We start from the raw sequence: 72,089 nt of genomic DNA on the forward strand, positions 1-72,089 counted from the left end.
TTTTATATTCTTACTCTATGTCCACTTGGATAGTGGGGATAGAACCTGGACTCAGTGCGCAGGCGCCGTTCATGCTCGGCAATTTTCGGAATCTGTGTTGCTGTGTACTGCGCATGCCTACCCTTCTTAGCCTCAGAAAAGAGAAGAGATAGGGCTCTTTCAGGGTGATGCTGCTGTAAGCGATCTCTTTGGGCACTCTCAACCCTCTTGACAAATGCCAAGATGGTCACCTTGGGAAACAAGCAAAAAAAAGAAAACGAATCAACGCCAACAACATAAAAAGAAGCCTACAATAACTGGTAATCCCAGGTGGTCTCCCATCCAGGTACTAACCAGGCCCGACTCTTCTTAGCCTCCAAGATCAGATGAGATTGGGTGCTTTCAGAGTGATGTGGCCATAGGCAATCTCTTCAGGCACTCTCAACCCTCTTGACAAACACCAAGATGGTCACTTTGGGAAATAAGCGAAAAAAAAACAGGTCAACGCCAACAACATAAAAAGAAGTCTACGACACCTGGTATTCCCAGGCGGTCTCCCATCCAGGTACTAACAAGGCCCGACTCTATTCGCCTCCAACATCAAACGAGATCGGGTGCTTTCAGGGTAATGTGCCCGTAGGCAATCTCTTCAGGCACTTTCAACCCTCTTGACAAATGCCAAGATGGTCACCTTAGGAAACAAGCAAAAAAATAAAAATAAGTCGGAAGCTAGAGACAATACGGCCCGAGTCCTCAATTTAATCCATGCGGCGCATGTACAGGGAAGGCCCTTGCTTATGCTGTCAACAGACGCGGAGGAGGCCTTTGACAGGGTGGCCTGGCACTTTATGCAGGCCACCCTGGAACATATAGGTCTTGGCCCCAACATGATGAGCTGGGTAATGTCGCTTTACTCCACGCCATCGGCAGCGGTACGGGTGACCGAGTGGTGCTCGGACTCTTTCCCCATCACTAATGGGACGAGGCAGGGGTGCCCTCTGTCTCCCCTAATTTTTATTCTGACACTGGAACCACTTATGTGTCACGTTCGGAATGACCCGAATATTACTGGCATATCCAAACCCTCGGCACAGCACAAAATTGCGGCGTACGCTGATGATCTAATTTTTTCCATCTCCAATCCACACATTTTGCTTCCCAAAATACTTGCGTCTCTACAGCGACACGGCAGCCTATCAAACTATAAAAACAATTGCGCCAAGTCGGCTGTATTGAATATATCGGTCCCGGATGGTGAGGCCAAGAGGCTCCGCTCCTCTTTTCCATTCTACTGGGCTGAAAAATCTATACGTTAACTGGGCGTTGACATCGCAGCGGATTTAGCGCAATTGTACCTGCTTGATTTTGTCCCTCTCCTGGATAGACTGAAATCTGATTTGGGAAACTGGCATGCTTTAACACTGACCTGGTTCGGGCGCTGTAATGCATTAAAAATGATGGCCCTCCCTCGGATCTTATACATGTTCCAGACATTACCGATCCGGTTACCCCCAATTTTTTTCAGACAACTGCAGGTGCTGCTCCGGGACTTTATTTTGGCGCGCAAACCGCCCAGAGCCCGTTTGCAATTGCTTGCCAGACCAAAGGACAAGGGGGTCTGGGTCTCCCAGATCTCAGACAATACTACAGAGTGACTCTGCTAGCGAGAGTCGTTGATTGGCATTGTAATGGCCCACACAAGCAGTGGGTGGAGATGGAGATTGAGGATGGATCCATTCCCCTATTGACCTCCCCGTGGCTCCTGTCCTCCCTACCAAAAGACCTCAGAGGTCACCCCGTAGTGGGAGCTACGTTGGCTGTTGTGCGGAGGTTGTTCCGCTGCACACACATTGCTCCCCTGCCATCACCAATGACTCCGGTTATAGGTAATCCAGACTTCCCATCGGGATTTACCAACAAGAAACTGCGACAGTTGACAGTGGTGGGGAAACAGCGTCTGGGAGAGGTGTGGCCCACGGGAAGGCTCCCGACCACGCAAACTGTCGCCGAGCTTTCTGACCCTCCGCTTGACTTGTTTAGTGCTTATCAACTTCGTCACTTTCTTCTGGCCATACAAAGGGCCCCCTACACTCCTAGAGACCTGACACCCTATAAATCCATCTGTCACAAAAGGGAACCTGTGCGACACACCCTCTCCCTTCTGTACAACCTATTGAGTAGTCAGGAGGAGGAGTCGACCCCCACCATTTATCCACAAATGGGAGAGGGACTTAGGCATCACATTTACCCCACAACAGATAGGGAAGATCTTGACCTTAGTACATAAAGCTTCCATCGCAAACCAATATCAAGATACAAGATAGTCTCACGCTGGTATAGAGTCCCATACCTTCTGAATAAAATGGATAGATCGATCCCGGATGTTTGTTGGAGGTGAAATTCAGATATGGGGACCATGGGACACCTTTTCTGGGCATGCCCGACCTTGAGGAACTTTTGGGTTCCCAGTAGCGTGCCTTCTACACTTGACCGAACAGCCTGTTCGAAAATACAAAAAAACCCTCACGATGCAACTCCTGAATGCCGCCCGGGCCTGCATTCCCGCACTGTGGAGGCAGCCTCAGCCCCCATCCAAGGTGCTGTGGTATTCCAAAGTCAATCATATTCTCCGGATGGAAGAATTGACCGCCACCCTTCACAACACTGAAGAGGCATTTAGTGTTACATGAAGGCCCTGGAGGTATTTTACTGGTACTCGAGACTACATTCGGGAGGTGAGCAGTGCCTCCGTCCCAGAAAATGACTGAACATCTAACGTTTACCTACGTAGGCCATGTCTGCCCTGGGTGGCATTCCCCCCCTCCTTTTTGTCTTTATTTTTCTTTTTTTCCCCGTCGCCATCCCCCCACCTCCTCTCTCTCCGTCTTTGCACTCTCTTCTTCCCCCGTCCTCCCTTTTGACTATGCCTTGTCTCCTTACTAGCCTTCGGGACCCAGAAGAACCCCAGGGTTCTGGACATGACCGGCTCATATTTTACTCTGGTTCACGTAGGTCATGATAAGCTGGCTCGCTGTGGTCCCAGTTGTTCTCCATGATTACATTTGTCCGAACGGAGCTGCACTAGTTATACTGTACTACATGTCGGAGGTGGGGTTTCTCTATTTTCTGCATGAAACTGTAGGACTCCCCTCTGAGAACCCAGAGTTATTTGGCTGCCTATTTTTTGTTAGCATGTAATTGTGACCCTGGGTCATGCTGTATGGTTATATTTATGTTGTTCTACTTAATAAAAGAATAATAAAAATAAAGAAAATAAGTCAATGCCAACAACTTAAAACTAAAGCCTATGGCATCGAGAAATCCCAGGCGGTCTCCCATCCAGGTACTAACCATGTCCCAACCCTGCTTAGCCTCTGAGATCAAATGCACGCTCAACCCTCTTGACAAACGCCAAGATGGTCACCTTGGGAAACAAACAAAAAAAACAAGTCAACGCCAACAACATAAAAAGAAGCCTGCGGCATCTGGAAAACCCAGGCGGTCTCCCATCCAGGTACAAACCAGGCCCAACCCTGCTTAGCCTCTGAGACCAAACGAGATTGGGCGCTTTCAGGGTGTTGTGCCCGTAGGCAATTTCTTTGTGCACTCTCAACCCTCTTGACAAATGCCAAGATGGTCACCTTGGGAAACAAGGGAAAAAAAACAGGTCAAAGCCAACAACATAAAAAGAATCCTACGGCATCCGGTATTCCCAGGCGATCTCCCAATCAAGACACTAACCAGACCAGATCCTTCTATGTCACCTGGTCTTTCCAGGCAGTCTCCCACCCAGGTACTAACCAGTCCTGATGCTCCTAAGCCTCTGAAATCAGACGAGATCGGGTGCTTTCAGTGTGATGTGGCCGTAAGCGTTCTCTTCAAGACACGCCCAACCCTCTTGACAAACGCCAAGATGGTCGCCTTGAGAAACAAGCGAAAAAAACAGTTCAAAGCCAACAACAAAAAAAGAAGTCTATGGCACCTGGTATTTCCAGGCGGTCTCCCATCCAGGTACTAACCAGGACCGACACTGTTTAGCCTCTGAGATCAGATGAGATTGGGCGCTTTCAGGGTGATGGGGCCGTAGGTGATCTCTTTGGGCACTCTCAACCCTCTTGTTAAACACCAAGATGGTCACCTTGGGAAACAAGCGAAAATAAACAGGTAAAAGCCAACAACATAAAAAGAAGCCTACGGCACCTGGTATTCACAGATGGTCTCCCATACAGGTATTAACCAGGCTGTACACTGCTAGGCCTCCGAGATCAGATGAGATTGTGCACTTTCAGGGTGATGTGGCCATAGGTGTTCTATTTAGACACTCTCAACCCTCTTGACAAATACCAAGATGGTTATCTTGGGAAACAAGTGAAAAAAAAAAAGGTCAACGCCAACAACATAGACCCTGGCGGTCTCCCATCTGACCCAGACCCTGCTTAGCCTCTGAGATCGGGCGCTTTCAGGGTGATGTGACCTCAGGCGAACGCTTTGGGACATACTCAAAACTCTTGACTGATGCTAAAATGGTCACCTTGGGAAACAAGCGAAAGAAAAACAGGTCAAAGCCAACAATATAAAAAGATTCCTACGGCACCTTTAATTAGGTACTATCCAGGCCGGACCCTGCTTAGCCTCTGAGATCAGATGAGATCGGGCACTTTCAGGGGGATGTGGCCGTAGGAGATTTCTTTGGGCTCTCTCAGCCCTCTTGACAAATGCCAAGATGATCACCTTGGGAAACAAGCGGAAAAAAAAAACCATGTCAACGCCAACAACATAAAAAGAATGCTACGGCACCTGGTATTCCCAGTTGGTCTCCCATCCAGTTACATCAGGCCCGACAATGCTTAGCCTCCGAGATCAGACAAGATCAGGCACTTTCAAGGGGATGGGGCCATAGGCGATCTCTTCGGGCACTCTCAACCATCATGACAAACGCCAACATGGTCATCTTGGGAAACAAGCGAAAAAAAACAAGTCATTGCCAACATTGGAGGCTAAGCAGGGTTGGGCAATCAGTTTCCTTGCCTGAAATAGGCATCTCAGAACTGCCATCTGGCTACTTCCCGGGTTTCCAACTCCTTCAACTAATCCCAGGAGACAATACTTCGCCTCCATCCTGGTGGAGGTTCCAACCACCCGATCAATGGTTCCTGTCACCTCTGTCCAGTAGCGGATCAACTTCGGGCATCTCCAAAACATGTGCATCATGTCTCCCCCCATGTTCCCGCACCGGGGGCAACTTGCGTCCGGCCGTTCGGCCAAACTGAAAAAGTTTACGAGGAGCATAATAGGTTCTATATAATAAGAACAGATGTGACATCCTGTGTGAGGAGAGCCACAATTCACCACAGGCAGGATTCCTGTGGCCAATTATAGCTCCGGGGGGTTTAGTACACACCCCACACTATATAAGGCCGCCAGCATGGCGGCCTTGTATAGTGTGTTGCGGTGGTCAGGGAAAGAGGACGCTCTTTACTGCTTGGGAACCTAGCACTGTTACAGTGGGTGTTATGTGCCTCCTGCACAGTACACACCTGAAGCTACCCTTTATTACTGGTGTTCAATTTCTGCAATTTCTGCAATACATGCATCTCTGTATACTCAAGTGCAGAAGTTAGAGTCGGTGTTGTGTGCCTCCTGCACAGTATACACCTTATTGCTGGTGTTCTGTTTCTGTAATACAGGAACCTAGTACTGTTACAGTGCTAGGGTGTACAGAGAAGCTGGTATATATAGAAGACTACAGCATACAGAAGAAAGGCTAGTGAATACAGAATACAGGTTTCGTGTATGTAGAGAGGCTTGAGTATACAGAGATGCTAGAGTAAACAGTGAGGCTGGGGTACACAGAGAGGCTAGTTTAAAGACAAATACAAAGATGTTAGTGTATATAGAGAGGTTAGTGTATAGAGAGAGTCGAGTGTATACAGAAAGGACAGTGCATATAGAGAAGCTAGTGTATACAGAAAGGGTATACATGAAAGCTGACATTCTATACAGAAGACTGGGTAGTGTATACAGAGAGTCTAGTGGGTACAGAAGACAGGCTGGTGTATTCTAGCTAGTTTTTACAGTCTAGTGTATACAGAAGACAGGCTGTGGTATACAGAGAGTTTAGTGTATTCAGAGAGTCTAGTGTATACAGTCGGCGAGTGTATACATAAGACTGGCTAGTTTACACAGTGTTTACAGAGATGCAAGGGTGTACAGAGAAGCTGGTATATATAGAAGACTACAGCATACAGAAGAAAGGCTAGTTAATACACAATACAGAAGACTCGTGTATGTAGATAGGCTTGAGTATACAGAGATGCTAGAGTAAACAGTGAGGCTGGGGTACACAGAGAGGCTAATTTAAAGAGAGGCTAGTATATACAAAGATGTTAGTGTATATAGAGAGGTTAATGTATAGAGAGGGTCGAGAGTATACAGAAAGGACAGTGCATATAGAGAAACTAGTGTATACAGAAGACAGGCTTGGGTATACATCCAAGCTGACAGTGTATACAGAAGACTGGGTAGTGTATACAGAGATTCTAGTGGGTACAGAAGACAGGCTGGTGTATTCTATCTAGTGTTTACAGTCTAGTGTATACAGAAGACAGGCTGTGGTATACAGAGGGTTTAGTGTATTACAGAGATGCAAGGGTGTACAGAGAAGCTAGTATATATAGAAGACTACAGCATACAGAAGAAAGGCTAGTGAATACAGAATAAAGGCTGGCTTCTACGGAGAGGCTACCACTACGGAGATGCAGAACAATACCTAGGGTATATAGAGAGGCTAGATTATACAGAGAGGCTAGTGCATAGAGTGAAGCTATTGTATATAGAAGCCTGGTTAGTGTATACAGAGAAGCTAGTGTGTACAGAAGAAAGGCTAGACAGGCTATAAAGAGAGACAAGTTTTTATAGAAGACAGTTTCGGTATACAGAGATGCTAGTTTATACAGAGAGACTAATTTATACAGAAGACAGGCTAGGGCATACAGAAGACAGAAGACGGGCTAGTGTATTCAGAACATAGGCTAGTGTATATCGAAGACAGGCTATTGTATGCAGAAGACCGGCTAGTGTAAACATGCTGGTGTATATAGAGAGGCTAGTGAATTTAGAGGGTAGGCTAAGTGATAACAGAAGACAATCTGGGCTATACAGAGACATTTCATCATTTCATCTAGCTCACATCTCTAATGGAGTTTGTCTCATTGCCATGTTATGCCTTTTCATTCTTATGCTAAATATAGATCACGACACGATTTTAATCATCCACATCAAGCATGCAATAAAACTATCATACATCAAAATAAACCATGTACTCTTTTGCTCTATTTTGCATATTTGTACCGGGACTGTGAGTATGTGACAGTCCTGACACACCATCCTGACTTATTTTTCTTTATTTCTTATTAGAAATGGAGAGTACTATCTCAAAATACGCTTAAATCTATTCACTTCCATGAGTTCTACCTCTAATTGTACCTTAATGCAAAATGTTCACAAAACCATCCATTTGCTACCAGACATGCTGCACATACTAAGAGTAATGTAACTATCGCTCTCTAACGATGTAAACAGTTTTATTGCTTTTCTGACATTGACCGAGTATCTCTGACATTAACTGAGTATCTCTGACATTAACTGAGTATCTCTCTGCACTATGATCTTATTAATAATAATAATAATAATAGGATTGTGTCATGCAAAGATCAACTAGTCTAATATAAGCTTTCTCATTGGTACCGGCATATCCTTTAAATTTAGACTAACGCAACTATTTCTCGGCCATTTTCAAGCTAAGCTTTCAATCTCTTACCTTTGAACAGCGATTCTTCCACCCTACAATATTAAGCCATTTAAATGTCCTATTGGTCGCCTATATTATACAACTCTTTGAAAAGCCTATATGTAGAGAATAAAACTAGTCTTAAATCTTAATAAAACAGTTTTATTGCTCAACCAGTATCAGCTGTCATGACAAATAAACGTTTCCACTGTTTGACTCTATTTTCTGTATTACTTCTTTTTCTCCACCTTATCTGTCACAGTTAAAACACAGTGACAAAACATTTCTTTTTACCGCAGCAAAATGTGAGAAAAGCAGTATAAGCCGTCTTTCTGCCATATGCAACCATCTCTCGCTACCTCTATGCAATAGGATTCTCTTTCCAGTGGAAACGGAAAACAGTCAGTGTAAGCCGTCTTCGTGCGTAACAAAATTACACGTTGGAATTTGCAAGCTACGTCAATTTACTGTTAAATAGAGTACCTTTGCATTTATCCTTGACTTTGCAACTATCCCTTGATCCCTTTTGTGTATTCACTTTATCTCGACCTATATATAATGCCTCAATATTTTCCTAATTTGTTTTGCTATACTTATTATTATATTATAGAGGTTACTAACTCTAAATCATTGTAAACCTAACCATAGTTATAATGTCTACAGCTAATTTTACGTTAAAGCAAAATTCACACAAAACCATCTTTTTAAAACCTTTACACATTAAGAGTAATGCAACCATCTCTCGCTACCTCTATGCAATAGGATTCTCTTTCCAGTGGAAACGGAAAACAGTCAGTGTAAGCCGTCTTCGTGCGTAACAAAATTAATGGAACGATTATTATGAAGGGCTCCCACCATCCCTGTGCTATGCTGACTTCCTCCTGGGGCTGTACCTCTGCTGTGCATATTATGAGGGGCTCCCACCATCCCTGTGCTATGCTCATTATGAGGGGCTCCCATCATCCCTGTGCTGTGCTGACTTCCTCCTGGGGCTGCTTATTATGAGGGGCTCCCACCATCCCTGTGCTATGCTGACTTACTCCTGGGGCTGTACCTCTGCTGTGCATATTATGAGGGGCTTCCACCATCCCTGTGCTATGCTCATTATGAGGGGCTCCCACCATCCCTGTGCTATGCTCATTATGAGGGGCTCCCACCATCCCTGTGCTATGCTGACTTACTCCTAGGGCTGCTTACGGTGCAGGTGTCAGTGCTGTATATCACAGTGCTGGTGTCAGTGCTGTATATCACGGTGCTGGTGTCAGTGCTGTATATCACGGTGCTGGTGTCAGTGCTTTATGTCACGCTGCTGATGTCAGTGCTCTCTATCACGGTGCAGGTGTCATTGCTGTATGTCACGCTGCTGAGGTCAGTGCTCTCTATCACGGTGCAGGTGTCATTGCTGTATATCACGCTGCTGATGTCAGTGCTCTCTATCACGGTGCTGGTGTCAGATCACTCTATCACGGTACAGGTGTCATTGCTTTATGTCACGCTGCTGATGTCAGTGCTCTCTATCACGGAGCTGGTGTCAGATCACTCTATCACGGTGCAGGTGTCATTGCTGTATGTCACACTGCTGATGTCAGTGCTCTCTATCACGGTGCTGGTGTCAGATGACTCTATCACGGTACAGGTGTCATTGCTGTATGTCACGCTGCTGGTGATCATCTCCTGCACCCTCTTCTTTGCCTACCCTGACCTTCCCTCTCCTCCATTGCCTTCATGCGCTCCACAGTCCTGAATTGTCACAATTTCACATATAAAAAAAGAATGCTTGTAGTTGTCGATCCCAGATTCACCTCATACATGTGTTATGTCATTGGCCATGTGGTGGGACTATGTTTGCCAGCTAGTAATCATTTTGTGGCTGCAAATTTGACCTGTAGGTTTGCAAACTTCGCATCCCATTGAAGTCAATGGGGCCCGCCGCGGACGTTACGGTTCGCGAACTATCGGTCGCGTTCGCGAAACGTCCAGTCGGAAGTTTGTCCATCTCTACTAACCAGGCCCAACCCTGCTTAGCATCAGAGTTCGGACGAGATCGGGCGCTTTTAGGGTGATGTGGCCGTAGGCAATCTTGCTGGCCACTCTCAACCCTCTTGACAAATGCCAAGATGGTCACCTCTGCAATCAAGCAAAAAAATAAAACAGGTCATCGACGTCAACAACATATTAAAAAAATAGCCTATGGCACCTGGTATTCTCAGGTGGTTTGTAAGAGGGGGGTACTGGGGGTCAGGTTTGGGTGGGCCTAAAAATCATATAAATCATGGCTCCTGTATATCTTGGATCAGGGATAAGGCTAGTAAGGGGGGTATCACTTGATAAATTGACCACCCAATGCCTGCAATATTGTAAGGTAGTGAACGGGCCCCTGCTTTCAGGGTAGTATGATGTTTAGTAAAGTATATAGAATTACTAGCTCCTCTATTATGATATGAGGTCTGCAATATGAAGAATAGTTCATATAAGACATAGAGGTAAGTGCCAATATAAATGTCGCAGCAGGGCACAAGATCGGATCAGTCACTAAAATATACCAAGTGCTCTGTTCGATGTATACTTTACCGATAGGTGTCTCGGGTCCTTCTAGGCGCTCATTTGGCCGTGGTAATGTTTCGTTAGAGAGTAAAAGGCTACAACTATATGGGATCCGAGCAGGAATGGTGTCTAGTCGAGTGCGTGCGTTGAATGCTCTCTCGTCTGACGGGTTGGAGGCCCAGGACTGCTCCAGGTAGAAATCATGGTGGTAACCGGAGTCGGGGATATTGAAGCTAGTGTAAGTGTCTGTAGTCTTTCAAGGCAGGTGAGTAAGGGAATGGTCCATATGCAAGGCAGAGGAAAGGAGAGCGGCACTAGGCAGGGTATGAAGCATGTAGGCTAATCCACCGTCGCATGGGTGTCCCGGAGCTCTCGTGAGGCGACAGGTCTAGCGGTCCCTGCGTGCTCTGTGAGGTAGCGTGGCCGAAGTCGGGCTCGTCGGTGGGTGGCGGGGTCGGTGTCCCCCAAGTGGTCTGAAGGTGGATGGCGACCTATGTCTGCGAGATCTGGACAGTTGAGTTTCCATGAGATCTTCAGTGCTGCGGGTGTTGGGTGAAATGTGGACCCGAAAATCAGCATACCAATTAGGTACTTCAACCAGTGGCAGGTCCAGCATTTTGCAGAAGGTTTCTAGATCTTCTGGCACTTTTAAGATGGCAGTGCGGCCCTGGTAAGAGGCTTGCAGAGCGAACAGAAACTTCCAGCGATAGAGGATGTCTCTCTGCCTCAGCACGTCAAGTAATGGGCGCAAGTCTCTTCGATATTTCAGCGTGATCGCCGAAAGATCCTGATATATCTGGATCGAATGGCCTTCAAATGTCAGGTTCGGATCCCTCCTAGTTTTTTTAAGAACCTCTTCTTTGAGGGTATAGTCGTTAACATAACAGATGACATCCTGTGGGGGATCAGAATCTTTGCCATTAGGCCTAAGGGCTCTATGTATCCGCTCCATAGCTATAGGTGTACCGGAGGGTCGGACTAGCAGCTGGTTGAATAGGGATGTGACCGCTGGGAGGATTTGCTCAGGCTCGATCGACTCCGGGAGGCCTCTCATCCTCAGATTGTGTCTTCGTCCCCTATTGTCGATATCTTCGACACGGCGCTGGAAGTCTCTGAGGTGCCAGGTGTGTGTGTCGAGGAGGTCCCCATGATGTGACAGTGTTTTTCAGGTAAAATCCTTGGTGATCGATCTTTTTTAGGCTGAGGTAAGACAGAGCAAAAAGCTTAAGCAGCCATCCTCTCTCTAGGCAAGCCACGCCCTCCCGGCTTTTTTTTTTATATGTTTTTGGCGTCGACGACCTGTTCTGTTTTTCTGCTTGTTTGCAGAGGTGACCATATTGGCGTTTGTCAAGAGGGTTGAGAGTGGCCAGCAAGATTGCCTTTGGCCACATCACCCTGAATGCGCCCGATCTTGTCTGATCTTGGGTGCTAAGCAGGGTCGGGCCTGGTTAGCACCTGGATGGGACACCCCCTGGGAACCCCAGGTGCCGTAGGCTTTTTTTTTCATATGTTTTTGGCGTCGACGACCTGTTTTATTCTTCTGCTTGTTTGCAGAGGTGACCATCTTGCCATTTTTCAAGAGGGTTGAGAGTGGCCAGCAAGATCGCCTACGGCCCTATCACCCGGGAATATGCCTGATCTTGTCTGATCTCGGATGCTAAGCAGGGTTGGGCATGCTTAGTACCTGAATAGGAGACTGCCTGGGAATACCAGGTGCCGTAGGCTTTATTATAATATGTTGTTGACTTCGACGACCTGTTTTATTTTTCTGCTTGTTTGCTGAGGTGACCATCTTGGCGTTTGTCACTTTCTTTCAGTAGCTGTCATTCCCATTTCATCATTGTTATAAGAGTCTCTGAGCACAAATAAAAAAAAAGCCTACGGCACCTGGTATTCCCAGGCAGTCTCCCATCCAGGTACTAACCAGGCCTGATCCTGCTTATCATCCAAGATCAGACGAGATTGGGTGCATTCAGGGTGATGTGGCCATAGCCCATCTTGCTGGCCACTCTCAACCCTCTTGACAAACGCCAAGATGGTCACCTCAGCAAACAAGTAGAAAAATAAAACAGCTCGTCGACACCAACAACATATTAAAAAAAAGCCTACGGCACATGGTTTTCCCAGGCGTTCTCCCCTCCAGGTACTGACCCTGCTTAGCATCCAAGATCAGACGAGATCGGGAGCATTCAGGGTGATGTGGCTATAGGCGAACTTGCTGGCCACTCTAAACCCTCTTGACAAACGCCAAGATGGTCATCTCGGCAAACAAGCAGAAAAATAAAACAGGTCGTCGATGTCAACAACATATTAAAAAAAGCCTACAGCATCTGGTATTCCCAGGCAGTCTCCTATCCAGGTACTAAGCATGCACAACCCTGCTTAGCATCCGAGAACAGACGAGATCAGGCATATTTCGGGTGATAGAGCGGTAGGCGATCTTGCTGGCCACTCTCAACCCTCTTGACAAACGCCAATATGGTCACTTCGGCAAACAAGCAGAAAAATAAAACAGGCCGTCGACGCCAATAACATATTAAAAAAAAAGCCTACGGCACCTGGTATTCCCAGGCGGTCTCCCATCCAGGTACTAACCAAGCCTGACTCTGCTTAGCATCCGAGATCAGACAAGATCGGGCGCATTCAGGGTGATCTGGCCGTAGGCGATCTTGCTGGCCACTCTCAACCCTCTTGAAAAACACCAAGATGGTCACCTCTGCAAACAAGCAGAAAAATAAAAGAGGTCGTCGACGCAAAAAAAAAAAAAAAAAAAAATGCCTACGGCACCTGGTATTCCCAGTCGGTCTCCCATCCAGGTACTAACCAAGCCTGACCCTGCTTAGCATTCAAGATCAGACAAGATTGGGTGCATTCAGGGTTATGTGGCTGTAGGCAATCTTGCTGGCCACTATCAACCCTCTTGACAAACGCCAAGATGGTCACCTCGCAAACAAGCAGAAAAATAAAACAGGTCGTCGACGTCAACAACATATTAAAATAAAAATGCCGGGAGGGCGTGGCTTGCCTAGAGAGAGGATGGCTGCTTAAGCTTTTTGCTCCGTCTTTCCTCAGCCTAAAAAAGATCGATCACAGAGGATTTTACCTGAAAAACACTGTCACATCATGGGGACCTCCTCACGCGGACCCTCTGCATCTAGATCCCGCTCACCAAGGGACCTGGGAACCCATAATACCCAGACAATACCGGATCTCTTCAGGAACCAGGGGGCCGACATGGCGGCCTGTTCTCCCACCACTAACCACATCCCATCTCCCCATCACCAACAACTAAATATCCACGACCTGAGGACTGTCGCAGCCAATATAAAGAGCACTCTGACCACGGCCATCTCGGACCTCCGCCACGAGATACAAGCAATCATAGGGAGAGTAAACTCCATGGAGCTAATGGCGGCGCAACAACAGCATGAATTGCAGATGGCTCAAGGCAAAGTCGACACACACACCTGGCAGCTCAGAGACCTCCAGCGCCATGTCGAAGATATCGACAATAGGGGACGAAGACACAATCTGAGGATTAGAGGCCTCCCGGAGTCAATCGAGCCCGAGCAAATCCTCCCAGTGGTCACATCCATAATTCAACCAGCTGCTAGTCTGACCCTCCGGTACACCTATAGCTATGGAGCGGATACATAGAGCCCTTAGGCCTAAGGGCAAAGATTCTGATCCCCACGGGATGTCATCTGTTATGTTAACGACTATACCCTCAAAGAAGAGGTTCTTAAAAAAACTAGGAGTGATCCGAACCTGACATTTGAAGGCCATTCGATCCAGATATATCAGGATCTTTCGGCGATCACGCTGAAATATCGAAGAGACTTGCGCCCATTACTTGACGTGCTGAGGCAGAGAGACATCCTCTATCGCTGGAAGTTTCTGTTCGCTCTGCAAGCCTCTTACTAGGGCCGCACTGCCATCTTAACCACTTCAGCTCCGGACCAATAAACACCTTAAGGACCAGAGGTCTTTTTGCAATTTCGCACTGCGCTGCTTTAACTGGTAATTGCGCGGTCATGCAATATTGCACCCAAACGAAATTTGCGTCCTTTTCTTCCCACAAATAGAGCTTTCTTTTGATGGTATTTGATTGCCTCTGCGATTTTTTTTTTTTGCGATATAAATGGAAAAAGAGCGAAAATTTTGAAAAAAAAAGATATTTTCTTCTTTTTGTTATAAGAAAAATCGAATAAACTAAATTTTAGTCATACATTGAGGGCAAAATTTATTCAGCCACATGTCTTTAGTAAAAAAAATGTCAATAAGCGTATATTTTTTGGTTTGCGCAAAAGTTATAGCGTCTACAAACTAGAGTACATTTTCTGGAATTTACACAGCTTTTAATTTATGACTGCCGATCTCATTTCTTGAGGTGCTAAAATGGCAGGGCAGTACAAATCCCCCCCAAATGACCCCATTTTGGAAAGTAGACACCCCAAGGAAATTGCTGATGGGTATGTTGAGCCCATTGAATATTTATTTTTTTTGTCCTAAGGGATTGAATAATGACAAAAAAAAAAAAAAAAAATTTTTTTACAAAAAGTTGTCACTAAATGATATATTGCTCACACATGCCATGGTTATATGTGAAATGACACCCCAAAATACATTCTGCTGCTTCTCCCGAGTACGGGGATACCACATGTGTGGGACTTTTTGGGAGTCTAGTCACGCACGGCACCCCGAAAACCAATCACCACCTTCAGGATTTCTAAGGGTGCAAATTTTTGATTTAACTCCTCACTACCTATCACAGTTTCGAAGGCCATAAAATGCCAAAATAGCACAAAACCCCCCCAAATGACCCCATTTTGGAAAGTAGACACCCCAAGCTATTTACTGAGAGGCATGTTGAGTCCATGGAATATTTTATATTTTGCCAAAAGTTGCGGGAATATTACAAACTTTTTTTTTTTTGCACAAAGTTGTCACTAAATGATATATTGCTCACACATGCTATGGGCAGAAGTCAAATTACACCCCAAAATAAATTCTGCTGCTTCTCCCGAGTACGGGGATACCACATGTGGGGGACTTTTTGGGAGCCTAGTTAACTAGCTACCTAGCGACACTAGCGACACTGATGCAGCGTTCAGAAAAATTATCGCTTAGTGACACTGGCAAAAGGGGGTGAAAGGGTTAACTAGCGGAAATCAGGGGGTTAAAACCATTATTGGGTAGTATATCGGGGTACCTAGCGCTATAAAAACCTGGCGGTGAACCTAAAAAAATAACTAGCTACCTAGCGACTGTAGCGACACTAATGCAGCGATCAGAAAAACGATCGCTTAGTGACACTGGCAAAAGGGGGTGAAAGGGTTAACTAGCGGCAATCAGGGGGTTAAAAACATTATTGGGTAGTATATCGGGGTACCTAGCGATATAAAAACCTGGCGGTGAACCTAAAAAAATAACTAGCTACCTAGCGACACATGCAGCGATCAGAAAAATGATCGCTTAGTGACACTGGCAAAAGGGGGTGAAAGGGTTAACTAGCGGCAATCAGGGGGTTAAAAACATTATTGGGTAGTATATCGGGGTACCTAGCGCTATAAAAACCTGGCGGTGAACCTAAAAAAATAACTAGCTACCTAGCGACTGTAGCGACACTAATGCAGCGATCAGAAAAACGATCGCTTAGTGACACTGGCAAAAGGGGGTGAAAGGGTTAACTAGCGGCAATCAGGGGGTTAAAAACATTATTGGGTAGTATATCGGGGTACCTAGCGATATAAAAACCTGGCGGTGAACCTAAAAAAATAACTAGCTACCTAGCGACACATGCAGCGATCAGAAAAATGATCGCTTAGTGACACTGGCAAAAGGGGGTGAAAGGGTTAACTAGCGGCAATCAGGGGGTTAAAAACATTATTGGGTAGTATATCGGGGTACCTAGCGCTATAAAAACCTGGCGGTGAACCTAAAAAAATAACTAGCTACCTAGCGACTGTAGCGACACTAATGCAGCGATCAGAAAAACGATCGCTTAGTGACACTGGCAAAAGGGGGTAAAAGGGTTAACTAGCGGCAATCAGGGGGTTAAAAACATTATTGGGTAGTATATCGGGGTACCTAGCGATATAAAAACCTGGCGGTGAACCTAAAAAAATAACTAGCTACCTAGCGACACTAGCGACACATGCAGCGATCAGAAAAATGATCGCTTAGTGACACTGGCAAAAGGGGGTGAAAGGGTTAACTCTAGGGGCAATCAGGGGGTTAAATCTTTATTGGGGGGTGATAGGGGGCTACCCTGGACCTAACACTAACTGTCCTGACAGTTTTTACTGTCACAACTGACACTGAATGCATTGATCAGTAAAGAAATGATCAATGCAATCAGTGACACTGTGACTGGGGGGGAGGGGGGGCGGGGGGGGATCGGGGGGCGATCGGGGGGGGGATCGGGGGGGGGTTTGTGTGCCTGTGTGTACCTACATGTCAGTGTAGTGTTCGTGCAGACTTACTTTTACTCTTCTCCTCGTAGTCCGGTCAAAAAGACCGCCCCGAGGAGAATGACATCACTTCCTCCTTCCTGTGTAAACAATACACAGGGGAGGAAGCTTCTCATTGGCCAGGAGCGATCCAGAGGGGGTGGCCGAAAACCAACGGCCATCCCCTCATCACGGAGCGCTCCTGGACCGAATCGGACCGCCGTAACCAGCGGGAGGGGGTCCGATCGGACCCCCCACCCGCTGGAAGGCAATCACGTAGATGTACGTGATTATGCCTGCCTGTGCCATTGTGCTGACGTACAATGGCAATACGGCGGTCCTCAAGTGGTTAAAGGTGCCAGAAGATCTAGAAACCTTCTGCAAAACGCTGGACCTGCCACTGGTTGAAGTACCTAATTGGTATGCTGATTTTCGGGTCCACATTTCACCCAACACCCGCAGCACTGCAGATCTCATCGAAACTCAACTGTCCAGATCTCGCAGACATAGGTCGCCATCCACCTTCAGACCACTTGGGGGACACCGACCCCGTCACCCACCGACGAGCCCGACTTCGGCCCCGCTACCTCGCAGAGCACGCAGGGACCGCTAGACCTGTCGCCTCACGAGAGCTCCGGGACACCCATGCGACGATGGATTAGCCTACATGCTTCATACCCTGCCTAGTGCCGCTCTCCTTTCCTCTGCCGTGCATATGGACCATTCCCTTACTCGCCTGCCTTGAAAGACTACAGACACTTACACTAGCTTCAATATCCCCGACTCTGGTTACCACCATGATTTCTACCTGGAGCAGTCCTGGGCCTCCAACCTGTCAGACGAGAGAGCATTCAACGCACGCACTCGACTAGACACCATTACTGCTCGGATCCCATATAGTTGTAGCCTTTTACTCTCTAACTGAACACAACCACGGCCGAATGAGCGCCCAGAAGGACCCGAGACACCTATCGGTAAAGTATACATCGAACGGAGCACTTGGTATATTTTAGTGACTGAAAGCAGGGGCCCGTTTACTACCTTACAATATTGCAGGCATTGGGTGGTCAATTTATCAAGTGATACCCCCCTTACTATCCCTGATCCAGGATATACAGGAGCCATGATTTATATGATTTTTAGGCCTACGCAAACCTACCCCCCCAGTACCCACCTCTTACAAACCTATAACATCTATCAGGTGTAGGGCAGGGGTATACAAGCCGTCCATAGTTGTTAGGATTATGTAGCTCTCACTTCCCCTAGTCAAACAGCCGCCACTATACATATTGGATCACCCATCTAAGCCCCGGTTAGGGTTAATTCATTTCATTACTTGTTTGCCCATCGCTATATGGATGCTGCACATTATAGAATACAGACCCCCAACTTACTTTGGGGAACGACAATATGATATAATAACGATATTGTAATATAGTGGTTAATCTCAAACACTAACCAGACATGATCAGAGTACTACGTCTCTCCATCATGCTAAAGTTAATCCCTGCTAGACCATACTAGAAGTAGGAGACCACTCGAATGGGCTCCATAGGCACTGCAGAGGATCCCCTTGTCCCTAAGGTTCACAGGTTATGTTTACTGAAGCTAGATATTACTGTTATCTGGGGACTGCTTACCTATGGCTTTCTTGCAGAACCAGGCTCGTCCACCTGACAGGCTTCTATATACATGTGCCCAGAGATCAAGCTCTTCTACGAGATAATACCGCCCAGCTGAATTCTGGACGGCTGTTTTTTCTTTTTTCTTTTTTGGTTATGGTTATGGTTCTAAAAGTTACTATGATGCATCTGTTATTTGTTTTTTGATTCATATGTTTCAACCGACTGACTTAAGGTGACATTGGCCCTTTCTCGGTATGCGCAAACGAACATCCCTCCACATCATTCACTCTAACATGCAGACACACAAACTATTTAAGGAAAAGCTCATCGGTTTCCACACGCTCTGGGATAAACATCCCACTCCCTCACAAGCCTTAGAACACTCTTTATTTCCCATCCCATACAGTTTCCTGATTCTAAGGCTATTAGAGACACATTCTCGCCTATATACGGAAACATTTTGTTTGGGCTGAGGGTGGGACGAACAGAATCGACATATTTGGTAGTTAACGAATATCTATCTTCTCAATAGACCGGTCACCTCCCACACATCGGTCGTAACCACACTTTCATTAACACGATTACATAGTATACCACTGACTTTCATCGGTATAACCCACGCAGTATCTCCCTCCCTCCTATCAAGGGGTGAGAGACACCACCGATACACGAGACACTCCCCTTAACCCACCTCGTTCCCCCATCCCCATACCTGCGATTTTTTACTAGAACCCCCTCCAATAGGCTCTTGAGAGCCTTTTAGCGTTACCTCCAAAACCACAATTCTGCTCCTGAGTCAGACTCCCCTATTTGACACCTATCCTACCTAAGTAAATCTAGCTACTTGTATCAGCCATGCCACTCAAGCGTAATAGTGCCACCAAGCTGGCCACCAGTCTAACTGCAAAAATTATATCACTGAATGTCAAAGGCTTGAATACCCCGGAAAAATGCTCCCAAACCCTCCTTGAGATGCAGAAACACAAAGCCAATATCGTATTCCTTCAAGAAACTCACTTCCGCTCTAATGCCATTCCTAAACTGTTTAGTCGCCATTTCCCTATAGTATACCATGCTACGAACCCATTAGCCAAAACAAAGGGTGTGGCCATTCTGATACACAAAAATTGTCCATTCCAGTACACCGACATGCAATCCGATAAAGAAGGCAGGTTCCTCTTTCTAAAAGGCTCCTACGCAGGCCGAACCATTACCCTTGCAAACATACAGGGCCGGATTAACATAGGGGCTTGTGGAGCTGCAGCTCCAGGCCCCTCCCTCGATATAGGCCCATGCCAGTGGCTTATCAATATCGGTGTTCCTTCTTGAAAGAAGAGGAGCCCTCTGTGCACTGCACTCATGGAGGAGACAAGTGTTAGTCACTGCAGCCAAGGCTTGTCTCTGCAGATGTCTGACTCCTATCACAAGATCTTTTACACTTAGTGATGTCCAGTTCATGAACGAATCGTTCTTTTGAATCGATTCTTTTCAGTGAACTGGATGAATCGATTCATCTGAGTGAACTGATTCGTTTGAAACAGTTCACTATGCACTCAGTACACAGTAGAGCAGGCCTGGTAATATGATCCTAGAGTGAGAGACCTCGGCCCCTCCCTGCAACCAATCAGCTGACTCGCAGCACAGTGACACTCAGGAACTGGATACAAACTTAAAACAAGAGTCAGGAGTACACAGTACACCGAGTTAAATAATCATACAAGTTACCAAGTTAAAGAATCATACAAGTTACCAAGTTAAAGAATCATACAAGTTACCGAGTTAAAGAATCATATCAGTTTTTAGAACCCAGTACACTGAAAGAACCACAAGTCACCACCAGTAAAACAATACCCTAAACCAATGAGGTAGCAGCAGTGATAAGGTGGTACGGACAGCCTAAGGCCCTTTCACACTCGTGCGACTTGTCCTGCGACTTGAAACTGCAAAGTCACATGACAAGTCATAACCCGTGATTTCCTACGAGTTTAGTTCATATCTGTGCGACTTAAAAGTAGTTTTTGTACTACTTTTGTCCGACTTTGATGCGAAGTGTGAAAATAGCCTTAACGATTGAATTTTACTACCAGGGGTACTTCGCCCATGGTAGTGGTAGTAAAATCTGATCATCATTACTGCGCATGCGCTGTAAAGGCTACGGGCAAATCTGATGGCTATCAATGTTAACTGTGAAGTTGGCCCATCAGAATGCAGTTCACATGCACAAAAACCCACTTTTCATTTTGGCTCCACTTCCACTTGTGCAACTTGTCCTGCGACTTTGTACGCTATGAATTCCAATGAGTATTATTCATATCTGTGCAACTTCAAAGTAGTCCCTGCACTACTTTGGTCCCACTTTGATGCAACTTGAGATCCATAGACCTCCGGAATACACAGGCATTGCTTTAAAGTCGCATCAAAATTGCGGCAGAATTGTGCAACTTTCAGGCTGCGTTAGCCTAAAAAGCCTGAAAGTTGCACGATTCTGCCGCGACTTGAAGCAATGCCTGTGTATTCTGGAGGTTTAGGGACCTCGAGTCACATTAAAATGGGACCAAAGTAGTGCAGGGACTATTTTGAAGTCGCTGTGACTTGAAGTCGCACAGATATGAATGGTACTCATTGGAAATCGGGTACTTCTTGTCATGCAACTTTGCATTCCAAAGTCACAGGACAAGTTGCACAAGTGGAAACAGAGCCTAAATGAAAAGTGGGGTTTGTGTGCATGTGAACTGCATTCTGGGGCAACTTCACAGTTAACATTGCTATCCATCAAATTTGCGGAAACCTAGGCTCAGGGCCAGTTCACACTGCTGCATCGTGCAAAATCGCATGCAATTTGCACTGCAGTGCAAATCACAGGCAATGTCCATGCAATGCGATTTCAGCCATACAGATAGTATGGCTGAAATCGTATCGCATTTGGACTAAACTCGCACAGGACCCTTTTTTTGGTTCGCACCAGAATCGTATCGCATTGGCACCCATGCAATCCGATTCATGTCCAAACTGACACTTTGCAGTGCGACATGTGAGCTGAAATGGGGGTGTCATTAACATTGTATGACATTCCCCAGCAGTTTGCATATGTCATTGTAAACTGTTGTGCGAGTCGGGTGCGATGCAGGAACCCGTAGTGGAATTGCAGGGTTTCCGCATTGCACAAGTGTGAACCCAGCCTAACACAGCTGTTTGTGTATCACCAAAATTCATGACACTGAGCTAATGTGACAACAATAGGCTTGTGCTCTGCACCAATCAACTAAATCAAAGTAAACGTCCCCAGGACCTGCCAACCTTCTGTGTGAATCACTCTTCTGATTTTAATCATTTAATGTGGTTGAATCAGAGCTTCGGTTCACTTGCTTGTCAGTAGACTCAGCAAGTGAACCGAAGAATCGATTCATTGAATCGGTTCATTTCAGTGAGCAGTTCGAAATGAACCGATTCACTTTAAAGATCCGGACTTCCCATCACTAGTTACACTCACACAGATCCTCTGTGTTTGGGAGCTGTCTGGGGGAGGGGCGCTAATGTTGGCCTAACCAGCAGGAGCCCAGGAGGAAGGACATCTCCCATGCTGTTGACATAAGGTTAGTAAATTTGTTAGGGAGGTGTTGTGTAATTATTGTGCTAGGGGATACACTGCTGATTCCCCCCATGTCATGTGCTCTCTTGTACCCAGTTCCCACCATGTCATGTGCTGTGCAATGCAGTGCCCACTATGTAATGTGCAGTGCCCACCATGTCATGTGCACTGCCCACCTTGTCATGTGCAGTGCCCACCATGTCATGCTGTGCTCACCATGTCATGTCATGTGCATTGCAGTGCCCCCATGTAATGTCCTGTGCCCAGTATGTAATTTGCTGTGCATTGCAGTGCTCACAATGTAATGTGCAGTGCCCACCATGCCATGTGCTGTACATTGCAGTGCCCTCCATGTAATGTGCTGTGCATTTCATTGCTCTTCATGTGATGTGCAGTGCCCACTATGTTGTGCTGTGCCTTGCAGTACCCACTATGTCATGCTGTGCCTTGCAGTGCCCACCATGTCATGTGCTGTTCCCACTATGTAATGTGCTGTGCCCGCCATGTCATGTGATGTACCATGCAGTGCCCGCCATGTCATGTACTGTGCCATGCAGTGCCTGCCATGTAATATGCAGTGCCCACCATGTCATGTGATGTGCCACCCAGTGTCCACCATGTCATGTGCAATGCCCACCATGTCATGTGCTGTGCCATTCAGTGCCCACCATGTCATATGCTGCGCCTTGCACTGCCCACTATATAATTTGCCGTGTCCACCATGTCATGTGCTGTGCCATGCAGTGATCCCACCATGTAATGTGCTGTTCCATGCAGTGCCCACCACATCATGTGCAGTTCCCACCTTGTCATGTGCTGTTCTGTGCCCACCCTGCCATGTGTTGTGCTCAGAATGTAGTGTGTTGTGCCCACTGTGTAATGTGCTGTGCTGTTCAGCAGTGCCCACCATGTAATATGCCATTCCTAACATGTAATGTGCAGTTGCGTTGCCCACCATGAAATGTGCTATGCCATGCAGTGCCCACCATGTAATGTGTTGTGCCCACCATGTAATGTGCTGTGCCCACAATGTAATGTAATGTGATGTGTCATGCAGTGCCCACCATGTTATGTACAGTGCCCACCATGTAAATTGCAGTGCAGTGCCCACTTGTAATGGGGAGTTCTCACTATGTAATGTGCTCAGCTGTGTCCGCCATGCCATGTGCTGTGACCACAATATAAGGTCCTGTGCCCACCTTGTGCATGTGCTGTGTTGTGACCACCATGCAATGTGCTGTGTTGTGCAGCGCTCACCATGTCACGTGGTGTCATGCAGTGCCCACCTTGTTATGTGCTGTGCAGTGCCCACTATGCCATGTGCAGTACCCAACATATAATATGTTGTACCCACCATATAATGTGCTGTGCAGTGCTCACTTTTAATGTGCTTAGCTGTGCCCGCCATGTCATGTGCTGTGCCCACCATATTAGGTCCTATGCCCACTTTGTGCATTATCTGTGTTGTGCAGTACCAACCATGTCAAGTGCTGTGCCAACCATGTCATGTGCTGTGCCTACCTTGTAATGTGCTGTATTGGGCAGTGCCAACTATGTAACGTGCTGTGCCCACTATGTAATTTGCTGTGCTTTGCCCACCATTAAATGTGCTGTATCCATGTATCCACCATGTAATGTGTTGTGCCAACCATGTAATGTACTGTGCTATTCCCCCCCCCCCGTGTAATGTACTATGCTGGGCTGCCCCCCCACAGACCCACCCCTCACTAGGGATGAGCTTCGTGTTCGAGTTGAACATCGGCTGTTCACCCGTTAAGCAAATTCCGAACGTTATGGGCCGTTCGCGCCAAATTCGTGCACCAAGCATGCACTGTGACCCCGCATGCTTGACCAATCACAGCGCCGGCAGCGAGGAGAGCCATGATTGGCCACAGGCAGGATGCCTGTGGCCAATCATAGCTCAGGCTGTGAAGTACATGCCCCACACTATATAAGGCCGCCAGCGCGGCGGCCAGGTGTAGTATGTTAGCGTCTGTAGGAGTTAGTGGGTGTTCTGTGTACCTTAAGCACAGTATGCACCGATCGTTATCGGCCGATTTTGCGTTCTTGCTCTTCTGTAGTGGCTGTTGTCTGCGTGCCCTGACCGCAGTATACACCATTATATCCATCTATATAGCTAGCTATATTTCTCTTTTTTAATAGAGCTTGCTATCAGTTGTAGGAGATTCTGCGTGCTGTCTGCGTGCTCTGAACCCAGTATACACCGCTATATCCACCCATATAGCTAACTATCTTGCTCTTTTTAAATAGAGCTTGCAGTCAGTTGTAGGAGATTGTGCGTGCTCTGAACCCAGTATACACCGCTATATCCACCTATGTAGCTAACTATCTTGCTCTTTTTAAATAGAGCTTGCAGTCAGTTGTAGGAGATTGTGCGTGCTGTCTGCGTGCTCTGAACCCAGCATACACCGCTATATCCACCTATGTAGCTAACTATCTTGCTCTTTTTAAATAGAGCTTGCAGTCAGTTGTAGGAGATTCTGCGTGCTCTGAACCCAGCATACACCGCTATATCCACCTATGTAGCTAACTATCTTGCTCTTTTTAAATAGAGCTTGCAGTCAGTTGTAGGAGATTGTGCGTGCTGTCTGCGTGCTCTGAACCCAGCATACACCGCTATATCCACCTATGTAGCTAACTATCTTGCTCTTTTTAAATAGAGCTTGCAGTCAGTTGTAGGAGATTGTGCGTGCTCTGAACCCAGCATACACCGCTATATCCACCTATGTAGCTAACTATCTTGCTCTTTTTAAATAGAGCTTGCAGTCAGTTGTAGGAGATTGTGCGTGCTGTCTGTGTGCTCTGAACCCAGCATACACCGCTATATCTACCTATGTAGCTAACTATCTTGCTCTTTTTAAATAGAGCTTGCAGTCAGTTGTAGGAGATTGTGCGTGCTGTCTGCGTGCTCTGAACCCAGCATACACCGCTATATCCACCTATGTAGCTAACTATCTTGCTCTTTTTAAATAGAGCTTGCAGTCAGTTGTAGGAGATTGTGCGTGCTGTCTGCGTGCTCTGAACCCAGCATACACCGCTATATCCACCTATGTAGCTAACTATCTTGCTCTTTTTTAAATAGAGCTTCCAGTCAGTTGTAGGAGATTGTGCGTGCTGTCTGCGTGCTCTGAACCCAGCATACACCGCTAACTACACAACAAGTAAAGGCGCAAAAATCACATAATAATATACTCAAAGAGGCTGTCTGTATAAAGTTATAAAAGATGATAGTACATATGAGATCTTTTGGTTATCAAGTCCCAGGAAAGTGCCTTTCATTCCTTGGATAGGAATTCAACATACAGGGCTGCCACCGCAGGGAGCTGAAACCAGGCTCCTACACTGTTACGGAGATATAAAAGAAGAAGAAGAAGGGGGCGCCTCTGGGTGTAGATTTTTTTTAAAAGCAAATTATTCACAAGTCTAAAACAGAGAGATTTTGCACTCACATTTTACATAAAATAAATGGGCATGTAGAATAAGAGGGGTCATCTGAAGAAGTGACGGACAAATCAGATGACCCCTCTTATTCTACATGCCCATTTATTTTATGGAAAATGTGAGTGCAAAATCTCTCTGTTTTAGACTTGTGAATAAATTGCTTTTAAAAAAATCTACACCCAGAGGCGCCCCCTTCTTCTTCTTTTATATCTCCGTAACAGTATAGGAGCCTGGTTTCAGCTCCCTGCGGTGGCAGCCCTGTATGTTGAATTCCTATCCAAGGAACGAAATGCACTTTCCTGGGACTTGATAACCAAAAGATCTCATATGTACTATTGTCTTATATAACTTTATACAGACAGCCTCTTTGAGAATATTATTATGTGATTTTTGTGCCTTTACTTGTTGTGTACTATATATGTGGAACCGTTGTGCTGCATATCAAATAATATTACTACTGTTGTCTACGTATACACTTATACATATCATTTTCTTTTTTTTTTGTTATGTTTTGGTGGTGGTGTGGTAGTTCTTGTTAATAATGGATATCATTTCAGCCATTACACACCATAGATACACCACACTTGATCAACTATATTCTCACCTATCACCTTTGGATTTTTCCATTGTAGTTAAACTCAATGGAAGAATCCGCCACACTCTTTGTGGAAAATTTAAACAACTAGAAAGGACCATCCACATGACCAACTCACAATGGTGGGATAGGTTCTTTCTAGAAAAATACATAGAAACTAAGATCTCCCCTAGGGGATTAGGAGTTAGGAAAAACCCTCCCCTCTTCCTAAATGATGGGGGAAAAAAAGAATGGGTAGGGGTGGCAGACTTTTGCACAACAAAATGGATGGGAATACTTGTATCTCATAGGATCGAGAAATATAATCAATTGATTACACAGATCCAAAAAATTGTAGAGGAAATCCTACACCATTCAGAAAAAATTCCAGCATCCTGGTTGGATATTTTAAAGAAAAATACAAAGAACCAAGAGAATGATCTCATTTCCACCAAAATAGGTAAATTTAAACGTGATTTAGACGATTATAATACGAATCGTATTTTTTCCTGGAACCACCAAAGTAGCCATGGGCTATCAGTACCCGATGCCCCTAAATTAGGCCTCTCCGCTCTCAAGCCAGTAATCCCGACCCGAAATAATAAAATCCACCCAACCACCAACAAACCCTTCAGGCAGACCCCACCTGCACTGATGAGTATTAATCCATACGATCCTATCGTTCCCTCTTTTTTTCACATCTCCTCGTCAAAAACTCTTCGTCTTGGTTTTAACCAATATGGCATTACAGAGAAGCACCACAACTATAATTCTAATAAAAACAATTCTAGGAACCTAGCTAGGATGGATGGATTAATACAATCTCTTAACCAATTTTACAATAGACCCACAGAAACCCCTAAAACAAGATCGAGCCCCAGTCAAGCTAGGAGGTTATCAGCCTCTAATTCAGGTATAAAATCCCCCAATAACAATAAAAATGATAATAACACTCCCAACTATGGGCATGTGAACGGGATTCAGTTAACTCTCACTAGCCCAAAAACAAAAAACCCCAATATCTTGGCACCCCTTGACATCCCACCCCCAACAAATCAGAAATCAGAAACCACTTCCCCAAGGCCAGATTGTACCACACCACTTTTTTTTTTAGTGGAAAGTCCTCCTCCAACCTCAAATCCCCAAAAAAGAAAACTCACAGAAGAGGTTGTAGAGGAGGACGAACAAATAAGCTACGCAAACATACTGAAACACCAAAAACGATAAAAATTTTCAACCTATCCTCATATGACCCATCACCTGCTGACATTTCCCTGTTCAGTCTGGGACTAAATTTTGCACCACTAAATAGACCCAACCCCTTCACCCTCTTCAAAGACCTCAATAACTATGTACGCAATTTAACCCTTAAAAGACACTCATATAAAACAGGAAAAGAACTCCAAAGAGATAAGAGAACCTGCCAACCGGCCCACTATACCTCCAACCCACGACCCATCCGAATCTACCATCGATGACCTCACGTTTGACATTGACAATTGTGAAATTTCAAACAATGACGGATACACATCACTAATACTTACCCAACACCTAGCTTCGTCCCCTCCCATTACCCATACATCACTAAAACCTAAATCCATCTTTTTCCCTACCCAATCAAAGGGCCCTTACATCGAAAGTTTTTACAGAGTGGTATATGCTGACCTAACCAAACTGTGCAGTACCACTTCAAAATCTAACAATAACAACCTCACTTGGTCGGAAACCCAGGCATTAGATAAGTTTATACACAAAGAAGACCTCATAATTAAGCCCGCAGACAAAGGAGGTGGTATAGTCTTGCTGGATAGATCCGACTATGTCGCAGAATCTCTCCGTCTCCTTGCGGATAACATCACTTATAAAAAACTGACACATGACCCTACTAACGCTTTCGCTAAGGAAGCTGAGGTCCTAATTACATCTGCCCTCCAAGAAGGCATCCTATCCAAGACGGAAGGTGCCTTCCTACAGAAGAATTTCTACCAGATTCCATATTTCTACTACCTGCCAAAAGTGCACAAAAATCCCCAACACCCGCCTGGTCGACCAATTGTAGCCGCCATGGATAGTGTCACTACCGGCTTCAGCCTTTATATCGACCAGTTTCTGTAGCCACTGGTAACACAGCTCCAATCCTACATCCGTGATGGCCGTCACCTCCTTGAAACCTTGGCCTCATATAGATGGGAGCCCTCGTATGTATGGCTCTCTCTGGATGTTAGCTCGCTTTACACCTCCATCCCGCATGCCCATGGCCTCAAAGCGGTAGAAGACTACCTAACTAATGACCCCCTCGTAAATATGCGCCAAGCCAACTTTCTAATAACAGCTGTAAACTTTTGCTTAACACATAACTACTTTACTTTTAATGGAGAATTCTACCAACAAATCCAAGGCACAGCTATGGGCGCAAATTTTGCGCCTTCCTACGCCAACCTCGCAATGGGGTTTTGGGAATCCCGCTTTATTTACAAAAACAACCCTTTTGCTGAAAATATCATCTTCTTTGGAAGGTATATTGATGACCTTATCATTATCTGGGGCGGTGCAGTTGATTTAATTCCCCCTTTCATCCAACATTGCAATAACAACCCCTACGGACTATCATTCACTTCTAATATGAACCCCGATACGATAGCTTTCCTAGATCTGGAATTAGGACATGAAGACCACACCATCATTTCTAAAAACGATACGAAGCCCACTGCGGGTAATTCATACCTACATTATAACAGCTGCCATTACCCAAAGTGGATTAACAACATACCCAAGGGCCAATTCTGGCGCATTAGACAAAACTGCACTAAACAAGAGGACTACATAGAATCCAGTACAAACCTGAAAACAAAATTTCGGGAAAAAAACTACCCGGCATCACTCATAGACGATGCATTTGAACAATGTCTCCTGGAGAAAATGACCAAAATTGACCGCCCCCCACGCGACTTCTCCAGCAGATTTATTACCACATTTCATAATGAATACAAAGCCATGGAAAAAATATTGAGAAAACATTGGGCCATCCTTCAACAGGATCCCCACCTGCGAGTGGAACTCCCAGCTCGACCCTCCGTCACCTATCGCAGGGCCCCCAACCTAAGAAATAAATTCGCACCCAGCAAACTCAAAGTACAAACACACCCCTCCATGGCCCCCAAACTGATACCGCAATGTCATAAAGCCCTCTGCAAAACTTGCAAATTTGTAGACCATGGACAAAAAGAATTCACTACAAAAGGCAAAACATACACGCTAAAAGAATTCTTCAACTGTTCGTCTGAGTTTGTGGTGTATGGACTGAGTTGTCCTTTTGGTCTCATTTATGTGGGGAGAACCATAAGGACACTGAGACAGCGCTTCGGCGAACACAGAAGACTCATTGAAGGAGGCACAGACCCACACAGTGTGCCACAACATTTTTCCCACTTTCATAAAGGCTCTACAATAGGCCTAAAGGTATGGATCATTGAACAGATTCCAAATCATCTCCCCCCGGCGGAGAGATTCAAAAAATAATGCGCCTGTGAAACATTCTGGATATATTCCCTGGATGTTCTCTCCCCGGGGGGAATCAATGAATCCATCGAAATCGCCACGATCCTCTGATTTTGCGTATACATACCCACTTATTGCTTATTACTATTATGACCTGTTATTGCATGTTGCTCATACATATATCCCCCTTTGTACTGCCCGTGCACTTTATGTTAGTAAAACTCATTTAAAGTGCAAATAATAAGTCTTTACATACAACAGTTCTTTCCTTATTTTATACATATTTTATACACAATTAGGGGATTTTTGTGTTGATAAACCTGCCTTTTTTATTATGTGAGCTCTCTCACTGTATCTGACTGTTTGATAAGATGTATTATGTATTATTATTGTGATGATCTTCATAACCAATCGATCGGTTGATTGATGGCAAACCGACCGATCTGTGTGTTTTTTTCCTGTGTGTTTTTTTCCTGGTAAACAGACACCAATCATTATTCCGCTATCATCTTCCCTTTCCCCATCTTTTCCTTCCCATACTTACCTAACCACCACAGGTAGCATATAGTAGGCTATACTCCCATTGTTCACATACCATGCTGCCGTCCCTCCCCTTTCCCTTCTTCTTTGCCTCATTCTTCTTTTTATCCCTTTTCTTTTGCTTTTTCTCGTTTCTCCTCTTTTTTCTCCCTTTTCCGTATTTTTCCTCTTGCATAATTTTTTTTACCGCATACAAAAAAATGTTTCCATCCCAATCTCCATAATACACCCTCAATACTACTATACATATATTTCCCCCTCTCTCTCCCCCCTTCCCCAGTTCCTTATTTGTTTCCCTCAATTTAGACATATAATCTCTATAACAATTATATAAATTTTCTATATTTTATATATTATATGCATTTATAGATATATAGATATTTTTTTATATTTTATATTTTTTACATGTGTGTGTGCATATATATATATATATATATATATATATATATATATATATATATATATATATATACACATGTGCGTAGGTATACACATATATGTGTATGCCAGGGGCGACACATTTTATACTTCCTCTCATGTCCCTTTCATACATAATTTTATCTACATATATATGTTATTTTTTTCATTTTTACCTTATTCGTTCCCCCATTTTTTTTTATTTTTTATTATTATTTTCATTTTTATTCTCTATTTTTTTTTTTCCCCCGTGTATTTTTTTCCCCCTAGTATCCTCTCATTGAAACCCGGGAAGTAGCCAGATGGCAGTTCTGAGATGCCTATTTCAGGCAAGGAAACTGATTGCTCAACCCTGCTTAGCCTCCAATGTTGGCAATGACTTGGTTTTTTTCGCTTGTTTCCCAAGATGACCATGTTGGCGTTTGTCAAGATGGTTGAGAGTGCCCGAAGAGATCGCCTATGGCCCCATCACCTTGAAAGTGCCTGATCTTGTCTGATCTCGGAGGCTAAGCATTGTCGGGCCTGATTAGTAACTGGATGGGAGACCAACTGGGAATACCAGGTGCCGTAGGATTCTTTTTATGTTGTTGGCGTTGACATGTTTTTTTTTTTCCGCTTGTTTCCCAAGGTGATCATCTTGGCATTTGTCAAGAGGGCTGAGAGAGCCCAAAAAAATCTCCTACGGCCACATCCCCCTGAAAGCGCCCGATCTCATCTGATCTCAGAGGCTAAGCAGGGTCCGGCCTGGATAGTACCTAATTAAAGGTGCCGCAGGAATCTTTTTATATTAATGGCTTTGACCTGTTTTTCTTTCGCTTGTTTCCCAAGGTGACCATTTTAGCATCAGTCAAGAGTTTTGAGTATGTCCCAAAGCGTTCGCCTGAGGTCACATCACCCTGAAAGCGCCCAATCTCAGAGGCTAAGCAGGGTCTGGGTCAGATGGGAGACCGGCAGTGTCTATGTTGTTGGCGTTGACCTTTTTTTTTCACTTGTTTCCCAAGATAACCATCTTGGTATTTGTCAAGAGGGTTGAGAGTGTCTAAATAGAACACATATGGCCACATCACCCTGAAAGCACACAATCTCATTGATCTCGGAGGCCTAGCAGTGTACGGCCTGGTTAATACCTGTATGGGAGACCATCTGTGAATACCAGGTGCCGTAGGCTTCTTTTTATGTTTTTGGCGTTTACCTGTTTATTTTCGCTTGTTTCCCAAGGTGACCATCTTGGCGCTTAACAAGAGGGTTGAGAGTGCCCAAAGAGATCACCTACGGCCCCATCACCCTGAAAGCGCCCAATCTCATCTGATCTCAGAGGCTAAACAGTGTCGGGCCTGAATAGTACCTGGATGGGAGACCGCCTGGAAATACCAGGTGCCATAGGCTTCTTTTTTTGTTGTTGGCTTTGAACTTGTTTCTCAAGGCGACCATCTTGGCGTTTGTCAAGAGGGTTGGGCGTGTCTTGAAGAGAACACTTACGGCCACATCACCCTGAAAGCACCTGATCTCGTCTGATTTCAGAGGCTTAGCAGCATCAGGCCTGGTTAGTACCTGGATGGGAGACTGCCTGGGAAGACCAGGTGACATAGAAGGATCTGGTCAGGTTAGTGCCTTGATTGGGAGATCGCCTGGGAATACTGGATACCGTAGGATCCTTTTTATGTTGTTGGCTTTGACCTGTTTTTTTTCCCTTGTTTCCCAAGGTGACCATCTTGGCATTTGTCAAGAGGGTTGAGAGTGCACAAAGAAATTGCCTACGGGCACAACACCCTGAAAGCGCCCAATCTCGTTTGGTCTCAGAGGCTAAGCAGGCTTGGGCCTGGTTTGTACCTGGATGGGAGACCGCCTGGGTTTTCCAGATGCCGCAGGCTTCTTTTTATGTTGTTGGCGTTGACTTGTTTTTTTTGTTTGTTTCCCAAGGTGACCATCTTGGCATTTGTCAAGAGGGTTTAGCGTGCATTTGATCTCAGAGGCTAAGCAGGGTTGGGACATGGTTAGTACCTGGATGGGAGACCGCCTGGGATTTCTTGATGCCATAGGCTTTAGTTTTAAGCTGTTGGCATTGACTTATTTTTTTTATTTTTATTATTCTTTTATTAAGTAGAACAACATAAATATAACAGTCAACCATACAGCATGACCCAGGGTCACAATTACATGCTAACAAAAAATAGGCAGCCAAATAACTCTGGGTTCTCAGAGGGGAGTCCTACAGTTTCATGCAGAAAATAGAGAAACCCCACCTCCGACATGTAGTACAGTATAACTAGGGCAGCTCCGTTCGGACAAATGTAATCATGGAGAACAACTGGGACCACAGCGAGCCAGCTTATCATGACCTACGTGAACCAGAGTAAAATATGAGCCGGTCATGTCCAGAACCCTGGGGTTCTTCTGGGTCCTGAAGGCTAGTAAGTAGACAAGGCATAGTTAAAAGGGAGGACGGGGGAAGAAGAGAGTGCAAAGACGGAGAGAGAGGAGGTGGGGGGATGGCGGCGGGGAAAAAAAGAAAAATAAAGACAAAAAGGGAGGGGGGGAATGCCACCCAGGGCAGACATGGCCTACGTAGGTAAACGTTAGATGTTCAGTCGTTTTCTGGGACGGGGGCACTGCTCACCTCCCGAATGTAGTCTCGAGTACCAGTAAAATACCTCCAGGGCCTCCATGTAACACTAAATGCCTCTTCAGTGTTGTGAAGGGTGGCGGTCAATTCTTCCATCCGGAGAATATGATTGACTTTGGAATACCACAGCACCTTGGATGGGGGCTGAGGCTGCCTCCACAGTGCGGGAATGCAGGCCCGGGCGGCATTCAGGAGTTGCATCGTGAGGGTTTTTTTGTATTTTCGAACAGGCTGTTCGGTCAAGTGTAGAAGGCACGCTACTGGGAACCCAAAAGTTCCTCAAGGTTGGGCATGCCCAGAAAAGGTGTCCCATGGTCCCCATATCTGAATTTCACCTCCAACCAACATCCGGGATCGATCTATCCATTTTATTCAGAAGGTATGGGACTCTATACCAGCGTGAGACTATCTTGTATCTTGATATTGGTTTGCGATGGAAGCTTTATGTACTAAGGTCAGGATCTTCCCTATCTGTTGTGGGGTAAATGTGTACTCCGAAGCTGTGTACTGTGTACTCCGAAGCTGAACGGCTCCTGCGCGGTGAGTGGAGGTGGTAGCCCCACCATCCAAGCGGACATAGGGTTGTGAATATTAGAGGGCCCCTCGCAGGCGAGCTTCGCTCGCCACGCTTCGGGCTTGGCTCCGCTGCGCTCGGCTCTTTTATATTCTTACTCTATGTCCACTTGGATAGTGGGGATAGAACCTGTACTCAGTGCGCAGGTGCCGTTCATGCTCGCAATTTTCGGAATCTGTGTTGCTGTGTACTGCGCATGCGCAGTACACAGCGGACACTATCCGATGGGGGACCATATGTGATAAGACACCGGCATGGGGAACTGAAGCTATGGGTCAAGCTAGAGCAGGAGATGGCGCGGGTTCCACTGGCTGGTCTGCCTTGGGCGGGGAGGCCATTGGAGCCCTGTGTGACTACTCACCCATTAATTGGCCCCTCGCTCGCTGAGATGGATAGTTTTTTTTACCTTTCCCACCTGACTAACTTCCCTTCTCCTATGACCCCAATTATTGGACATCCTAGATTCCCTCCAGGCCTGTCTGACCAGGCCTTTACCAGGCAAGCCCCGAAAGGGCTTCTGAGAGCAGCCCTATTTCTTGGACCCAAGAATCTGACTCTATTTTGTGTATTACTTCTTCTCCACATTAACTGTCACACTGAGAACCATTTGTAACACATAACACTTGCAACACATTTTTTAACAGCGGTAAAATGTGAGAAAAGCAGTGGGACGGTTTACTTGATTGAGAAGTGGTTGCAGTAGCAAAGCAAAGCAATACAGTTTGATTACATTAATAACACATAATGCAACTATTTTACATTCATTTTACATTCACATCCTAATGTAAGCTGTCTATCACTATTGATGTGGCCGTAAGCATTCTCCTCAAGACACGCCCAACCCTCTTGACAAACGCCAAGATGCTCACCTTGAGAAACAAGCAAAAAAAAACAGGTCAAAGCCAACAACATAAAAAGAAGCCTATGGGCTTACAGCGGACCTTAAAAGATGGGACCCACTAGCTCTGTCATGGTTCGGACGCTGTAATGTGTTGAAGATGAACGCGATGCCACGACTTCTGTATCTACTACAAGCCTTACCTATCAAAATACCCCAGACTTTCTTTCATGCGGTTCGCTCAATCTTTATCAAGTTCCTCTGGCGCGGAAAACATATGCGTATTGGTAGGGCAATGCTATTGCGACCGAAATTGCGGGGAGGTATTGGCTTCCCGGACCCTGCTCTATATTACACAGCGACGCACATGACACCGGTGGTTGACTGGTGCCGGTGTTCTGCCATATACTGTCCGGCCATGATATAGTGTCCGCGCCGTACTGCGCATGCGCAGTACGGAGCAGACGAAGCTTCGGAAAATCTCCGAAGCTGAACGGCGCCTGCGCGGTGAGTGGAGGTGGTAGCCCCACCATCCAAGCGGACATAGGGTTGTGAATATTAGAGGGCCCCTCGCAGGCGAGCTTCGCTCGCCACGCTTCGGGCTCGGCCTCGCTGCGCTCGGATCTTTTATATTCTTACTCTATGTCCACTTGGATAGTGGGGATAGAACCTGGACTCAGTGCGCAGGCGCCGTTCATGCTCGGCAATTTTCGGAATCTGTGTTGCTGTGTACTGCGCATGCCTACCCTTCTTAGCCTCAGAAAAGAGAAGAGATAGGGCTCTTTCAGGGTGATGCTGCTGTAAGCGATCTCTTTGGGCACTCTCAACCCTCTTGACAAATGCCAAGATGGTCACCTTGGGAAACAAGCAAAAAAAAGAAAACGAATCAACGCCAACAACATAAAAAGAAGCCTACAATAACTGGTAATCCCAGGTGGTCTCCCATCCAGGTACTAACCAGGCCCGACTCTTCTTAGCCTCCAAGATCAGATGAGATTGGGTGCTTTCAGAGTGATGTGGCCATAGGCAATCTCTTCAGGCACTCTCAACCCTCTTGACAAACACCAAGATGGTCACTTTGGGAAATAAGCGAAAAAAAAACAGGTCAACGCCAACAACATAAAAAGAAGTCTACGACACCTGGTATTCCCAGGCGGTCTCCCATCCAGGTACTAACAAGGCCCGACTCTATTCGCCTCCAACATCAAACGAGATCGGGTGCTTTCAGGGTAATGTGCCCGTAGGCAATCTCTTCAGGCACTTTCAACCCTCTTGACAAATGCCAAGATGGTCACCTTAGGAAACAAGCAAAAAAATAAAAATAAGTCGGAAGCTAGAGACAATACGGCCCGAGTCCTCAATTTAATCCATGCGGCGCATGTACAGGGAAGGCCCTTGCTTATGCTGTCAACAGACGCGGAGGAGGCCTTTGACAGGGTGGCCTGGCACTTTATGCAGGCCACCCTGGAACATATAGGTCTTGGCCCCAACATGATGAGCTGGGTAATGTCGCTTTACTCCACGCCATCGGCAGCGGTACGGGTGACCGAGTGGTGCTCGGACTCTTTCCCCATCACTAATGGGACGAGGCAGGGGTGCCCTCTGTCTCCCCTAATTTTTATTCTGACACTGGAACCACTTATGTGTCACGTTCGGAATGACCCGAATATTACTGGCATATCCAAACCCTCGGCACAGCACAAAATTGCGGCGTACGCTGATGATCTAATTTTTTCCATCTCCAATCCACACATTTTGCTTCCCAAAATACTTGCGTCTCTACAGCGACACGGCAGCCTATCAAACTATAAAAACAATTGCGCCAAGTCGGCTGTATTGAATATATCGGTCCCGGATGGTGAGGCCAAGAGGCTCCGCTCCTCTTTTCCATTCTACTGGGCTGAAAAATCTATACGTTAACTGGGCGTTGACATCGCAGCGGATTTAGCGCAATTGTACCTGCTTGATTTTGTCCCTCTCCTGGATAGACTGAAATCTGATTTGGGAAACTGGCATGCTTTAACACTGACCTGGTTCGGGCGCTGTAATGCATTAAAAATGATGGCCCTCCCTCGGATCTTATACATGTTCCAGACATTACCGATCCGGTTACCCCCAATTTTTTTCAGACAACTGCAGGTGCTGCTCCGGGACTTTATTTTGGCGCGCAAACCGCCCAGAGCCCGTTTGCAATTGCTTGCCAGACCAAAGGACAAGGGGGTCTGGGTCTCCCAGATCTCAGACAATACTACAGAGTGACTCTGCTAGCGAGAGTCGTTGATTGGCATTGTAATGGCCCACACAAGCAGTGGGTGGAGATGGAGATTGAGGATGGATCCATTCCCCTATTGACCTCCCCGTGGCTCCTGTCCTCCCTACCAAAAGACCTCAGAGGTCACCCCGTAGTGGGAGCTACGTTGGCTGTTGTGCGGAGGTTGTTCCGCTGCACACACATTGCTCCCCTGCCATCACCAATGACTCCGGTTATAGGTAATCCAGACTTCCCATCGGGATTTACCAACAAGAAACTGCGACAGTTGACAGTGGTGGGGAAACAGCGTCTGGGAGAGGTGTGGCCCACGGGAAGGCTCCCGACCACGCAAACTGTCGCCGAGCTTTCTGACCCTCCGCTTGACTTGTTTAGTGCTTATCAACTTCGTCACTTTCTTCTGGCCATACAAAGGGCCCCCTACACTCCTAGAGACCTGACACCCTATAAATCCATCTGTCACAAAAGGGAACCTGTGCGACACACCCTCTCCCTTCTGTACAACCTATTGAGTAGTCAGGAGGAGGAGTCGACCCCCACCATTTATCCACAAATGGGAGAGGGACTTAGGCATCACATTTACCCCACAACAGATAGGGAAGATCTTGACCTTAGTACATAAAGCTTCCATCGCAAACCAATATCAAGATACAAGATAGTCTCACGCTGGTATAGAGTCCCATACCTTCTGAATAAAATGGATAGATCGATCCCGGATGTTTGTTGGAGGTGAAATTCAGATATGGGGACCATGGGACACCTTTTCTGGGCATGCCCGACCTTGAGGAACTTTTGGGTTCCCAGTAGCGTGCCTTCTACACTTGACCGAACAGCCTGTTCGAAAATACAAAAAAACCCTCACGATGCAACTCCTGAATGCCGCCCGGGCCTGCATTCCCGCACTGTGGAGGCAGCCTCAGCCCCCATCCAAGGTGCTGTGGTATTCCAAAGTCAATCATATTCTCCGGATGGAAGAATTGACCGCCACCCTTCACAACACTGAAGAGGCATTTAGTGTTACATGAAGGCCCTGGAGGTATTTTACTGGTACTCGAGACTACATTCGGGAGGTGAGCAGTGCCTCCGTCCCAGAAAATGACTGAACATCTAACGTTTACCTACGTAGGCCATGTCTGCCCTGGGTGGCATTCCCCCCCTCCTTTTTGTCTTTATTTTTCTTTTTTTCCCCGTCGCCATCCCCCCACCTCCTCTCTCTCCGTCTTTGCACTCTCTTCTTCCCCCGTCCTCCCTTTTGACTATGCCTTGTCTCCTTACTAGCCTTCGGGACCCAGAAGAACCCCAGGGTTCTGGACATGACCGGCTCATATTTTACTCTGGTTCACGTAGGTCATGATAAGCTGGCTCGCTGTGGTCCCAGTTGTTCTCCATGATTACATTTGTCCGAACGGAGCTGCACTAGTTATACTGTACTACATGTCGGAGGTGGGGTTTCTCTATTTTCTGCATGAAACTGTAGGACTCCCCTCTGAGAACCCAGAGTTATTTGGCTGCCTATTTTTTGTTAGCATGTAATTGTGACCCTGGGTCATGCTGTATGGTTATATTTATGTTGTTCTACTTAATAAAAGAATAATAAAAATAAAGAAAATAAGTCAATGCCAACAACTTAAAACTAAAGCCTATGGCATCGAGAAATCCCAGGCGGTCTCCCATCCAGGTACTAACCATGTCCCAACCCTGCTTAGCCTCTGAGATCAAATGCACGCTCAACCCTCTTGACAAACGCCAAGATGGTCACCTTGGGAAACAAACAAAAAAAACAAGTCAACGCCAACAACATAAAAAGAAGCCTGCGGCATCTGGAAAACCCAGGCGGCCTCCCATCCAGGTACAAACCAGGCCCAACCCTGCTTAGCCTCTGAGACCAAACGAGATTGGGCGCTTTCAGGGTGTTGTGCCCGTAGGCAATTTCTTTGTGCACTCTCAACCCTCTTGACAAATGCCAAGATGGTCACCTTGGGAAACAAGGGAAAAAAAACAGGTCAAAGCCAACAACATAAAAAGAATCCTACGGCATCCGGTATTCCCAGGCGATCTCCCAATCAAGACACTAACCAGACCAGATCCTTCTATGTCACCTGGTCTTTCCAGGCAGTCTCCCACCCAGGTACTAACCAGTCCTGATGCTCCTAAGCCTCTGAAATCAGACGAGATCGGGTGCTTTCAGTGTGATGTGGCCGTAAGCGTTCTCTTCAAGACACGCCCAACCCTCTTGACAAACGCCAAGATGGTCGCCTTGAGAAACAAGCGAAAAAAACAGTTCAAAGCCAACAACAAAAAAAGAAGTCTATGGCACCTGGTATTTCCAGGCGGTCTCCCATCCAGGTACTAACCAGGACCGACACTGTTTAGCCTCTGAGATCAGATGAGATTGGGCGCTTTCAGGGTGATGGGGCCGTAGGTGATCTCTTTGGGCACTCTCAACCCTCTTGTTAAACACCAAGATGGTCACCTTGGGAAACAAGCGAAAATAAACAGGTAAAAGCCAACAACATAAAAAGAAGCCTACGGCACCTGGTATTCACAGATGGTCTCCCATACAGGTATTAACCAGGCTGTACACTGCTAGGCCTCCGAGATCAGATGAGATTGTGCACTTTCAGGGTGATGTGGCCATAGGTGTTCTATTTAGACACTCTCAACCCTCTTGACAAATACCAAGATGGTTATCTTGGGAAACAAGTGAAAAAAAAAAAGGTCAACGCCAACAACATAGACCCTGGCGGTCTCCCATCTGACCCAGACCCTGCTTAGCCTCTGAGATCGGGCGCTTTCAGGGTGATGTGACCTCAGGCGAACGCTTTGGGACATACTCAAAACTCTTGACTGATGCTAAAATGGTCACCTTGGGAAACAAGCGAAAGAAAAACAGGTCAAAGCCAACAATATAAAAAGATTCCTACGGCACCTTTAATTAGGTACTATCCAGGCCGGACCCTGCTTAGCCTCTGAGATCAGATGAGATCGGGCACTTTCAGGGGGATGTGGCCGTAGGAGATTTCTTTGGGCTCTCTCAGCCCTCTTGACAAATGCCAAGATGATCACCTTGGGAAACAAGCGGAAAAAAAAAACCATGTCAACGCCAACAACATAAAAAGAATGCTACGGCACCTGGTATTCCCAGTTGGTCTCCCATCCAGTTACATCAGGCCCGACAATGCTTAGCCTCCGAGATCAGACAAGATCAGGCACTTTCAAGGGGATGGGGCCATAGGCGATCTCTTCGGGCACTCTCAACCATCATGACAAACGCCAACATGGTCATCTTGGGAAACAAGCGAAAAAAAACAAGTCATTGCCAACATTGGAGGCTAAGCAGGGTTGGGCAATCAGTTTCCTTGCCTGAAATAGGCATCTCAGAACTGCCATCTGGCTACTTCCCGGGTTTCCAACTCCTTCAACTAATCCCAGGAGACAATACTTCGCCTCCATCCTGGTGGAGGTTCCAACCACCCGATCAATGGTTCCTGTCACCTCTGTCCAGTAGCGGATCAACTTCGGGCATCTCCAAAACATGTGCATCATGTCTCCCCCCATGTTCCCGCACCGGGGGCAACTTGCGTCCGGCCGTTCGGCCAAACTGAAAAAGTTTACGAGGAGCATAATAGGTTCTATATAATAAGAACAGATGTGACATCCTGTGTGAGGAGAGCCACAATTCACCACAGGCAGGATTCCTGTGGCCAATTATAGCTCAGGGGGGTTTAGTACACACCCCACACTATATAAGGCCGCCAGCATGGCGGCCTTGTATAGTGTGTTGCGGTGGTCAGGGAAAGAGGACGCTCTTTACTGCTTGGGAACCTAGCACTGTTACAGTGGGTGTTATGTGCCTCCTGCACAGTACACACCTGAAGCTACCCTTTATTACTGGTGTTCAATTTCTGCAATTTCTGCAATACATGCATCTCTGTATACTCAAGTGCAGAAGTTAGAGTCGGTGTTGTGTGCCTCCTGCACAGTATACACCTTATTGCTGGTGTTCTGTTTCTGTAATACAGGAACCTAGTACTGTTACAGTGCTAGGGTGTACAGAGAAGCTGGTATATATAGAAGACTACAGCATACAGAAGAAAGGCTAGTGAATACAGAATACAGGTTTCGTGTATGTAGAGAGGCTTGAGTATACAGAGATGCTAGAGTAAACAGTGAGGCTGGGGTACACAGAGAGGCTAGTTTAAAGACAAATACAAAGATGTTAGTGTATATAGAGAGGTTAGTGTATAGAGAGAGTCGAGTGTATACAGAAAGGACAGTGCATATAGAGAAGCTAGTGTATACAGAAAGGGTATACATGAAAGCTGACATTCTATACAGAAGACTGGGTAGTGTATACAGAGAGTCTAGTGGGTACAGAAGACAGGCTGGTGTATTCTAGCTAGTTTTTACAGTCTAGTGTATACAGAAGACAGGCTGTGGTATACAGAGAGTTTAGTGTATTCAGAGAGTCTAGTGTATACAGTCGGCGAGTGTATACATAAGACTGGCTAGTTTACACAGTGTTTACAGAGATGCAAGGGTGTACAGAGAAGCTGGTATATATAGAAGACTACAGCATACAGAAGAAAGGCTAGTTAATACACAATACAGAAGACTCGTGTATGTAGATAGGCTTGAGTATACAGAGATGCTAGAGTAAACAGTGAGGCTGGGGTACACAGAGAGGCTAATTTAAAGAGAGGCTAGTATATACAAAGATGTTAGTGTATATAGAGAGGTTAATGTATAGAGAGGGTCGAGAGTATACAGAAAGGACAGTGCATATAGAGAAACTAGTGTATACAGAAGACAGGCTTGGGTATACATCCAAGCTGACAGTGTATACAGAAGACTGGGTAGTGTATACAGAGATTCTAGTGGGTACAGAAGACAGGCTGGTGTATTCTATCTAGTGTTTACAGTCTAGTGTATACAGAAGACAGGCTGTGGTATACAGAGGGTTTAGTGTATTACAGAGATGCAAGGGTGTACAGAGAAGCTAGTATATATAGAAGACTACAGCATACAGAAGAAAGGCTAGTGAATACAGAATAAAGGCTGGCTTCTACGGAGAGGCTACCACTACGGAGATGCAGAACAATACCTAGGGTATATAGAGAGGCTAGATTATACAGAGAGGCTAGTGCATAGAGTGAAGCTATTGTATATAGAAGCCTGGTTAGTGTATACAGAGAAGCTAGTGTGTACAGAAGAAAGGCTAGACAGGCTATAAAGAGAGACAAGTTTTTATAGAAGACAGTTTCGGTATACAGAGATGCTAGTTTATACAGAGAGACTAATTTATACAGAAGACAGGCTAGGGCATACAGAAGACAGAAGACGGGCTAGTGTATTCAGAACATAGGCTAGTGTATATCGAAGACAGGCTATTGTATGCAGAAGACCGGCTAGTGTAAACATGCTGGTGTATATAGAGAGGCTAGTGAATTTAGAGGGTAGGCTAAGTGATAACAGAAGACAATCTGGGCTATACAGAGACATTTCATCATTTCATCTAGCTCACATCTCTAATGGAGTTTGTCTCATTGCCATGTTATGCCTTTTCATTCTTATGCTAAATATAGATCACGACACGATTTTAATCATCCACATCAAGCATGCAATAAAACTATCATACATCAAAATAAACCATGTACTCTTTTGCTCTATTTTGCATATTTGTACCGGGACTGTGAGTATGTGACAGTCCTGACACACCATCCTGACTTATTTTTCTTTATTTCTTATTAGAAATGGAGAGTACTATCTCAAAATACGCTTAAATCTATTCACTTCCATGAGTTCTACCTCTAATTGTACCTTAATGCAAAATGTTCACAAAACCATCCATTTGCTACCAGACATGCTGCACATACTAAGAGTAATGTAACTATCGCTCTCTAACGATGTAAACAGTTTTATTGCTTTTCTGACATTGACCGAGTATCTCTGACATTAACTGAGTATCTCTGACATTAACTGAGTATCTCTCTGCACTATGATCTTATTAATAATAATAATAATAATAGGATTGTGTCATGCAAAGATCAACTAGTCTAATATAAGCTTTCTCATTGGTACCGGCATATCCTTTAAATTTAGACTAACGCAACTATTTCTCGGCCATTTTCAAGCTAAGCTTTCAATCTCTTACCTTTGAACAGCGATTCTTCCACCCTACAATATTAAGCCATTTAAATGTCCTATTGGTCGCCTATATTATACAACTCTTTGAAAAGCCTATATGTAGAGAATAAAACTAGTCTTAAATCTTAATAAAACAGTTTTATTGCTCAACCAGTATCAGCTGTCATGACAAATAAACGTTTCCACTGTTTGACTCTATTTTCTGTATTACTTCTTTTTCTCCACCTTATCTGTCACAGTTAAAACACAGTGACAAAACATTTCTTTTTACCGCAGCAAAATGTGAGAAAAGCAGTATAAGCCGTCTTTCTGCCATATGCAACCATCTCTCGCTACCTCTATGCAATAGGATTCTCTTTCCAGTGGAAACGGAAAACAGTCAGTGTAAGCCGTCTTCGTGCGTAACAAAATTACACGTTGGAATTTGCAAGCTACGTCAATTTACTGTTAAATAGAGTACCTTTGCATTTATCCTTGACTTTGCAACTATCCCTTGATCCCTTTTGTGTATTCACTTTATCTCGACCTATATATAATGCCTCAATATTTTCCTAATTTGTTTTGCTATACTTATTATTATATTATAGAGGTTACTAACTCTAAATCATTGTAAACCTAACCATAGTTATAATGTCTACAGCTAATTTTACGCACAGTATTCCCAGGCGATCTCCCAATCAAGACACTAACCAGGGGGGCGTGGCCTAGGCATGAAGGAGTGAGGACGCTCTTTTCCGGAGCTCCCGGTCCGTGACCCCTCCGCACCCCTTTACCACAGTCTGGTTGCATATTTCGGCATCGCCGACATCCCCGCGCTTCGGCGGAACACAGCCAGCCGAGCGGGGTCCGCCGCTGCTGCCATGGACAGGTACTTGGTCCCGCTGCAGCCTCCGGCCTCCACGCCGGATCCAGCCAAGATGGCGCCCGCGGCCTCCGGCGCTCCAGGCACAGAGGGAAGGTGAGCAGACTGCTATGCAGGGACACGACATGCCCCCGTTCTCCCCGCCTAGTGACTTGTCCCCGTGTCTCCCACGCTCACTGTCCATGGCCTCGCTTGACAGCCCGGACCATAGCGGCCTGCCACCCTGGTTCCCTCACAACTCCCAACTGTCCCAGAGACCCTCATCCCAGCCTCATCCCAGGACCGAATGGCCAGGCTGCTCTCGCCTCAGACACACAGGGGGACCCACCGCTGCCACCAGCACCGGCATTATTGGGGGACAAGGCCATCCTAGCTTTACTCCAAAACCTTCCCACTAAAGCAGACTTTAGCTGTATGGCAGCCAGGATTGAAACGACCTTGCGACATGAAATCGCAGGGGTCAAACGTGACGTGTCGGCTACGAACGATCTGGCTACTTCCCGGGTTTCCAACTCCTTCAACTAATCCCAGGAGACAATACTTCGCCTCCATCCTGGTGGAGGTTCCAAACACCCGATCAATGGTTCCTGTCACCTCTGTCCAGTAGCGGATCAACTTCGGGCATCTCCAAAACATGTGCATCATGTCTCCCCCCATGTTCCCGCACCGGGGGCAACTTGCGTCCGGCCGTTCGGCCAAACTGAAAAAGTTTACGAGGAGCATAATAGGTTCTATATAATAAGAACAGATGGAACATCCTCTGTGAGGAGAGCCACAATTCACCACAGGCAGGATTCCTGTGGCCAATTATAGCTCAGGGGGGTTTAGTACACACCCCACACTATATAAGGCCGCCAGCGCAGCGGCCTTGTATAGTGTGTTGCGGTGGTCAGGGAAAGAGGACGATAGGCAGGGACAGTGTCTTTAATGCTTGGGAACCTAGCACTGTTACAGTGGGTGTTATGTGCCTCCTGCACAGTACACACCTGAAGCTACCCTTTACTACTGGTGTTCAATTTCTGCAAATACATGCATCTGCAGTGCAGAAGTTAGAGTGGGTGTTGTGTGTCTCCTGCACAGTATACACCTTATTGCTGGTGTTCTGTTTCTGTAATACAGGAACCTAGCACTGTTACAGTGCTAGGGTGTACAGAGAAGCTGGTATATATAGAAGACTACAGCATACAGAAGAAAGGCTAGTGAATACAGAATACAGACTCGTGTATGTAGATAGGCTTGAGTATACAGAGATGCTTGAGTAAACAGTGAGGCTGGGGTACACAAAGAGGCTAATTTAAAGAGAGGCTAGTATATACAAAGATCTTAGTGTATATAGAGAGGTTAATGTATAGAGAGAGTCGAGTGTATACAGAAAGGACAGTGCATATAGAGAAGCTAGTGTATACAGAAGACAGGCTTGGGTATACATCAAAGCTGACATTTTATACAGAAGACTGGGTAGTGTATACAGAGAGTCTTGTGGGTACAGAAGACAGGCTGGTGTATTCTAGCTAGTATTTACAGTCTAGTGTATACAGAAGACAGACTGTGGTATACAGAGAGTTTAGTGTATACAGTCGGCGAGTGTATACATAAGACTGGCTAGTTTACACAGTGTTTACAGAGATGCAAGGGTGTACAGAGAAGCTGGTATATAGAGAAGACTACAGCATACAGAAGAAAGGCTAGTGAATACAGAATACAGACTTGTGTATGTAGATAGGCTTGAGTATACAGAGATGCTAGAGTAAACAATGAGGCTGGGATACACAGAGAGGCTAGTTTAAAGAGAAGCTAGTATATACAAAGATGTTAGTGTATATAGAGAGGTTAGTGTATAGAGAGAGTCGAGTGTATACAGATAGGACAGTGCATATAGAGAGACTAGTGTATACAGAAGACAGGCTTGGGTATACATCCAAGCTGACAGTGTATACTGGGTAGTGTATATAGAGAGTCTAGTGGGTACAGAAGACAGGCTGGTGTATTCTAGCTAGTTTTTACAGTCTAGTGTATACAGAAAACAGGCGGTGGTATACAGAGGGTTTAGTGTATTACAGAGATGCAAGGGTGTACAGAGAAGCTAGTATATATAGAAGACTACAGCATACAGAAGAAAGGCTAGTGAATACAGAATAAAGGCTGGCTTCTACGGAAAGGCTAGTGTATGCAGAACACTATCTAGGGTATATAGAGAGGCTAGATTTTACAGAGAGGCTAGTGCATAGAGTGAAGCTATTGTATGTAGAAGCCTGGTTAGTGTATACAGAGAAGCTAGTGTGTACAGAAGAAAGGCTATACAGGCTATAAAGAGAGACAAGTTTTTACAGAAGACAGTTTGGGGTATACAGAGATGCTAGTTTATACAGAGAGACTAATGTAAACAGAAGACAGGCTAGGGCATACAGAAGACGGGCTAGTGTATTCAGAACATAGGCTAGTGTATATCGAAGACAGGCTATTGTATGTAGAAGACCGGCTAGTGTAAACATGCTGGTGTATAAAGAGAGGCTAGTGAATTTAGAGGGTAGGCTAAGTGATAACAGAAGACAATCTGGGCTATACAGAGACATTTCATCATTTCATCTAGCTCACATCTCTAATGGAGTTTGTCTCATTGCCGTGTTATGCCTTTTCATTCTTATGCTAAATATAGATAACTACACGATTTTAAGCATGCAATAAAACGATCATACATCAAAATAAACCATGTACTCTTTTGCTCTATTTTGCATATTTGTAATTCTCCACATCAACTGTCACATTGAGTGACACACCATCCTGACTTATTTTTCTTTATTTCTTATTAGAAATAGAGAGAACTATCTCAAAATCCGCTTAAATCTATTCACTTCGATGAGTTCTACCGCTAATTTTACGGTAATGCAAAATGTTCACAAAATCATCCATTTGCTACCAGACATGCTGCACATACTAAGAGTAATGTAACTATCGCTCGCTAACGATGTAAACAGTTTTATTGCTTTTCTGACATTACCCGAGTATCTCTGACATTAACTGAGTATCTCTCTGCACTATGATCTTAATAATAATAGGATTGTGTAATGCAAAGATCAACTAGTCCGGCATATCCTTTAAATTTAGACTAACGCAACTATTTCTCGGCCATTTTCAAGCTAAGCTTTCAATCTCTTACCTTTGAACAGCGATACTTCCTCCCTACAATATTAAGCAATTTAAATGTCCTATTGGTCGCCTATATTATACAACTCTCTGAAAAGCCTATATGTAGAGAATAAAACTAGTCTTACATCTTAATAAAAGCAGTTTTATTGCTCAACCAGTATCAGCTGTCATGACAAATAAACGTTTCAACTGTTTGACTCTATTTTCTGTATTACTTCTTTTTCTCCACCTTAACTGTCACAGTTAAAACACAGTGACAAAAAATTTCTTTTTACCGCAGCAAAATGTGAGAAAAGCAGTGTAAGCCATCTTTCTGCCATATGCTTCAGAAAATTAATGTACCGCTTTTAAATCCATATCAATTCCACATAACCGTGAACCGTCTTACAATTTTAATATTTACTGATAGCAATTACTGATATTAAACTATGACTATACCAGTGGAAAAGGACCGCGTAATGGAACTGTGAAATTAATCATAATCTCAGCGTTAATTTAGCTGATAAATTTACGATTTACTCCACGATTTACTCAACGATTTAAACTTAGATTTTTTTCATTCTAAGTCTATTTAAACTTAAATAATTTACACTATATTCTACTGTACTCTTAAATTATGTACTGTGGTTCTGTATTTTAGCCGTGCTCATATTTCGTTTTATGTTGCAACCATCGAATCTCATTGCTATTCCGACACTCTGCCTTAATGAGGATATTACTTTGCAACTATCCCTTGATCCCTTTTGTGTATTCACTTTATCTCGACCTATATATACTGCCTCAATATTTTCCTAATTTGTTTTGCTATATTTATTATTATTATTTTATAGAGATTACTATCTCTAAATCATTGTAACAAGTTATAATGTCTACAGCTAATTTTACGTTAAAGCAAAAGTCACACAAAACCATCTTTTTAAAACCTTTTACACACTGCACATTAAGAGTAATGCAACCATCTCTCGCTACCTCTATTACTTCTTCTCCACATTAACTGTCACACTGATAACCATTTGTAACACATACCACTTGCAACACATTTTTTAACCGCAGCAAAATGTGAAAAAAAGCAGTGGGACTTGATTAAGAAGTGGTTGCAGTAGCAAAGCATAGCAATACAGTTTGATTACATTAATAACACATAATGCAACTATTTTACATTCACATCATGCATACATCCTAATGTAAGCTGTCTATCACTATTAATGTTCATGGTTACATTTATATTATGCAGATAACCAGTGGAAACGGAAAACAGTCAGTGTAAGCCATCTTCGTGCGTAACAAAATGAATGGAACGATTTACACGTTGGAATTTTCAAGCTACGTCAATTTACTCTTAAATACCCTTTAGCTGCTTAGCTCACACTTTGCTGTATGTAGCCGCGTTTACATGTAAGTAACCAATGGGGATTAACATTTCATGTCCATCTCACATCTCTAATGCAATTTGTCTCTTTAACATGTCATACTTTGCCAGTTATTATACTTTCTCATCCGATAGAAACCTAGTCGTTGCTGATATTTCATGATTACAGCAATCATCTCATCTAATTGCTATTCCGACATTCTGCCTTGGTATTACTTTGCAACGCTCTATTGAACAATGTAAAGGTAAGCTATATATTTTGTGTATTTCCACTTAAACTCTACCTGTATATACTGTCTCAATATTATCCTTTCTAATTTTGCTAAATTAGATTATAGAGTTTGCTATGTCTAAATCCAGGTTACCTACTCACCTTTATTACGTATACTGCTAGTTTTAGGATAATACGAAACCATCTTATTGCTTCGTTACACGCTGCACATATTAAGAGAAATACAATGCTACCGATGTGAACAGTTTAAATGCTCTTCTCACATTTAGCTGGTATCTATCTGCTTTAGGAAACTGAATTTGTACCACAACGATCACTCATCTAATATCAGTCCACTCAGTGCTACCGGGATAACTTTTACATTTAGAGTAATGAATTGATTTATCAGTCATTTTGAAGCTACTGCAACCAACGCTTCCTATCTCTTTTCAACTGCAATACTTAATCTCTGCAATATTAAGTAATATTTAGCTGCTTAGCTCACACTTTGCTGTACGTAGCCGTGTTAACTGTATTAATGGTAACCTGTAAGTAACCAATGGGGATTGACATTTCATCTCTAATTCACATTCACATTTCTAATGCAGTTTGTCTCTTTGCCATGTCATACTTTGCCAGTTATTATACGTTGTCATCCTTAAAGACACGTAAGTATCCTGAAAACGATAGAAACCTTGTCACGTAGTTGCTGATATTTCATGATTACAGCAATCATCTCATCTAATTGCTATTCCGACATTCTGCCTTGGTATTACTTTGCAACGCTCTATTGAACAATGTAAAGGTAAGCTATATATTTTGTGTATTTCCACTTAAACTCGACCTGTATATACTGTCTCAATATTATCCTTTCTAATTTTGCTAAATTAGATTATAGAGTTTGCTATGTCTAAATCCAGGTTACCTACTCTCCTTTATTACGTATACTGCTAATTTTAGGATAAAACAAAACCATCTTATTGCTTCTTTGAACGCTGCACATATTAAAAGTAATGCCGTGAACAGTTTAATTGCTCGTCTCACATTTAGCTGGTATCTCTCTGCTATAGGAAACTGAATTTGTACTACAACGATCACTCATATAATATCAGTCCACTCAGTGCTACCGGGATAACTTTTACATTTAGAGTAATGAAATGATTTCTCAGTCATTTTGGAGCTACTGCAACTAACGCTTCCGATCTCATTTCGACTGCAATACTTAATCTCTGCTATTGCAGAATATTTAGCTGCTTAGCTCACACTTTGCTGTACGTAGCCGTGGGGATTGGCATTGCATGTCTAATTCATATTCACATTTCAAATGCAGTTTGTCTTTTTGCCATGTCATCATCTGCCAGTTATTATCCTTTCTCATCCTTATGCTATACACTTTTAACAGCACCAAAATATGAAAAAAGCACTTTACATGTTTCAGAAGTAGTTGCATTAGCAAAAAAGTAAAGTCCTGTCTTCTTTACACGCTAGCTTTTCTGTATACATTGATCTCTCTGTGTACACCAGCCACTCTATATAGACTAGCCTCTCTGTTTTCTGTATACACGTGCCCGTAATCTATATACACTAGCCTGCTTGCAACACATTTTTTAACCGCAGCAAAATGTGAAAAAAAGCAGTGGGACTTGATTAAGAAGTGGTTGCAGTAGCAAAGCATAGCAATACAGTTTGATTACATTAATAACACATAATGCAACTATTTTACATTCACATCATGCATACATCCTAATGTAAGCTGTCTATCACTATTAATGTTCATGGTTACATTTATATTATGCAGATAACCAGTGGAAACGGAAAACAGTCAGTGTAAGCCATCTTCGTGCGTAACAAAATGAATGGAACGATTTACACGTTGGAATTTTCAAGCTACGTCAATTTACTCTTAAATACCCTTTAGCTGCTTAGCTCACACTTTGCTGTATGTAGCCGCGTTTACATGTAAGTAACCAATGGGGATTAACATTTCATGTCCATCTCACATCTCTAATGCAATTTGTCTCTTTAACATGTCATACTTTGCCAGTTATTATACTTTCTCATCCGATAGAAACCTAGTCGTTGCTGATATTTCATGATTACAGCAATCATCTCATCTAATTGCTATTCCGACATTCTGCCTTGGTATTACTTTGCAACGCTCTATTGAACAATGTAAAGGTAAGCTATATATTTTGTGTATTTCCACTTAAACTCTACCTGTATATACTGTCTCAATATTATCCTTTCTAATTTTGCTAAATTAGATTATAGAGTTTGCTATGTCTAAATCCAGGTTACCTACTCTCCTTTATTACGTATACTGCTAATTTTAGGATAAAACAAAACCATCTTATTGCTTCTTTGAACGCTGCACATATTAAAAGTAATGCCGTGAACAGTTTAATTGCTAGTCTCACATTTAGCTGGTATCTCTCTGCTATAGGAAACTGAATTTGTACTACAACGATCACTCATATAATATCAGTCCACTCAGTGCTACCGGGATAACTTTTACATTTAGAGTAATGAAATGATTTCTCAGTCATTTTGGAGCTACTGCAACTAACGCTTCCGATCTCATTTCGACTGCAATACTTAATCTCTGCTATTGCAGAATATTTAGCTGCTTAGCTCACACTTTGCTGTACGTAGCCGTGGGGATTGGCATTGCATGTCTAATTCATATTCACATTTCAAATGCAGTTTGTCTTTTTGCCATGTCATCATCTGCCAGTTATTATCCTTTCTCATCCTTATGCTATACACTTTTAACAGCACCAAAATATGAAAAAAGCACTTTACATGTTTCAGAAGTAGTTGCATTAGCAAAAAAGTAAAGTCCTGTCTTCTTTACACGCTAGCTTTTCTGTATACATTGATCTCTCTGTGTACACCAGCCACTCTATATAGACTAGCCTCTCTGTTTTCTGTATACACGTGCCCGTAATCTATATACACTAGCCTGCCTTCTTTTTACAATAGTCTCGGTGTCTCAGCCTCTCTGCATACACTAGCCTACCTGAATTCCCCAGACTGTCTTCTGTATACACAAGCCTATCTGTAAAAAAAAAATAGCCGGTCTTCTGCATACTCTAGCCTCTCTGTGTAACACAGTCTCTCTCTGGATTCCCTAGCCTCCATCTCTGCATACCCAGGACCTTTCTCTGTATAATCTAGCCTATCTGTATACACTAGCCTGTCTTTTGTACAAATTAGCCTCTCTGTAGCCGGTGTTCTGTATACACGAGCCTCACGGTCTACTCTTGGGTGTCTTTTGTATACACTAGCATCTCTTTATACATTAGCTCTCTGTATACCCAAGTCTCTTTGTATACACTAGTCCACCGGTATACACTAGCAAGTCTGCATACACTAGCCTCTCTTTGTAACCCAACTTCTCTCTCTGTATACCATAGCCTCCATCTCTGCATACCCAGGACGTTCTTCTCTATTATCTAGCCTATGTGTATACACTAGCCGGTCTTCTGTAGACATTAGCCTCCCTGTATAAATTTGCTGGTCTACTGTATACACTAGTCCGTCTGTATACACTAGCAAGCTTGCATACACTAGCCTCTCTGTGTAACCCAGCCTCCATCTCTGCATAGTCAGGACGTTCTTCTCTATAATCTAGCCTATTTGTATATACTAGCCTGTCTTTTGTACACATTAGCCTCTCTGTATAAACTAGCCGGTCCTCTGTAAACACTAGTCCATCTCTAAACACTAGCAAGTATGCGTACTCTAGCCTCTCTCTCTGTATAAACTAGCCGGTCCTCTGTATACACTAGTCCGCCTGTATACACTAGCAAGTCTGCATACACCAGCCTCTCTGTGTAACCCAGCCTCTCTCTCTGCATACCCAAGATGTTCTTCTCTATAATCTAGCCTATTTGTATACACATTAGCCTCCCTATATAAACTATCCGGTCTTCTGTATATACTAGTCCGCCTGTATACATTAGCAAGTATGCATACTCTCTCTCTGTATACCCTAGCCTCCATCTCTGCATACCCAGGACGTTCTTCTGTATACACTAGCCTGTCTTTTGTACACATTAGCCTCTCTGTATAAACTAGCCGGTCTACTGTATACACTAGTCCATCTGTATACACTAGCAAGTCTGCATACTCCTGCTTCTCTTTGTAACCCAGCCTCTCTCACTCTCTCTGTATACCCTAGCCTCCATCTCTGCATACCCAGGACGTTCTTCTGTATAATCTAGCCTATCTAAAGGACTTGACATTTCCGCATGTTTGTCCCCTCTCTCCTGTTTTCCCCTCCCTTCCCACCCTTCCCTTCCCCCCCTTCCCTTCCCCCCCCCTTCCCACCCTTCCCTTCCCTCCTTTCCCTCCCCCTTTCCCCCCTTCCACTCCCCCTTTCCCCCCTTCCCTGCCCCTTTTCCCCCCGGGGCGTGGATGGGAGAGAGGGGGTAAGGAGAGGACAATCTGCCAAAGGGAGAAATGCACATTAGCCTCTCTGTATAAACTAGCTGGTCTTCTGTATACACTAGTTCGTCAGTATACACTAGCAAGTCTGCATACTCTAGCCTCTCTGTGAAACACAGTCTCTCTCTCTCTCTATACCCTAGCCTCCATCTCTGCATACCCAGGACGTTCTTCTGTATAATCTAGCCTATCTATATACACTTGGCTGTGTTTTGTACACTTTAGCCTCTCTGTATAAACTACCCGGTCTTCTGCATACATGTGTCTCTCTGTATACCCTTGGATGTCTTTTGTATACACTAGCTGCTCTTTATACATTAGCTCTCTGTATACCCAAGCCTCTCTGTATACACTAGTCCTTCTGTATACACTAGCAAGTCTGCATACACCAGCCTCTCTGTGTAACCCAGCCTCTCTCTCTGCATACCCAAGATGTTCTTCTCTATAATCTAGCCTATTTGTATACACTAGCCTGTCTTTTGCACACATTAGCCTGCCTATATAAACTAGCCGGTCTTCTGTATACACTAGTCCGTCTGTATACACTAGCAAGTATGCATACTCTAGCGTCTCTCTCTGTATACCCTAGCCTCCATCTCTGCATACCCACGACGTTCTTCTGTATAATCTAGCCTATCTGTATACACTAGTGTATACAGACAGACTAGTGTATACAGAGGACCGACTAATGTGTACAAAAGACAGGCTAATGTATACAGATAGGCTAGATTATACAGAAGAACGTCCTGGGTATGCAGAGCGCTCAGCTTCAAGGTATGGCCAACGTGAGTAATATGAGGGACACTCCTCACCCCCGCCCCCACCTACCAGATCTGACTTTCATCCCCTTGCCCTCTCTGCCCCGGTCATCTGGTGACAGTTTTATGCACTCCCTGGCCCCCACCCATTCATAATCCTTACCGACCTTTCCTTCCGCTGCTCACAGGAACACACTGGATGACTTGTCTAATTAACCAACTTGTACAAGACACCGCTATCCTTCTGTCTGACACCGGTCCCCCTTGGAGGCTTTACCCCTCACTGTTTGGGTGGTCCCTGCCTCTCCCTGGATGCTCCACATATACCACAACTACATTGTCAGAGGGGCACCACTTGACAGGACACGGGGCTGTCATGCCGGTGGCATCTCCCATTGGAGGAAGGGATGATGGCCCCAACCCCTTGGCAGCAGGTTCTTTCATGTACAGACCAGGGCGGCTCATCTTCCCTTCTGGAGTCTTAACCTTAGATGGGGGAGTTACACATTTCGCTTTCCAATATACTCGCGGCTCTCCGGCGATACGGCAGCCTATCAAACTATAAAATCAATTGCACCGTCGACTGTATTGAATATATCGGTCCCGGATGGTGAGGCCAAGAGGCTACGCTCCGCTTTTCCATTCTACTGAGCTGAAAAATCTATACGTTACCTGGGCGTTGACATCGCAGCGGATTTGGCGCAATTGTACCCGCTTAATTTTGTCCCTCTCCTCAATAGACTGAAATCTGATTTGGGAAACTGGCATGCTTTAACACTGACCTGGTTCGGGCGCTGTAATGCATTCAAAACGACGGCCCTCCCGCGGATCTTATACTTGTTCCAGACATTACCGATCCGGTTACCCCCAATTTTTATCAGACAACTGCAGGTGCTGCTCCGGGACTTTATTTGGGCGCGCAAACCGCCCAGAGCCCATTTGCAATTGCTTGCCAGACCAAAGGACAAGGGGGGTCTGGGTCTCCCAGATCTGAGAAAATACTACAGAGCGACTCTGCTAGCGAGAGTCGTTGATTGGCATTGTAATGGCCCACACAAGCAGTGGGTGGAGATGGAGATTGAGGATGGATCCATTCCCCTATTGACCTCCCCGTGGCTCCTGTCCTCCCTACCAAAAGACCTCAGAGATCACCCCGTAGTGGGAGCTACATTGGCTGTTGTGCGGAGGTTGTTCCGCTGCACACACATTGCTCCCCTGCCGTCACCAATGACTCCGGTTATAGGTAATCCAGACTTCCCACCGGGATTTACCAACAAGAAACTGCGACAGTTGACAGTGGTGGGGAAAAAGCGTCTGGGAGAGGTGTGGCCCTCGGGAGGGCTCCTGACCACGCAAACTTTCGCAGAGCTTTCTGACCCTCCGCTTGACTTGTTTAGTGCTTATCAACTTCATCACTTTCTTCTGGCCATACAAAGGGCCCCCTACACTCCTAGAGACCTGACGCCCTATGAATCCATCTGTCACAAAAAGGAACCTGTGCGACACACCCTCTCCCTCCTGTACAACCTATTGAGTAGTCAGGAGGAGGAGTCGACCCCACCATTTATCCACAAATGGGAGAGGGACTTTGGCATCACATTTACCACACAACAGATAGGGAAGGTCCTGACATTAGTACATAAAGCTTCCATCGCAAACCAATATCAAGAATCAGGATACAAGATAGTCTCACGCTGGTATAGAGTCCCATACCTTCTGAATAAAATGAATAGATCGATCCCGGATGTTTGTTGGAGGTGCAATTCAGATACGGGGACCATGGGACACCTTTTCTGGGCATGCCCGGCCTTGAGGAACTTTTGGGTGGAGGTGACCGGGACGATAAAAACTCTCAGAAATGTAGATATCGCAGACAACCCAGCAGCGTGCCTGCTTACACTTGACCAAACAGCCTGTTCGAAAATACAAAAAAACCCTCACGATGCAACTCCTGAACGCCGCCCGGGCCTGCATTCCCACACTGTGGAGGAAGCCTCAGCCCCCATCCAAGGTGCTGTGGTATTCCAAAGTCAATCATATTCTCCGGATGGAAGAATTGACCGCCACCCTTCACAACACTGAAGAGGCATTTAGTGTTACATGGAGGCCCTGGAGGTATTTTACTGGTACTCGAGACTACATTCGGGAGGTGAGCAGTGCCTCTGTCCCAGAAAAGGACTGCACATCTAACGTTTACCTACGTAGGCCATGTCTGCCCTGGGTGGCATCCCCCCCCCTCCTTTTTGTCTTTATTTTTCTTTTTTTCCCGCCGCCATCCCCCCACCTCCTCTCTCTCCGTCATTGCCCTCTCTTCTTCCCCAGTCCTCCCTTTTGACTATGCCTTGTCTCCTTACTAGCCTTTGGGACCCAGAAGAACCCCAGGGTTCTGGACACGACTGGTTCATATTTTACTTTGGTTTACATAGGTCATGATAAGCTGGCTCGCTGTGGTCCCAGTTGTTCTCCATGATTACATTTGTCCGAACGGAGCTGCATTAGTTATACTATACTACATGTCGGAGGTGGGGTTTCTCTCTTTTCTGCATGAAACTCTAGGACTCCCGTCTGAGAACCCAGAGTTATTTGGCTGCCTATTTTTTGTTACCATGTAATTGTGACCCTGGGTCATGCTGTATGTTTGACTGTTATATTTATGTTGTTCTACTTATACTTAATAAAAGAATAAAACAAAAAAAAAAAATAAGTCAATGCCAACAACTTAAAAAAAAAGCCTATGGCATCGAGAAATCCCAGGCGGTCTCCCATCCAGGTACTAACCAGGTCCCAACCCTTCTTAGCCTCTGAGATCAAATGAGATTTGGCTCTTTCAGGGTGATGCAGCCATAGTAGATTTTTTCAGGCATGCTCAACCCTCTTGACAAACGCCAAGATGGTCACCTTGGGAAACAAACAAAAAAAACAAGTCAACGCCAACAACATAAAAAGAAGTTTACCGCACCTAGTATTTCCAGGCGGTCTCCCATCCAGGTATTAACAAGGCATGACCCTTTCTAGCCTCTGAGATCAGCGGAGATTGGGCGCTTTCATGGTGATGTGCCCATAGGCAACCTCTTTGGGCACTCTCATCCCTCTTGAAAAATGCCAAGATAGTCACCCTGGGAAATAAGCGAAAAAAAACAGGTCAACGCCAACAACATAAAAAGAAGAATACGGCACCTGGTATTCCAAGGCCGTCTCCCATTCAAGTACTAACTAGGCCCAACCCTTCTTAGCCTCTGAGATCAGAAGAGATAGGGTGCTTTCAGGGTGATGCGGCTGTAAGCGATCTCTTTACGCACTCTCAACCCTCTTGACAAATGCCAAGATGATCACTTTGGGAAACAAGCGAAAAAAACAGGTCAACACCAACAACATAAAAATAAGCCTTCGGGCTCGGCCTCGCTGGCTCTTTTATATTCTTACTCTATGTCCACTTGGATAGTGGGGATAGAACCTGGACTCAGTGCGCAGGCGCCGTTCATGCGCTGCAATTTTCGGAATCTGCGGACAGCGGACAGCGGACACTATCCGATAGGTGACCATATGTGATAAGACACCGGCATGGGGAACTGAAGCTATGGGTCAAGCTAGAGCAGGAGATGGCGCGGGTTCCACTGGCTGGTCTGCTTTGAGCGGGGAGGCCATTGGAGCCCTGTGTGACTACCCACCCGTTAATTGGCCCCTCGCTCGCCGAGATGGATAGTTTTTTTCACCTTTCCCACCTGACTAACTTCCCTTCTCCTATGACCCCAATTATTGGACATCCTAGATTCCCTCCGGGCCTGTCTGACCAGGCCTTTACCAGGCAAGCCCCGAAAGGGCTTCTGAGAGCAGCCCTATTTCTTGGACCCACGGGCTTGATTCCCATGGGGACCATACTGCTAGAGCAAGTACCTGTTGCATTGGATAGCTGGAGAGCTAGACAGTTAATACATTTCCTCGCATCACTACCTAACCATTTGTTCTTCTCTAGACAATTCCACCCCTTCGAGGAACTTTGCCTGGATGATGGCCCAATTCGTGGTTCCCTCTCTAGGTCCTACCAAATCCTGACAGACGCACAATCCTCCACGGATCCACCCTTCCTAGCTAAATGGAAAAGGGACTTACAAACTACATTCTCCAAACCACAGAAGGACAGAATACTCTTTTTCGCCCATAAGTCGTCACTCTGCAGTAAATATCAGGAGATCTCATATAAGCTGATCACACGCTGGTATCGTACACCGGTGGTGTTGGCCAAAATGTTCCCCGGTCAATCTGACCGCTGCTGTCGCTGTGGGCAACAGGCTGGCACCATTCTCCACATTTTCTGGGAATGCCCTAAATTTTCAAACATTCTGGCAGCCTGTCCTGAGACTCATCCACAAGTTCACAGACATTTCCTTAGCCAATGATCCCGCAGCAGTTCTTCTCAATCTAACTCCTATGTCGAGAAAGCGTTATCATAAGTCCTTACTTAAACATCTCCTCAATGCAGCTAGGGCCTGCATCCCAAGTCAGTGGAAAGAGCAATCTGCTCCAATGGTGACCCAGTGGTTCGCAAGGGTAAATGATATTGAACAAATGGAAGACCTGACTGCCACAATGAGGGATAAAACGAAGGAGTATGGGAACAGATGGTTCTTCTGGACCCAGTTTCGCTTTTCGGAAGAATACCTCCGCGAGACATAGTAAGCTCATGGTGATCGTTGGAGATCGCTGTTCCAAACGTTGGACAGTTAATGAGCTGGTGAGCTGAGGGCATCTCTTGCTCCCTGGGAGGGGACCCCACCCTATCCACTCTACCCACGACACCCCCTTACCCCTTCTTTTCCTTTTCTGCCATTTCCTTCCCCAATCTTCTCTTTCCCCTTCTCCTTCCTTTCAGTTCTACTATTTCCTTCTTAACTCAAAAAAGGGAAAAGAAAATGGTATGTTCCGACCCCATTTGACTACTACACAATACTCTTCCCCTATCTATGGATATCTAAACTCTTCGAGGGTAGCAGGGCTAGTATCAATAATATTTTAAGTGGTAGAGGATCCCAACGAGATGGAGCTTTAATCTCATCTTGATATGACCGCAAAGCTGTACACGTGCTATTCTCCTCTGACTTCTTACCATTGGCTCTGATATCCATGCAATATGATCGTTTGTTTGTAACTATTTGTATCACACATTCTGTGAAGTTGCCTTTGCATTGTATGTCGCATACTACTACTACAAAAAAAAAAAAAGAAGCCTATGGCACCTGGTATTCCCAGGCGGCCTCCCATCCAGGTACTAACCAGGCCCGACACTGTTTAGCATCCGAGATCAGACGAGATTGGGCGCTTTCAGGGTGATGGGGCCGTAGGTGATCTCTTCGGGCACTCTCAACCCTCTTGACAAACGCCAAGATGGTCACCTTGGGAAACAAGTGAAAAAAAAAACAGGTCAAGGCCAACAACATAAAATGAAGCCTACAGCACCTAGTATTCCCAGGTGGTCTCCAACCCTGTTTAGCTACTGAGATCAGAGGAGATCGGGCGCTTTCAGGGTTATGTGCCCATAGGCAATCTCTTTGGGCATTCTCAACCCTCTTGACAAATGCCAAGATAGTAACCTTGAGATACAAGCGAAAAAAAACAGGTCAATGTCAACAACATAAAAAGAAGAACACGGCACCTGGTATTCCAACGCCATCTCCCATCCAGGTACTAACTAGGCCCAACCCTTCTTAGCCTCAGAGAAGAGAAGAGATAGGGCTCTTTCAGGGTGATGCTGCTGTAAGCGATCTCTTTGGGCACTCTCAACCCTCTTGACAAATGCCAAAATGGTCACCTTGGGAAACAAGCAAAAAAAAAAAAAAACGAATCAACGCCAACAACATAAAAAGAAGCCTACAATAACTGGTATTCCCAGGTAGTCTCCCATCCAGGTACTAACCAGGCCAGACTCTTCTTAGCCTCCAAGATCAGACGAGATTGGGTGCTTTCAGAGTGATGTGGCCATAGGCAATCTCTTCAGGCACTCTCAACCCTCTTGACAAACACCAAGATGGTCACTTTGGGAAACAAGCGAAAAAAAAAACAGGTCAACGCCAACAACATAAAAAGAAGTCTACGACACCTGGTATTCCCAGGCGGTCTCCCATCCAGGAATCAGGGTGATGTGACCTCAGGCGAACGCTTTGGGACATACTCAAAACTCTTGACTGATGCTAAAATGGTCACCTTGGGAAACAAGCGAAAGAGAAACAGGTCAAAGCCAACAATATAAAAAGATTCCTACGGCACCTTTAATTAGGTACTATCCAGGCCGGACCCTGCTTATCCTCTGAGATCAGATGAGATCGGGCACTTTCAGGGGGATGTGGCCGTAGGAGATTTCTTTGGGCTCTCTCAGCCCTCTTGACAAATGCCAAGATGACCACCTTGGGAAACAAGCGGAAAAAAAATACCATGTCAACGCCAACAACATAAAAAGAATCCTACGGCACCTGGTATTCCCAGTTGGTCTCCCATCCAGTTACTAATCAGGCCCGACAATGCTTAGCCTCCGAGATCAGACAAGATCAGGCACTTTCAAGGTGATGGGGCCATAGGCGATCTCTTCGGGCGCTCTCAACCATCTTGACAAACGCCAACATGGTCATCTTGGGAAACAAGCGAAAAAAAAACAAGTCATTGCCAACATTGGAGGCTAAGCAGGGTTGGGCAATCAGTTTCCTTGCCTGAAATAGGCATCTCAGAACTGCCATCTGGCTACTTCCCGGGTTTCCAACTCCTTCAACTAATCCCAGGAGACAATACTTCGCCTCCATCCTGGTGGAGGTTCCAAACACCCGATCAATGGTTCCTGTCACCTCTGTCCAGTAGCGGATCAACTTCGGGCATCTCCAAAACATGTGCATCATGTCTCCCCCCATGTTCCCGCACCGGGGGCAACTTGCGTCCGGCCGTTCGGCCAAACTTAAAAATTTTACGAGGAGCATAATAGGTTCTATACAATAAGAACAGATGTGACATCCTCTGTGAGGAGAGCCACAATTCACCACAGGCAGGATTCCTGTGGCCAATTATAGCTCAGGGGGGTTTAGTACACACCCCACACTATATAAGGCCGCCAGCACGGTGGCCTTGTATAATATGTTGCGGTGGTCAGGGAAAGAGGATGATAGGCAGGGACAGTGTCTTTACTGCTTGGGAACCTAGCACTTTTACAGTGGGTGTTTTGTGCCTCCTGCACAGTACACACCTGAAGCTACCCTTTATTACTGGTGTTCAATTTCTGCAATACATGCATCTGCAGTGCAGAAGTTAGAGTGGGTGTTGTGTGCCTCCTGCACAGTATACACCTTATTGCTGGTGTTGTGTTTCAGGAACCTAGCACTGTTACAGTGCTAGGGGGTACAGAGAAGCTGGTATATATAGAAGACTACAGCATACAGAAGAAAGGCTAGTGAATACAGAATACAGACTCGTGTATGTAGATAGGCTTGAGTATACAGAAGACAGGCTTGGGTATACATCAAAGCTGACATTCTATACAGAAGACTGGGTAGTGTATACAGAGAGTCTAGTGGGTACAGAAGACAGGCTGGTGTATTCTAGCTAGTTTTTACAGTCTAGTGTATACAGAAGACAGGCTGTGGTATACAGAGAGTTTAGTGTATTCAGAGAGTCTAGTGTATACAGTCGGCGAGTGTATACATAAGACTGTCTAGTTTACACAGTGTTTACAGAGATGCAAGGGTGTACAGAGAAGCTGGTATATATAGAAGACTACAGCATACAGAAGAAAGGCTAGTGAATACAGAATACAGACTCGTGTATGTAGATAGGCTTGAGTATACAGAGATGCTAGAGTAAACAGTGAGGCTGGGGTACACAGAGAGGCTAATTTAAAGAGAGGCTAGTATATACAAAGATGTTAGTGTATATAGAGAGGTTAATGTATAGAGAGGGTCGAGAGTATACAGAAAGGACAGTGCATATAGAGAAACTAGTGTATACAGAAGACAGGCTTGGGTATACATCAAAGCTGACAATGTATACAGAAGACTGGGTAGTGCATACAGAGAGTCTAGTGGGTAAAGAAGACAGGCTGGTGTATTCTAGCTAGTTTTTACAGTCTAGTGTATACAGAAGACAGGCTGTGGTATACTGAGGGTTTAGTGTATTCAGAGAGTCTAGTGTATACAGTCGGTGAGTGTATACATAATACTGGCTAGTTCAGACAGTGTTTACAGAGATGCAAGGGTGTACAGAGAAGCTAGTATATATAGAAGACAGAAGAAGGGCTAGTGAATACAGAATACAGACTCGTGTATGCAGATAGGCTTGAGTATACAGAGATGCTAGAGTAAACAATGAGGCTGGGGTACACAGAGAGGCTAGCTTAAAGAGAAGCTAGTATATACAAAGAGTTAGTGTATATAGAGAGTTAGTGTATATAGAGAGGTTAGTGTATAGAGAGAGTCAAGTGTATACAGATAGGACAGTGCATATAGAGAGACTAGTGTATACAGAAGACAGGCTTGGGTATACATCCAAGCTGACAGTGTATACAGAAGACTGGGTAGTGTATACAGAGATTCTAGTGGGTACGGAAGACAGGCTGGTGTATTCTAGCTAGTTTTTATAGTCTAGTGTATACAGAAGACAGGCTGTGGTATACAGAGGGTTTAGTGTATTACAGAGATGCAAGGGTGTACAGAGAAGCTAGTATATATAGAAGACTACAGCATACAGAAGAAAGGCTAGTGAATACAGAATAAAGGCTGGCTTCTACGGAGAGGCTAGTGTATGCAGAACACTATCTAGGGTATATAGAGAGGCTAGATTATACAGAGAGGCTAGTGCATAGAGTGAAGCTATTGTATATAGAAGCCTGGTTAGTGTATACATAGAAGCTAGTGTGTACAGAAGAAAGGCTAGACAGGCTATAAAGAGAGACGAGTTTTTACAGAAGACAATTTGGGGTATACAGAGATGCTAGTTTGTACAGAGAGACTAATGTATACAGAAGACAGGCTAGGGCATACAGAAGACAGAAGACGGGCTAGTGTATTCAGAACATAGGCTAGTGTATATCGAAGACAGGCTATTGTATGCAGAAGACCGGCTAGTGTAAACATGCTGCTGTATATAGAGAGACTAGTGAATTTAGAGGGTAGGCTAAGTGATAACAAAAGACAATCTGGGCTATACAGAGACATTTCATCATTTCATCTAGCTCACATCTCTAATGGAGTTTGTCTCATTGCCATGTTATGCCTTTTCATTCTTATGCTAAATATAGATTATACTCACTACACGATTTTAATCATCCACATCAAGCATGCAATAAAACGATCATACATCAAAATAAACCATGTACTCTTTTGCTCTATTTTGCATATTTGTAATTCTCCACATCAACTGTAGCATTGACTTATTTTTCTTTATTTCTTATTAGAAATAGAGAGTACTATCTCAAAATCTGGTTAAATCTATTCACTTCGATGAGTTCTACCGCTAATTGTACGGTAATGCAAAATGTTCACAAAACCATCCATTTGCTACCAGACATGCTGCACATACTAAGAGTAATGTAACTATCGCTCGCTAACGATGTAAACAGTTTTATTGCTTTTCTGACATTAACCAAGTATCTCTGACATTAACTAAGTATCTCTCTGCACTATGATCTTATTAATAATAATAATAATAATAATAATAGGATTGTGTAATGCAAAGATCAACTAGTCTAATATAAGCTTTCTCATTGGTACCGGCATATCCTTTAAATTTAGACTAACGCAACTATTTCTCGGCCATTTTCAAGCTAAGCTTTCAATCTCTTACCTTTGAACAGCGATACTTTCTCCCTACAATATTAAGCCATTTAAATGTCCTATTGGTCGCCTATATTATACAACTCTATGAAAAGCCTATATGTAGAGAATAAAACTAGTCTTATATCTTAATAAAACAGTTTTATTGCTCAACCAGTATCAGCTGTCATGACAAATAAACGTTTCCACTGTTTGACTCTATTTTCTGTATTACTTCTTTTTCTCCACCTTAACTGTCACAGTTAAAACACAGTGACAAAACATTTCTTTTTACCGCAGCAAAATGTGAGAAAAGCAGTGTAAGCCATCTTTCTGCCATATGCTTCAGAAAATTAATGTACCGCTTTTAAATCCATATCAATTCCACATAACCGTGAACCGTCTTACAATTTTATTTACTGATATTACATTATGACTATACCAGTGGAAAAGGACAGCGTAATGGAACTGTGAAATTAATCATAATTTCAGCGTTAACTTAGCTGATAAATTTACGATTTACTCAACGATTTACTCAACGATTTAAACTTAGATTTTTTTCATTCTAAGTCTATTTAATCTTAAATAATTTATACTATATTCTACTGTACTCTTAAATTATGTACTGTTCTGTATTTTAGCCGTTCTCAGCTTTCGTTTTATGTTGCAACCATCGAATCTCATTGCTATTCCGACATTCTGCCTTAATGAGGATATTACTTTTCATTTCATGTCCACCTCACATCTCTAATGCAATTTATCTCTTTGCCATGTCATACTTTGCCAGTTATTATACTTTCTCATCTGATAGAAACATAGTCGTTGCTGATATTTCATGATTACAGCAATCATCTCATCTAATTGCTATTCCGACATTCTGCCTTGGTATTACTTTGCAACGCTCTATTGAACAATGTAAAGGTAAGCTAGATATTTTGTGTATTTCCACTTAAACTCGACCTGTATATACTGTCTCAATATTATCCTTTCTAATTTTGCTAAATTAGATTATAGAGTTTGCTATGTCTAAATCCAGGTTACCTACTCACCTTTTCTAGGTATACTGCTAATTTTAGGATAATACAAAACCATCTTATTGCTTCGTTACACGATGCACATATTAAGAGTAATACAATGCTACCGATGTGAACAGTTTAATTGCTCTTCTCACATTTAGCTGGTATCTCTCTGCTTTAGGAAACTGAATTTGTACCACAAGGATCACTCATCTAATATCAGTCCACTCAGTGCTACCGGGATAACTTTTACATTTAGAGTAATGAAATGATTTCTCAGTCATTTTGAAGCTACTGCAACCAACGCTTCCGATCTCTTTTCAACTGCAATACTTAATCTCTGCAATATTAAGTAATATTTTAACTTATGTATGGAGGGAGGAGAAATAAAAAAGGGGGGTTCCCCCGTCTAATTCCAGACAAGTATGAGGAAACAAGGAGAAGTAAAAAAAAAAAAATAGAAAAAATAAGGGGGGGACCAGAGACACAGATGCTATGTACAGTAATTACCCCAAGTAAAGCCTAAAATGAGACCTTGGTATTAAGACCCTTCAAGCGTACCTATAATTCCGTGCTGCGTAAAGGGAAAAAGGAAGGGGGGAGAGAAAAAAATGTTTTCTTACAGGCTGCTGTTTGCTGGTACTTACTACCAGGATATAACCTGGTTTCTGTTTTTTAAAAATTCTTAACTGTATCGTCCGTTACTACGTTTGTAGGTCATTTAAATGAGTATACAATTAGGGAGGCGAACCATTTAGAGAATGTCACTAGGATGTCATTCAAACAGGTAGTGAGAAAACTCTTATCTTCCAGAGAGATACCAAAACGAATAACAACCTGACAGATAACAATGTAAGCATGTATACCCTTTCGGTTCCTTCAGTTAAAGCTGTAGCTCTTAGATCCTTTACAGCTGGGGAAAAAAAAAAGTGCATAACAAGGCAAAAAGAGGGTGACCTATATCCTGCTGCCTTAACTCCCATATACCAGGTGAAACAGCTATTACAGTCTGCTGACCGGGCGCCTCCAGTACAACGTCCGTTTTGCTTTTCCTCACCTCAGGGGGGGCTTCTCCTAGCCTATTTTCCCCCGCAGGGTACCATGGCTGGCGTATATCGGCGTCTCCGCTCCTGCACTGCCTGGGATGTCCTCGGCCGGCCTCGGCTTGCGTCGGTATATCTTCGGCCGCTTTCGGCCAACTTCGGCATATACCGGCCCCTCAGCTCTCCTGGAGCACTCCGGCCAGACTCCTCCCCCAGATACTCATCGAACTTTCCGCAGCCCGCCGATTACAGATCCGACGGGGGAGAGACAGCGTGGCGGCGTCTCGCTCACCCAGCCGCATCCTCACTCCGCACACCATGCCCCACGCACATCCGGTCACTCCCCCCCTATATCTGATGGGGCCCATCAGCCCCTTTTTTATTTCTCCTCCCTCCATACATAAGTTAAAATGTCAAGGCGACGAGGCGCGGAACAGTCGCATCAGGAGGGCACGGGGACACAACACCTCCGCTCTTCCAAAGATAAGGAAAAAAGTAATCAGGCAGCAATGTCAGCTGCAGCAAAATTAGAGCGGTTTGTGCATACCCCGGCCCAAACACCAACAAAGGGGGGACAGATGGTACAAGCTAAAACCCAGCATGGGGGTCCTGCTGATAGAAAAAGCCAAGGCCAATCGGCTTCTCTGGCCATGGCAGTATCTGAGTGTAAGAGCAAAAGTAATAAGAGCCAGGGGGGTACCCAAGGTGACCTGGAGCCAGATGTGAGTGACAGCCCACTGGTGGAGGAGGCCCCAACACTGAAGGATGTCCTACAAGCGGTAAACGCATGTAAATTGTCCTTGGGAGACCTTGCAGTTCAGCTAACAGGAATGAAGGAGGAAATATCACTAGTTCGTCAAGATATTCAAAAAGTAGTTGAAAGAACAACGGTGCTGGAAACGAGAATAAGTCAACTGGAAGATTACATATATCCAATTGAGGTGGAGGTTAAGAGTATGAAAAAGCAATTGGACAGCTATGCTACTAAAATGGATGAATTAGAAAATAGATCCCGTAGGGATAACATCAGGATGTTGGGGTTACCTGAGAAAAGTGAAGGCCCTGATGCTATAAAATTTTTGGAGTCTTGGTTTGTAGACATGTTCGGAAAAGAAGGTTTTTCACCTTTCTTTGCGATAGAACGAGCTCATCGGTTTCCCTTTAGAGCTCCGCTGCCCGGAGGGCGTCCCAGACCCATGCTGCTGAAGATCTTTAATTACAAGGATAAGGTGACACTAATGCGCAAGGCGAGGGAGACGGAGGACATCTCCTTTAAAGGTTCAAAGATTTCACTTTATCCAGATTATTCTCCCGATTTGCAGAGACGCAGAGCGGAATTCCGGACAATTAAAGCCACCCTGCAGACATATAAAGTAACATATGCACTTTTATACCCAGCAAGACTGCGTGTGACGACCCCGGATGGGGTACAGATTTTTGACTCTGCAGAGGGGGCATTACATTGGCTGGAAGCTAATAAGGAGTCTCTACAGAGTAGCCAGGGGGAAAGGGAGGGTAGATAGCAAGGGAGGGGGGTGGTTATAAGATGACTGACAAATACTTAGTCAGATTTGGAAGTTAAGCGTTGGTAGGATGGGGGGGAGACAACGGGGGTGGTGTCTGTGAGTTTGGGTAATAGGTGGGTTATGGATGTTACGGTCACGTTAAACTCCCGTAGGGAGCACCTTGTTAGGTGGAGGGAAGGGAGGGAGGGGGTGGTATTAAATGGGAGGGTAGGGCGGGTTGGGGGACGAGGGGGGTATTGGGGGGATGGTGTGGTGGGTTGGAGGGGAAAACTGTTTAAAAAAAGAAATCACGTGAAGGGAGAATTCGAATATAGCACGATAAATGCACAGGAGAACAAGATAAATAACACTAAGCATTATTACAAGGTATCACATATAAGGGTTAAATTTAATCTTAAGCCACAAATACACAAAGTATGGAAAATTCAACGGATGATGAAACTGGGGTTGGAGCACTTTTTGAATATTGGTACACCGGTTGGGTCTACATATTACAAGTATTATGTATATCTGCATCACTTAGTCGTGTGGCGCTTTCCTCTTGTTAGCCTGTTTTCTTTTCTGCTTGATTGTGCAGATGACACAGGCTAAAATTCTTAATATTGGGTCCTGGAATGTGAGGGGCCTGGGCACCTCGGTTAAAAAGGCGACAGTTTTTGCTATGTTGGAGAGATTTGACGTTGGACTGGCCTGCCTGCAGGATACTCACTTAACCAATATGTCTAAATTACAACTAAATAATAGGAAATATCAACAGCAGTATCACTCAGTATACTCTTCTTATTCAAGGGGGGTGAGTGTGATAATAAAAGAGGGGGTGAGTTTCTCCTGCAGACAGGTCAGTATTGACGAGTTGGGCCGATATGTTTTTTTGTACGGTAAATTAGAGGGTAGTTATTGCATTCTGGCAAATATATATATGCCCCCACCGTTTAAAATGGAAGTCGTGTATAAACTGATGGAATTTATTGGGGATAAAGAAGGTATCCCGATTATAGCGATGGGAGACTTCAATGAAGTTCTTGACGTAGATATTGATAGGTTCCCCCCCAAGGTGCGGCCCTGGGACGCGGGAGAAACCAGGCTGAGCTGCTTTTTGAAGGAAATAGGGCTAATGGACCTGTGGAGAGAGAGATACCCGAGAGTTAAACAATATTCTTGCTTGTCAGGATCCTATGGTACCCTTTCTAGGATAGATATGGCTATAGGAAACACAGAAATGGCACAAAATATAAGGGACATAGAATATATGCCTAGAGGGATCTCAGACCATTCCCTGGTAAGGGTAGTATTAAACACGGGGGTGAAAAAAACTCAAGTGAGCTGGAAGATCAGTCCATTTTCGCTGGAACTCATGAAGGATGAAGTGGAGGTTAAACTAAGACTACGAGAGTTTATAAGTTTTAATGCGGGCACTGCGCCAACTAATGTAATCTGGGATACCTTAAAGGCTTTTCTTAGGGGTATATTGATCCAGCAGGTAGCAAGAATGAAGCGAAAATCTAGGCGGTGGGAGGAGAGTATTAGGAAGGAATTGTTAGAGGCAGAAAATGATTATGTAAAGGATCCAACCCCAGAAAAACAAAAAATATGGTTAAATAAACAACAAGGTTATAAAACAGCAATTATAAAAAAAGAAGAAAGTAAACGAATATTTCTGAAACAGCGTTATTTTGGAGAAGGAGAGGGGGTGGGTAGACTGCTCGCACAGCTGGTTAAAACAAATTCCCCTCCCTCAGTCATTTCCAGCATTAGAACCTCAAACGGGGTACCACCCGGTAGGGGGGAGGAGATAGTAGAAACCTTTGGAAATTATTATAGGGAGCTGTACCGGTCCAAGGAATAGGGGAGGAAGGGGAAATGGATAGATTCCTGGAAGGTCTGGAAATGGCGACTCTTACTCAGGAGGAAAGGGAAGCATTAGACGCCCCGATAACCATTAATGAATTACAACAGGCAGTGGCTGGGATGCCTAATCAAAAGGCCCCAGGTCCGGGCGGGCTCCCGGTAGAAATATATAAATATTATGGAGAATTGCTGCTCCCTGAGTTGTATAAGACATTAATAGATACAGTGGAGGGGGGACAACTACCTGTATCAATGACAGAGGCAACTATTATAGTGATCCCCAAAACGGATAAGGACCCGCTGGAAGTGGCCTCATACAGGCCAATCTCGCTATTGAATTCGGATGAAAAAATCTTAGCCAAGGTACTTTCAAACAGGTTGAATCAACTCATTACAAAGTTAGTACACCCAGACCAAACGGGATTTATCTTGGGAAGGTCCACCAGTATGAATATCAGGACTTTTTTAAACTTGCAGATTCCCTCAGAGAACATGGGGGCGAGGGCTATAATGTCTTTGGATGTAACAAAGGCTTTTGATAGCCTGGAGTGGAAGTATCTTTGGCGGGTGTTGGAGAAAATAGGAATGGGCCCCTCCTTTATTGGCTGGGTCAAAAGGATGTATAATGCCCCTAGTGCCAGGGTAAGGGTTAATGGTAGATACTCTGAAAAGATCGAAATGAGCAGAGGGACAAGGCAAGGTTGCCCCTTGTCTCCTCTGCTCTTTGCGCTGGCCATAGAGCCATTAGCAATAGCGATTAGGGCCAACCCGGGGATTAAGGGATTCCAAAGAAGGGGAGAGAGACAGGAAAAGATTGCGTTATACGCGGATGACGTTTTACTTTTCTTGGGAGACACTGGTCCGTCCCTGGAGTAGGCAGTTACCCTAGTAGAGGGCTTTGGAAATTTTTTGGGGCTGGCTATAAATTGGGGGAAGTCCGAGCTGCTCCGGGTGGACTCCCTGGATGCTGCGGCTGCGCTGGGGGGGGCTACAGGTGAGGGTGGTAGATGCTATGAAGTATCTTGGTATATATTTGACAGTGAATCCCGATCAGTATATTAATAAAAATTTAATTCCACTTTTGAATAAATTTAAGTGCAAGTGCGACGTCTGGAGTAAACTTCCGTTATCAGTGATGGGTCGTTGCAGCCTGATTAAGATGATTTGGATGCCACAGCTGCTATACGTTTTACATAACGCACCGGTATGGATATGTAAAAAAGGGTTTAAGAAATTGGAGACCCGTACTACTGCTATTGGAGGTGGGGAAATCCGTGGGTACATACACTCATTGCACGCAACATGGCATCCCTTAAGATCTTGACGTGGAATGTGAGGGGTCTGGGTGACCGAGCTAAGCGGGCTGCGGTCCTGTCTCATATTAAGTCGCAGCGGGCGGAGGTTACATCCTGGTTGAAACTCACCTGGTGGGACAAACACAGTTATGCCTTAAAAAACCATGGGTGGGCTGGCTCTATCAGGCCCCCCACACCTCGAATTCTAGGGGTGTGGCGGTCCTGATTGCAAAAACGGCTCAGTTCCAACTACATAGCTTGCAATCGGACCCTCAGGGCCGCTTCCTATTTCTCCATGGCACTATTGGTGGCTTGGAACTCCTTATCCTTGCTTTCTACATTCCCCCACCATTCCCCTTTACCGTTTTGCAGCAAGGTGTCACATTTATGGCCCAGTACCCCCTGGTGCCCGCTGTTTGGGCGTGTGATTTCAATATGGTTATAAATCCCCTGCTTGATAGGCTGCGCCTGCTGACCTCTTCACTTCCGTCCCCGGTTGTTACTAGGTTTGGGAGGTTCCTGGGGAAGTTTGCCCTCACGGACACATGGAGACACAGACATCCCTCACTAGCACACTACTCCTGCTTTACTCCATCCCGTTCAGCCATGTCCCGCATAGACCTGATCCTCATTTCGCCCCCTCTCCTTCCCCATCTCCTGGACGTGGGGTTTGGGGCCCGGGTGCTCTCCGACCACTCCCCTTACTGGGTCCGGTTGCGTCTGCCAAACCCTCCTGGACCCCGCGGCTGGAAACTTAATCCTTTCTGGCTTACCGTCCTGCCGGACCTGGACTCTGTCCAGCGTGAATGGGACCTTTTTTTCCACACCAACGATGGCACCGCCTCGTACGGCTCCGTCTGGGAGGCCTTCAAGGTGCATGCCCGTATGATTCTCTCCTCGCGCATCTCCAGACATAAGGCTTCCTCCAAGCGCCTACTTGAACAAGCGGAGGAGAGTCTGCATGCACTTGAGCAGGCCTTTCGGGCTGACCCGTCGGAGGCTAATGCCTCCCTGCTGAAACTACAGGCTAGGGTTACAGACCACCTCCATCACGAAAAGGCCAGGAGAGGTATTTTCTACGCTAAACAGCGCCTGTTTGAATTCGGGGAGCGCGCGGGCAAATTACTCGCATACATGGCCCACCTAGATCATAGGCCCCCGGTGGTGGTGTCCCTTAGGGACACCGGTGGGAGAATTATTACTGATTCCGACATGGTGGCGGAGGAGTTTGGGTCTTTTTACTCGGGCCTGTACTCCTCCACTGCACAGTACACCCAGGATGAGCTCGAAGCGTTCCTTGACACTGTTCCCTTCCCTTCCCTCACGCCTGAGCAAAAATTACAACTTGAAGTCACCTCTGACTGTGTAGCGGAGGCCCTGTCACTACTTCCTACTTCCAAGGCCCCGGGGTCCGACGGCCTACCCTTGGAGTTCTATGCCCAGTTTAGCAAGACTCTGATCCCCCAATTGACTAAATTATACTCACACATATTTGACTCCGCCACCCTCCCTAGGTCCATGGGCGAGGCCCTAATAGTCCTTATCCCCAAACCAGGCAAAGACCCGCTGCTTCCCGAGTCTTACCGACCCATTTCCCTGCTCCAACTAGTTGTTAAGATCTTGGCCAAAATCCTTGCCCTACGCCTGAATAAAGTCATTCACTCCTTGATACACCCCGACCAGACCGGGTTTATGCCCCAGAGAAACACGGCATTCAATCTTCGGAGACTCCACATGAATATACAAGCCCAACACTCTGACATTGGCTCCAGGGTGGTTGTCAGCCTGGACGCCGCCAAGGCGTTTGATACTGTCGAGTGGTGTTACCTGTGGAAATGCCTGCGCAGATTCGGTATAGGCCCC

At 45.0% G+C, this 72,089-nt stretch overlaps 14 pseudogenes; 4 read left to right on the forward strand and 10 right to left on the reverse strand.

The window, feature by feature from the left end:
- Positions 1-284: 284 nt before the first annotated feature.
- LOC143937408 (5S ribosomal RNA) lies at positions 285-403 on the reverse strand (annotated as a pseudogene).
- A 3,546-nt stretch (positions 404-3,949) lies between these two features.
- Positions 3,950-4,068, reverse strand: LOC143937212 (5S ribosomal RNA; annotated as a pseudogene).
- Positions 4,069-11,689: 7,621 nt separating this feature from the next.
- On the forward strand, positions 11,690-11,808 carry LOC143937721 (5S ribosomal RNA; annotated as a pseudogene).
- Positions 11,809-11,917: 109 nt separating this feature from the next.
- LOC143936707 (5S ribosomal RNA) lies at positions 11,918-12,037 on the forward strand (annotated as a pseudogene).
- Positions 12,038-12,187: 150 nt separating this feature from the next.
- LOC143937143 (5S ribosomal RNA) lies at positions 12,188-12,306 on the reverse strand (annotated as a pseudogene).
- Positions 12,307-12,858: 552 nt separating this feature from the next.
- On the reverse strand, positions 12,859-12,977 carry LOC143937404 (5S ribosomal RNA; annotated as a pseudogene).
- A 110-nt stretch (positions 12,978-13,087) lies between these two features.
- Positions 13,088-13,206, reverse strand: LOC143937512 (5S ribosomal RNA; annotated as a pseudogene).
- A 17,718-nt stretch (positions 13,207-30,924) lies between these two features.
- Positions 30,925-31,043, forward strand: LOC143936841 (5S ribosomal RNA; annotated as a pseudogene).
- A 693-nt stretch (positions 31,044-31,736) lies between these two features.
- On the forward strand, positions 31,737-31,855 carry LOC143936610 (5S ribosomal RNA; annotated as a pseudogene).
- A 3,558-nt stretch (positions 31,856-35,413) lies between these two features.
- On the reverse strand, positions 35,414-35,532 carry LOC143937409 (5S ribosomal RNA; annotated as a pseudogene).
- Positions 35,533-39,078: 3,546 nt separating this feature from the next.
- LOC143937213 (5S ribosomal RNA) lies at positions 39,079-39,197 on the reverse strand (annotated as a pseudogene).
- A 19,741-nt stretch (positions 39,198-58,938) lies between these two features.
- On the reverse strand, positions 58,939-59,057 carry LOC143937459 (5S ribosomal RNA; annotated as a pseudogene).
- A 521-nt stretch (positions 59,058-59,578) lies between these two features.
- LOC143936300 (5S ribosomal RNA) lies at positions 59,579-59,697 on the reverse strand (annotated as a pseudogene).
- A 471-nt stretch (positions 59,698-60,168) lies between these two features.
- LOC143936842 (5S ribosomal RNA) lies at positions 60,169-60,287 on the reverse strand (annotated as a pseudogene).
- Positions 60,288-72,089: the final 11,802 nt, after the last annotated feature.

Source organism: Lithobates pipiens, unplaced genomic scaffold, assembly GCF_037356315.1.
Source record: "Lithobates pipiens isolate NorthernLeopardFrog02 unplaced genomic scaffold, aLitPip1_a1.2 Scaffold_28, whole genome shotgun sequence".
NCBI classification, from domain to species: domain Eukaryota; kingdom Metazoa; phylum Chordata; class Amphibia; order Anura; family Ranidae; genus Lithobates; species Lithobates pipiens.